This window comes from Panicum virgatum, chromosome 4N (genome assembly GCF_016808335.1).
Source record: "Panicum virgatum strain AP13 chromosome 4N, P.virgatum_v5, whole genome shotgun sequence".
In the NCBI taxonomy this organism is placed as follows: Eukaryota; Viridiplantae; Streptophyta; class Magnoliopsida; order Poales; family Poaceae; genus Panicum; species Panicum virgatum.
Genome location: NC_053148.1, coordinates 13413360 through 13485002, shown reverse-complemented (window position 1 = coordinate 13485002; position 71643 = coordinate 13413360). Strand labels below are relative to the sequence as shown.

Below are 71643 nucleotides of genomic sequence, written 5' to 3'. Positions count from 1 at the left end.
TTTGATTTATAACTTCAGTGTCATTCCATCCCACTTTCCAACTATTCTCTGTTAACCGAGATGTGGAAAGATGGATTTACCCATGATCCCACCGCTTTGCCCACGCCCTAAGAGTCTCCATCTTCGCCGCGCCACCCTCTGCCGTTACTCCGCAGCCTCCGTGGCGGCGACCTAGTCGAACACCACCTCCCACCCGTCCTCCCACAGCCCGCACGCGTCGCAAAGCTCCAGCATCCCATTCCGCCACTCGGTCCAAGCCCCACCCTCGGTCCAGCCGTGCCACGCCAGTCATGGCACGCTGGGCGGCAGGGCCGACACTTGTGCCGCTGAGCGGGCCGGGGCTCGCCAGGGACGCCACTTGCACACCGTACTGTTGTGTACCTGGAAGGATTAGACAAGCAAGAAGGAAGACTCCGGGTAGGAATTGAAGAAATGTGGGGGAGACGCGTGGAGAATAGATTCATTCAGAAGAAAAAACACACACAGAGAGAGAGAGAGAGAGTTATGTTAGAAGAAAAATAGACTAGTTAGTGATCAATATGTAATTATTTATCTAATTCTGTAAATAGTGGATAAATCCCACTTGGGGAACTATCACCCCCAAAGGGTGCCACGAAGGGGTCATCCCAAAGGGACATGTCCTTTGGGATGATGTCTCTTGGTCTTGTAAATAAGCACAATCAATCAATGGAAACAAAAACAACCATTCACATTCATACTCTCTCAATTTTCACTCACAACACGTTATCATGCACTTTGCTCTCCAAGGAGCAATTAGTCATGTCGCCAAGAACAGACAGAGGCATCTCGCTGGAAAGGCGAGAACACAGAACAGAACTTGTTGACTTGGGCATCTTGGGGAACTCGACGAAAATAACTACGGCAAGAACAACAGGAACGAATAAGAAAGGATCCTTCAGACTTGCGTTCTTTTGCCAATGCAACTTGATTACTCACCAAAAACAGAGACAGAACTCGTGAGTTGCCTCTAGTGGAACTTGACGAAATCTCTACTCGAAGGTGCATCAACGTTCTTCAACGGTGATGGGTCGTCGCCGACGCCCGCTTGACCGCCATCAGCAGCACGGCGACAAAACCAACAGTGGCACCCTCGATGTTAATTCCACCGCCACTAGGGATGGCGCCCATGGCGACCTGTAATACCAAAAAAAGAAGTAAAAGAGGAAGAGAAAGCCTTTTTAGGAGAGGGTCAAGGCCCAACAGCCGCAATGCTGAATATGCGGTTGACCGTGAGTTCCACAACTCACGGTCGATGTCCACACGCGCCCTTCTTTTTTTTTTCTTTTCCCACTCCACTTTTCCCCCGCCCTTCCTCAGCCTTCTAGATTCCTCCGCCTCCCCCTCCCGCTCCCTTCCCCTCCTCGCCTCCCACCCCTCGCCTCCGCGCCGCAGTCGCCTCTGTGCCCTCGCCCCCGGCCCCGCCCGCCGCCCCTCCGCCGTCCGCGCGCGCCGCGAGTCCTCTCCGCCCTCCCCTCCCACGCCCGGTCCCCGCGGATTCGCTGGACTGCGTCGGGGCACGGGCTCCGACGTCGAGTGCTTCGTCAATGCCGGCGCCGAGGACGCCGCCCCCCTCCTGAAGGCCGGCGATGGGGAGGGCGACGCGGCGGTCCCGGCCTCCCCCGCGGCCGCGGGGAAGGAGCTCTGGGAGTGGGCGTCCCTGGTGTCGCCCTTCTTCTTCGAGAGCCGCCGCGCGCTGCTGCCACCGAGCAAGAGGCCGTCGCCGACGCCGTCTCCCGCCGTCATCGACCGCCGCGACGTGCCAAGGAGGGAGACCCCGCTCCACCTCGCCGTGCACCTCCGCGACCCCGTCGCCGCCGCCGGATCCGCGCGCCGCCGCCGCCGCGCGCTCCACCGACGTCGCCGCCGCCGGATCCGCGCTCCCCGGGGTGCGGCGGCCTCAAGCCTCCCTGGGCCGCGCGCTCCTCCGTCGGCGGGGAGGACGACGGGGCAGCGCGGATCCGCCGCCGCCTCGCGCCTCCAGTTTTTTTTTTTGCAAAAAATTTTCAACATTTTTTTAATTCCTTTTTGTTTTTTTGGATGAATATTTTTTTAATGACGCAAAAAAAAATCTTGAAATTTTTGTGCTCTCCAATTTTTTTTCTTGAAATTTTTTTTCTGCTCTCATATTTTGCTTGAAATGTTTTTTGGTCTCCAAAATTTTTCTTGTATTTTTTTTTTAAATTTTTTTAATCAGAAAATGACAAAAAAATTCTATAAATGGAAAAAAACCACGGTCGGAAAATTGACCGTACGGGAGCCTCCCGTACGGTTGACCGTAAACTATCAATACCCCCAACAGCCCACTTCCTCCTTCCCTCCCGCTCTCCTCCTCCTGGCCGACCAAGACCTCTCGCTCTCGTTCTTCCTCTGGTGCTCCTCCAGCCATGGCTTCATGCCCTTGCACCCACCTCTGCAGCACCAAACCCATAGGGGAAAACCAGCAAAACGGAACGAGGGCGACATGAGGAAGAAGGAGACGTGTGCATTCGATGTAGATCTGTTTTCCCCCATCATTTCCCCTCCCTAGGGTTTCAAGGGTGACAAAGGTGAGTGGGATTCAATCCTTCCTACTAAAATTGGATGTTCATGTGCGAGTTTGGGTTGGAGATTTAGTGGATTAGTAGGGAGGAATGATGTTTTAGTGCTTTCCTAGAATTTCAGATTCGTCACTTTACTGTAGCTATGTTGAGAGAGAATATCGGGGCACTTAGAGGCCGAACTGGTTTTTGAAATGAACTACAAAGTTGTAGGGGACATTTAGATCTAGTAGCTGTCGAATTTCATGATTTTATCCTAAGGGATTTGAGATATGGATTTTATGAGCTAGCTGTCATTTTCTGACGAAAATCTGGACAGGGCTGGAACAAGGTTTCTGAAAACCTTAAAGGAATAATTAGACTTTCCAACCTTGGGGAACTTGTAGTAATTTTCATTACCTTTCCATATTGGTAAATATTGTTTTTCTAGGATAAGTGTAGCTGCAGTTTTAGATTTTACAAAATCAGCCTCCCTGTTTTGTTAGCAGAATTTGAGTTAAGGTTAAACCCTTCTTTAGTCCATCCTATTGACCCTTTTAGTAAAAGTTCATAATGCCAAAGTTGTAGATCATGGAATTCTCTATCCTCTGGTTTAATTTTAGAATTTTTGGACAAATAGATTTGGAGTTATGGAAATGTGAAGCTTGCTGCCCTGATTTTCTGGGCAGATTCGGATGTCTGTTTTCATCTGCAGTTTACACCATTTTAGAGGCATGAGAAAAATAAAGTTTCTACACAGAACATTTAGTTCTTGGTTTGTAGATTCCAGAATTATTTTCCTTTGCTGTCATAGCTTTTGTGGATTAAAATATACAAAAAAGAGAAGGAGCAGTGCTGCAGTTGGCTTAGGCCTCTTTTGCTTTTTGGGTGGGATGTTGGATTGGGAAAGCACGTAGGAGAACTTACTTACCATAAACACTTGTTAGTGTAATAAGTTGTTATCTGATCTTGCAATGTCAAAACAGGTGGTAGTACTTCGAGTCACGTCTAAAGCAGCCATCCCTTCATCGGAGGCAAGTAAACATAGCGGTGGTTGCTACTTGCTTTAACTTGTTATTTATTCTACCTCCACTTAATAAATTCAGAACCACAACTAATATAATATGATCTATTTAACCATGTTCTAATTGGGTTGGTATATGTTCTATGGGTTCAATGTGAATATTTATGTTTCTCTATTTCGTGGTAATCTAAAAAGTTATACATGACTTCCGTAGTTATTGGGAAAGGTGTAAGTATATTTTTCTTCCTAACCAATGTAGCTATGTGGTGGGTATTTTCCCGTCTACTTTAACATGAGTGCCTATATGCATAAAATGTTTGTTAGATGATGACTTTTGATATTATGGTTGATGTTGATAAATTATTTACATATAACATATACTTAGTAATTTATTTTATGTCATGTCTTTTCGTGAGTGAAATCTATGAAATGCTTGGCGGTTTACTAATGAGTGGGCTGGTTATAGTAGAGGTTATGTTAATCTTAATGTATGATAATCTCTATGGTGTTTGTGCTACTTATGTCTCCTAGTGCTATCATACATTGGGTAAATTGAAGTTTGGATTACGAATAAGGTTCAAAGCAGTTTCCTACTATTCTTTGGTATATGTGTTAAAATGTAAGGATTGAACTTTGGGTTGACTAGCTCTATTTAGAAACGTTATTTTCTTTCTTTGATATGATAGATATGCTTCGGGCCTGGATTATAAAATTAGTGTTCTCTATGTTTAAATCACTCATGGCTACATGTTATTCTATTTTCTTAAGATTAAGGAGATCTATAGATATGGTGATATGGTTAACTATTTGGTTGATATTTGGCATATGTGAGATTACATTATTTAATCATGATTGACGCTATTTATGTTACAGAAGCACCGTTGGTATCTCTCTACATTAATTATCATGGACTATTCTCTTTTTCCATCATGGAGTACATGGTATTTGGATATTGAGCATATGGTATTTGGATATGGCATTTATCTTATGGCAGTGCATCATGTTGCATTGCATTGGCATATGGAGTTATGTCGTGAACCTATGGTTCCGACCATACCGGTACATTATCGTTTATTGGGCATAACGATGCAGCTTCATACCTTGTTGGGTATGAAGGCAGGAGTTCATATGCATTCATGTGCATACATCATTTATTTGGCATAGAGATGCATCTTCATATGTAACACCCAAAATGAACAAAGGGCAAAATACGCTTTCAACATGGGGAAGCGTAAAGTTGATAACCAAAATTAACCTTTTTTATCCATTGCTCGAATGGAAAAACAGACATTGTGGTTGCGTAGAGCTCGTCGAAATAGGTTAAGGGTTTACCCTCGTCGCTGTTCTCAGCACGCTATCAATCTGCGTAGTTTATGTTCCTAGCAGTTTTTCGTGCTATTAATGACCTCAGAAAAATATTAAACCTTTATATGAGTTGGAGAAGACGTCAAGATCTTTCCGTGGCCACAAAGAAATCAAAGTTGGAATCTGACTGTTTTTCAGTCTCGTAATTCTGGGCAGCGTCTGTTAACATGAGGTTTAAGAAACTTTATTTGCAGAATTGGACTTTCTGTTAGTTAAAAGAGTTGTAGATATTTTCACAAGCTTTCCAGATTGGTAAAGTTCATATTCATACGAATTTTGGAGCTTCAGTTATGACTGTTTTAGTAGGACTATTCTGCAGGATCTGTCAGATTGTCAGACTAAGGTTCACCTCAAATTTACCCTTTGTTGATGATTTTTCCTCTAATTTTGAATAACTAGAAGGTTGTAGGTTCTGAAATTATCTTTCATGTGGCAAAATATCAGAATTTTTGTCCATCAGGATTTAAGGATACAAAAGGACAAATTGCAGTACTGCTGTTATGTCTAGATTGGAGTGTTTTATGCGAGGATGTTGGGTTCGGGCGTAGAAGTACTTTACTCAATGTATTTATTATGAAGTGTGTTTGTTTTGGTGCTGAGCCATGTTTGTGAACAGGTGGTGCACCTTTGGGCCATGCTTAGCTCACGTTCTTGATCTTCGGTGAAGGCAAGTAAACGTAGCGATGTGGTCTACTCGCTTTAACTTTGTTACTTGAATTGACTTCATTAAATTTCAGAAGCTCACACTAGCCAAATAAGAATTGAATTTTGCTTTATCTGTGGATTTATATGTTACCCACTTGTGGCATTGCTCTTGGAGTTATAAATTTTGGAGGTATATGAAGTTCAGGCATTGCAATCATACTTTTGCACTCTCATATTGAATATGCATATGAAGAAACCGTAGCCGGATAGGTGCGGTAAGTACTAGTACATCAACGCACATTGAGATAAAGCAATGTGGTTGCAGCCCTCCCTTCCTTGGGATTTGTGGGTAGAAGTGAAGTCATGCATTGCATTGCACCATTTGCATGTGCATTGAAGTATTGATATGAAGTTTTCATATATTTCTCTACCTAAAGTTATTCGTTGACAGAAGTGAAGTCATGCATTGCATTGTACCATTGCATGTGCATTGAAGTATTGATATGAAGTTTTCATATATTTAACTATCCGAAATTATTCGTTGTCTCAGTATGATACTTCTTTTTATTTGATTATTAATCTGATGTTTAATCAAATTGTGAATGAAATAGCTTGGTTAAAGTAGTTTGCTTGCTGAGGTTTTTTCCATAAACCTCACACTTTGATTTTCCCCTCACAGTTGCTTGAGCCTTGACGTTGCATGCTTGGGATGGGAGTAGCAGCACGTGTGCACTCACTTATCAATATATGTTGAACAAATATTTTATAATAAAATGTTTGGATGTGGAGACTTTGATGTTGTTTAAATTTCTCTCACGTGGTTCTGTTTGTGAAATGTTTAATTTGCGAGGATGATGACTTATGGTGTTCTAGGCCAGTGCCAAGGACAACAGTTTTGGAGGTTGTTTCATGGTGATTTTATCATGTTTTGTTTGGAACCTGCCATGATTCACACAATGTTTCAGAAATATGATGTTATGAAGCATAACCCTTATTGGTTGGTGTAGCATGGACTTTCTAGAAGGCATATGCCAACAGATTAAAGATGTGATGCTATGTTGGTGTGAGTCTACAAAATAGTGGTTGGTAATCTAGTGGTTCTTGATGTTTGAATCATGCTCGTATCAAGGGAAGCTCTAAGACATTATAGCTTTGATGTGGGAGAAAATATTATGGTGTCACTTTGGCGATTTTTCATTGCTTTTCCCTCCTATTTTCTCTGATGGATCGAGTGGAGCTAAGAAAGTGAACCTAACTCTTAGTCTAAAGTTTTAGGTTGTCGTGGAGGTATGAGTAGTTGTTCTAGGATCATTGACGAGAAGATGGAACCAAGTATTCTCAATAAATGGATTATTTGATGCTAAGTTTTGATGTGTAGATGGATGCACGTGCTAGTTGAAGTGTTTAGCATGATTGCTATACCAAAAAGGTTCATTCCCTTGATAATGAGAGATCATGTGGTTGGAGCTGCAAGTGAAGAAAGTTAATGCTTGGATAGTGTTGTTCCAAAGGATCCATACGTGATTCCTTAGTCTTTTCTTTTTCAATGGATGAGAAGGAGGTCAAGTGTTTTTACCATCATCTACAATAAGTCTAAAGACAAGTTTGGAGAAGAGTTTTCTCTAATCTTAGTTCTAATAGTATGCGCTTTGTTTTGAGGCATGTCAACAAAAATGTGTTGTTGTTATGCAATTTTGCCAGATAGAGAAGGCTAACCCTTGTTAGCATGGTTAGAAGGCAAAGGATTCATTTGATGAGCTTCCATGTTTTCCTCCTAAAGTGAAGCCTCTATTTAGAATTAAGTTGGTTCAGGGAACTCAGCCCATGTTTAAGGGTCCATATAGGATGGTAGCCATTGAGCAAAAGGAATTGAAGAAACAGATTGGTGATCTTATAGCAAAGGGATTTATTAGACAAGTGCCTTGCTTTGGGCCGCTCCTATGATATTTGTGGAGAAGAAGGACATAACCAAAAGGTTTTTTGTGCATTATATAAGACTTAATCAGGATGGAATCATTGCTAATCCCACGAATGTTGCTTTAGTGGTCTAGTGGGAGAGATCGACAACTAACATAGATGTTTAAAGTTTTCTTGGTCTTCTGGATACTATCATCAGTTTGCAAAGCTTATGATGAAGCTAACTATGAAGGATGCTCCATTTGTTTGGACTGATGATTGTGAGGCGAGGTTTCGTACTCTGAAGGAGAAGTTGGTGAGTGCTCCCATTTTGGTGTTGCCAGAGAGTGGCAAGCGTTTCACAGTGTACACGGATGCCTCCCGTGTCAGCCTTGGTTATGTGTTCATGCAGAAGGGTAGAGTGATCTCTTATGCATCCAGGACGTTGAGCATGAGGAGAATTATCCTACACATGACATAGAGTTAGCTGTAGTGGTTTTTGCATTGAAGATTTGGAGACATTATTTCTATTGATGAGTCGTGTGATATCCTTACGAATCATTAGAGTCTCAGTATATTTTCATTCAGAAGGAGTTAAACTTGAGACCAGGGAGGTGGCTCGAGTTGATTAAGGATTATGATTTGACTATCCAGTATCATCCCGTCATGGCAAATGTTGTTGTAGATGCGCTCAGTAGGACCGGTTTTCCTAAGACTTGTATGTCCTTGATAGTTGACTTGGACCGTATGGGTATTTCTCTCTGCTATGCTGGTGTTGCCGTCAGGAGACTCGGTTGTTGATTCAGTCACCGTTGTGTGAGCAAGTGCGAGTGGCACAATTGCAGGATCACTTGCTTCAGGATGTTCGCAAGCGTATTTTGGCCGGGAGACCTCGCGAGTTCAGTATGGAGGAGGATGGTACTAATTTTCTTAGGGGTTGTCTTTGTGTACCATAGAAAGCTGCAGTAAAGATGGAGATTTCGAGGGAAGCACATCGCAGTCCATATACAGTGCACCTTGGTGACACAAACATGTATCATGATTTAAAGCAAAGGTTCTGGTGGAAGCGGATGAGGGTTTATATTGCTAAATATGTGGCTTCTTGTGGTATATGTTAGAAAGTGAAGGCTGGGCATCAGAGGCCAGCTGGATTGTTGAAACCATTAGAGATCCCTATTTGGAAATGGGAGAATATTACCATGGACTTTGTGGTTGGTTTACCTCGTTCCCCTAGGGGTAAGGATGCTATTTGGGTTGTAATTGATAGACTCATGAAGGTTGCCCATTTTATTCCCATGAAGACTACAAATTCTGCTTCGGATTTGATTCCCTTGTATATCAAGGAAGTGGTAAGGTTGCATGGTGTACCTAAGTCTATTGTTTCTGATCGTGATTCCAAATTTGTATCTAATTTTTGGAAAAGCTTGCATAGTGCTTTGGGCACCGGATTGGATCTCAGCACTGCTTTTCAACCTCAGACAGATGGTCAGTCAAAGCATACTATTCAGACATTAGAAGACTTGTTGCGATCATGTGTCCTCTCTTGGAAGGGTAGTTGGGAAGATCACTTGCCTTTGGCAGAGTTTGCTTATAATAACAGTTATTAGGCTAGTATCAAAATGGCTCCATATGAAGCATTGTATGGCCGCAGGTGTATTTCCCCACTTTGTTGGGATGTCGTCGGTGAGAGGTCTTTGGTTGATCCGGATTGGGTACAACAGACTCATGATAAGGTACGGGAGATCCGCCAAAACTTGTTGACCACTCAGAGTCGTCAGAAGAGCTATGCAGATGTCAGTCGGATGGACTTAGAGTTCTCAGTTGGTGATGAGGTTCTTCTCAAGGTGTTACCAACAAAAGGTGTTGTTCGTTTTGGCACTTGAGGAAAGCTCAGCCTGAGGTACATTGGACCTAAAATGATTACCGCTCGAGTTAGAGCCTTGGCTTATCATTTGCAGTTGCCTGAGTCGATGAGTGGTGTGCACCCTGTGTTCCATGTATCGATGCTGAGGAAGTATCTAAAGGATCCAAAGTAGAAGATGGATGCTGAGCCATTGACTATTCAGCAGGATTTGACTATGGAGTGTCACCCACTGCGCATATTGGATTTTTTCTGATCGTGTTATGCGGAATAGAACCATCAAGTATGTGAAGGTTCTATGGACTAGTCAGTCAGAGCGGGAAGCCACATGGGAATTGGAGGCGCAGATGCGTGAGAAATATCCAGAGCTCTTCAAGCCTGTTAAGTAATTAGTTGTTTATATGTGGTTCTTTTCCCAATCATGCGTTAGTGATGCTGAATTCGGGGACAAATTCCTTTAAGGAGGGGAGAATGTAACACCCAAAATGAACAAAGGGCAAAATATGCTTTCTACATGGGGAAGCGTAAAGTTGATAGCCAAAATTAATCTTTTTTATCCATTACTTGAATGGAAAAACAGACACTGTGGTTGCGTAGAGCTCGTCGAGTACATTCTGTTTGACTATTTAGATGTCGCGATTGGAGATCGGACCAAACGATTATAGTTTTTTTAAGTTGCTAGGCGGGCAGGTCCGTGCTACTGGACCGTGAATAGTGGCACCTACAGTACGTGAACAGTGCTGAACCCCCCCCCCCCCCACCCCTCATAACCTTAAGCCATCGCCCCTTCCCCTACCTGTGCCGCCATCTTTTGCCGTGGATCAAGAACAGAGAGGGAAGAGGGAGAGGAAGAGAAGAGAAGAGAGGGAATTAGGGCAAGCCACTGTCCGTCGTCGCTGTCCCTCTCCAAAAATCGGTTGGATTTTCTCTCTTCTTTTCATTTTTCCCCATCTCCATGGCTTCTCCTCGCTATTCATGGTGGTGCCGCCTTGTGTGGTGTAGCGCAACGAGGTTGGATGCAAGGAACAAGGGGGAACGATGTGGAATCGCCGTAGTTGTCATTGTCATCACCGTCACCTTTGATCTTTTCAAGGGGAAACCCTAAGTGAGACATGCCTCTACTGTAGAACTTGTTTCCCTCCTGGTTTTAGAAGTTCTTAGCTCATGGGAATAGCGGTTTTAGTCACCGTTCGGATTAGGGTTAAGGGTTTACCCTCGTCGCTGTTCTCAGCACACTATCAATCTGCACAGTTTATGTTCCTAGCAGTTTTTCGTGATCTTAGTGACCTCAGAAAAATATTAAACCATTATATGAGTTGGAGAAGACTTCAAGATCTTTCCGTGGCCACAAAGAACACCTCAATCGGATTTAAGATGAGGGAGAAACGAAAGTTGGAATCTGACTGTTTTTCAGTCTCGTAATTCTGGGCAGCGTCTGTTAACATGAAGTTTATGAAATCTTTTTTGCAGAATTGGACTTTCTGTTAGTTAAAAGAGTTGTAGATATTTTCACAAGCTTTCCAGATTGGTAAAGTTCATATTCATACGAATTTTGGAGCTTCAGTTATGACTGTTTAAGTAGGACTATTCTGCAGGATCTGTTAGATTGTCAGACTAAGGTTCACCTCAAATTTACCCTTTGTTGATGATTTTTCCTCTACTTTTGAATAACTATAAAATTGTAGTTTCTGAAATTATCTTTCATGTGGCAAAATATAAGAATTTTTGTCCATCAGGATTTAAGGACACAAAAGGACAAATTGCAGTACTGCTGTTATGTCTAGATTGGAGTGTTTTTGTGTGAGGATGTTGAGTTCGGGCGTATGAGTGCTTTACTCAATGTATTTATTATGAAGTGTGTTTGTTTTGGTGCTGAGTCATGTTTGTGAACAGGTGGTGCACTTTTGGGCCATGCTTAGCTCAAGTTCTTGATCTTCGGTGAAGGCAAGTAAACGTAGCGATGTGGTCTGGTTGCTTTAACTTTGTTATTTGAATTGCCTCCATTAAATTTCAGAAACTCACACTAGTCAGATAAGAACTGAATTTTGCTTTATCTGTGGATTTATATGTTACCCACTTGTGGCATTGCTCTTGGAGTTATAAATTTTGGAGGTATATGATGTTCAGGCATTGCAATCATACTTTTGCACTCTCATATTGAATATGCATATGAAGGAACTGTAGCCGGATTGGTGCGGTAAGTAATGGTACAGCAACGCACATTGAGATAAAGCAATGTGGTTGCAGCCCTCACTTCCTTCCATGGGATTTGTGGGTAGAAGTAAAGTCATGCATTGCATTGCACCATTTGCATGTGCATTGAAGTATTGATATGAAGTTTTCATATATTTAACTACCCGAAGTTATTCGTTGTCTCAATATGGTACTTTTTTATCTAATTATTATTTTGATGTTTAATCAAATTGTGATTTAAATAGCTTGGTTAAAACAGTTTGCTTGCTGAGGTTTTTTTCCATAAACCTCACACTTTGATTTTCCCCTCACAGATGCTTGAGTCTTGACGTTGCATGCTTGGGATGGGAGTAGTAGCACGTGTGCACTCACTTATCAATATATATTGAACAAATATTTTATAATAAAATGTTTGGATGTGGAGACTTTGATGTTGTTTAAAATTCTCTCACGTGGTTCTGTTTGTGAAATGTTTATTTCACTCCAGTGAAATCTTTGTTACTCTATCTGAATGATTTCTGATGCTTCCGCGTACTCTGTTATATGTTTGTGCTATCATGTGGTAATTCCCCATAGAGTTATTCTGTTTTCTTCTGGAGTGTTACATCATACCTTGATGGGTATGGAGGAAGGAGTTCATGTGCACTAATATGCATTTCTATATGGGTTTGCAAGTTGGATGTGATGAAGTATATTGTGATATACTATGAATAATTATGTCTCACATTGCGCTACGGCTTAACAAATTTTGGATATACTATATGTGGGTTGTATGGATACTGGGATATTGGTTTATTTAATGTAGTCACATTGAAACTAACATGAGAAGTGATACTTTTCCTAGTGAGGTGGGTTACGGTTGGCTAAAGTAATCGTGGAGATACTATTTATTTTCCCTTCATTGCCATTCATAAGCCCTTCAATTTCTTTCATGTTATTTTATTTGGTTATGGGATATGATCTACATTTATACTACTTTATTTTCCCGGTTGTTATGACAACCTATATGTTATGGCTTTTATGGGTGACTTCCTACTGTGCTATTGGGATCATAAACTATTCGTCAGGAGTAACTCATTACAAACTAATGCTATGTTTTCATACCATGACCTTCTAATTCTTAGAGAAAAAAGTGGATACGCGATGGCTATTCTATACTTGTTGTGACATTAAATGATTAATTAATTTGATGTGATTTAAATAACTTGTTAAAATAGTTTGCTTGCTGAGATTATTAAATCCCACCCTTATTTTTCCCTCCCCAAATTGTCCTTTGAAGAGAGCATGGGAAAATGGATTAGTTGCACATTCTTACAAGATCCCATAATGCTAAGACGGTTTGTCCTGAATCCAAGAGATAGTAGAGAAACCTTGCTAGTATTGTTAAAGATAGAGTTGTTCCTCGGAGTATCACACTTCAACATATTGTCTATCTATTATCGCTTCTGCTTTGTGCTCGTCACAAGATTTATGCAATCAATTTTTTTTAAAAAAAATTTAGCTTCTTGTATGTAGTTGTGTAGCATTCTAGGATCGCGTGATACCTGGGTGTTACACGACCGCTCCTCCTCCACCCGCGACATCCACTTCTTCCCCGCCCTCGGCGATGGCCTCGCTGGAGCCTCGATCACAGCCATCGGCGGCCGCACCCCCACCATCGGCGACGGAAACTTCCTCGAAGTCCACGGCACGCTTCACCCGTCCGCGTCATCCGTTGCGTGGCGGCAACGGACCATCGTCCAGACCTCCGACCAGTGAGGTGCCGGCCATGGCTGGTGGCCGACATCAGTCGACACACTAGGGGGCGGGTGCGGCATGGAACAGCAAGAGGAGGAGAAGACGAAGGCACAGATGGGGGGCACGCACCCAGTGGCGACGCACGGCTCTCGGCAATGGCGCTGCTGTGCCGGGCACGAAGGCCCTCGACGTCCGGCGGCGGCGGACAGGGGCATGGCGCGGAGATACAAGAAGGGGGCGGATAAGAAGGCGCGCCGGCGGCGGCTCTTCGCGGAGCTGCAAGACACCAGCGGCGGCGCCCTCCAGCGACCCACGCCGGCGACGGGAGAGATGGCGGCGCGCCCAAAGGGACTGCTGTGGCAACAGCAAAGGGGTCGGGTTGGGGGTAGCAAACCTGAACCGCACCTCAGCCCTTTCCTCACTACATTAGGCCCGAACTGGGCCTCTTGGGTAGCGATGGCCTGCAGGCTTAGGCCGCCTGCCGTCGAGCCGGGCCGTAGCCGGCTTGGGCCGCCCGCAGGCCCATGCCCAACGCGCCCAGCGCGCCGCGCCGTGCCTCGCTCGTGGGCCGCGCTCGCCTGCAGGCCGAGCCGCAGCAGGCCGGCTTGCCCGCAGGCCGAGCCAGGCGAACTGCAGCGGCCCAAACCTTTCTCTCTCACATGTAATTTCGCAAATAGACCTCAAATTTCTATCTACTTACATTTAAGAATACTCAGTTCTCCATATGTATATTTGAGGTCCTAGGTTGTTCTGTTTTAGTCCTCAGACTATTCCAAATTTGCATAATTATTGAAAATTACTATCTAGACTGTCAAGTTTAGAAACTAGCACCAATATAATATGGATGTTATAATTGCCACACTAACTATACATATGTGATCTGCAGATCTCGCATTGATTATGCAAATATTATTTTAGAACAATCTTTTCATGTGCTATTTATTTTGTTTGTATATTTTCATACACAACACATGATTTATATTCGGGAAAATTCGATTCGTGCCACCACAACTCCGTGAAATTGGGTGTCACGTTCAAAATCATGCCACTCAATGGCATTTATATTCTGCATCATGCAGTAATATGCAAAATAAAAACTAAGGTATATATTATCTGAATTTTAGAAAAACAGAAGATAATTGAGACCTAAGCATCGGCTGCGTAAATTCTTTAAAATTTTTTTTGCCCTGAGACCATGCTTTTAGGCAGCAAGTTACTTGCCCATTACTAAAGGTCTACATCTTATGATGATTACCAAATGTACATATCCAAAATATTCTATACAATTAAATTTGTAAATTACGACTATCAAGTCTTTAATTAATGCAGGATTACAATTAAAATAGTTGCACTATTGAATTAAAATACCTTAAAATATTATTCAAGAATCATCTTGATTTTATTATTTTGCATAAATTTTACACACATATATTATTTAATTTACCTCAGTAAATTGATTCAAACATGATTTTCTCATGTATCAAATTGGCTCATCTATTTAATAAGGATTTTGCTGAAACTACAACAGATAGTCACAACTATTTGACTTAGGCAAGGCATATCAAATTATTTTTAACAGCAAACGTTTTATTTGACATCAATGAACCTAATCCACAAACCCATGTTTCAGACACAAACAAATAACCATATTATTTCTTGAGACATCATATGTACCCATATCTCAAGAATCCCATATGAAATTTGAGTTACACTCAAAATAAATATAGGGTAATCGTTTTGCCTGAAGCATGGCGTGAGTAGTCACTACTTCATCTTATGAACTTCAAATCTATCGCAGAATATGATTGTGCGGTGCTCAAGATTTGTTGCAAACCTCATTTTGTGATAAATAGATAATATAGAAATAAAAGAAGATAGTATCTATATTTTTCCCTTTCAAATAGATTATTGCAACAGCAATATCGTTGGTACAACTACTCCAAATATTTTAATCTCATACTTCACATACTCCAATTAGAAAATCACTACAATGATCAGAGTAACAAAAGGATATATGGTGGCATGAAATTCAAAATGAATTTTAAGGTAAAACTAAGGATCGTCACAAAACAAAGGTCCTAACAAAGGCAAAGGCACTTTTATAAAAATATTAAACATGACAACTTTCAAGTTTGTCAATGGTATGATTCTTACAATCCCATCACTAAAAGTGCAACAATATTTGGTTGACATATATTTGAAATCCATTGGCAAACAAGTTCAATGGGACAAGTTTGAAGCTCACTTCACTACTCGACCTATTGACATCAGTTGCTCCAAAGATGTTCCTACGGAACACAATAAAGATGTTCTACAGAACATGATAATGAGCAGATCCCATTACGTTGAACAACCTATTGAGCACTGACCACATGTACATGGAATTTCAATCCAACAACATATTAGGAGACACAACATAATCACCATAATCCCCATAAACTTGATTATCTAGCCAAATTTATATTTTGTAGTAAATATTTGTTGTCAAGGATTATCATACGGGAACAATCCAAATCAAGGAAGGAATCAATTTAGTGGACATGGTACCACTAACATTATACTCAGGAAAAATAAAAATTTCCAAACTCTCACAAAGATTAAAGGAAATTTCACACAAATCGTATACGACGATATTGTGATCATTTGTTTTGGTCGAGCCACATTAATTTTCCTTATGGGTACCTAATTAACAACTGAGGATATACTCTTATATCCCAATTTAAATAGTACCCTATTGAGTCACAAAAATATCTGTCACAATGGTTTTCATGTGGAAACACAAAATGACAACAATAATGAATATCAATTCATCATAAACATCACGGATAAATCAAGCAAATACTTAAAAGAATTCCTTCCACATCAATGAGATTGTATTACACATACACCAAACTCGTAAAAATATTGCGTACAAGATAATTTTTTTAGAATCTTAATATCCCCAAGACTTGGCATTATCGCCTTAATCATCCTTGGATACAGATGACATAAAAATTATCGGCAATTCAATTGGTAACCACATAAATAATTCAAATTTTTCTAAATTCTCATATTTTAGTGCACCGCATGTGCTATGGGAAAATTAATCTTAGGAACCTCTTATCTTAAGATCAGGGCTGAACCACTAAAGTTCCTCGAACCCATTCAATGAGAAATTTGTGGTCCATTCTTCCATTAGCCAGGTCAAATTAGTACTTCTACTACTTACTGATACATCAACTAGATGGTCTCGTGTGTGTTTATTATCCATAGGAAATCATACATCAGTATGATTCGCTGCTCACATTATCAAATTAAAGAGCACATTATCCGGAACACACAATAAAATCCATCATGATTAACAATGCCTCTAAATTCTCCTCAAAAGCCTTCAACCACTATTGTATGGCGCTAGGCACTAATGTGGAATATCTTTATACATGCAAAATGGATTAGCCAAATCTCTTATATAGAGAGTAACTTAACTGAAAGACCATTATCATAGAATTGCAATATACCAACATCATGTTGGTATCATGCAGTCTTCATTGTAAACTTAATTCAAATTGATCCAACTGCAATCATAACGGCACCTCCCATTGCAGTAAGTACATGGAATCTTGGCCAAAACCAAATATTTCCCATCTGCGTGTCGGTTATATTTCACACATATCGATATCACCACCGCAGAATACATCCATGGGCATTGAGGATCCATATAAGATATTTATCCATCATTCATAAAATATCTTGGATCACTCGTAAGGGTTTAATTCATTCATTTACAAGCTCGTATGATGACTACATTTTGAGGAAAAATCCAGTCATTAGGGGGAGATTAATACCACACCTATAGAATGCTAGGAATTATACATTATAAAAAAATTATCACATTTGATCTTCACATCCACGTATACACAAATAATAACTGAATCAATAGTTCAAAACATCTTTATTCGCAACACATTGCAAATAGCCTGCCAAATGCATTTACTGATTAAAAGTATCATCAAACAAAATTCCTACAATTAATGTGTCAGAAAGAGTGAAATGTCACTCGACTCCCATATCAAAATAAGAGGGGGAGAAATAAGGTCACAAGTTAGGAATTCAACTTAATACAAAGCATTCGCGGAAATAGGGGGAGACATCCTCCAAGATAGTAAATGCAAATCAACATCATGAATATTGTTAGACACTTTATGAATTTATTCAAATCCAAAGCCTATGAATGTTTAGCATTCAAAAGCCCAGTATATGTGCACGAAAATTAGGCACTGGGTCGTGGAACACCCTAAATCTATGGTCGTTGGAAAATGACATAGGATTTAAAAGAGTTAATTTCTCACAAAATATATATTATTTATGGTCAAACAATCATATTAAGACTATAAATTTGTCGACATATACTCCTATTGAAAATTGCTATACACCTTTAAAATGGATCCAGACCAAAAAGTCCTAGGCAGAGTGTTAACAAACACTCAAATTGGGTCAAATCAAAAGGTGGCAATTAAGGAGAAGTGCTCTCATTTTCAAATAAGCAAGTTTTATCTACATATCATATTGCTTTTCTTCAAGAAAGCAAGGTGGTGAGATAGTGAGAGCTTGTAGCACATGGTTTCACGTAGAGACCGAGGAACATACCATCAAGGTATATGTGAGATTTACGTTCTCATTTTCAATTATTGGCAGATCAATTGAATTTGATAAATTTGGATTTATTTGTTTCCACAGGACTTTTGTATGCTAAATCCAAAATAAAAATCGCAACATATACAAGTCACTCTATGACTTGAGATAGTCAAGTTGATTGTGGTACAACTGACTAAATGAGTATCTCTCATAAAAGGACTACTCTAATTATTATTAATGCATATGTGTGTCCATAAATAAATTCCAAACGAAATTTGCATCATCTCAACACACAAACAACAAGCATTCATGTATGACGGAATTCGAGATGAAAAATTGGGTAAAACCTAAGAATGTTTAAGTTTTCAACTTATACATACATATATATATATATATCAGTTCGCCAATATTCAATCAGTATTGGAAAATCGTATCAATCAACACTTGTGTTCATTCCATCCCTAAAAATGGATCAATACCCATTTAGACCCTGGGATAGAAACTAGTGTCAAAAGCACTATTGTATCATACAAATTGCAACAGGCCTGATATTGCTTTTCTAGATACCTTACTAGCTCAAATTAGCGCAACTCCAACAATACCATACAGGTCGGAGTCAAATCAGATATCCACATATATCTAAATGGCATAAAAAGATCCTTATTTGTTATTATCAGATCAGAACATGACAAAAGTGGGATATCGACGTACTAACTAACTAATCCCTGTTTTGCCAGAATATAACCTGATACCAAAGTACTAAAGTTTCATATGAATCATCAAAGTAGATTCTAATCAAAAACTTTGGTCTATCATTCTGAAGCATAACATCAAACTTCTCTAAATGATTAAATTATAATTCCATCGAATCATTGAACATTATCTATAAATGATAGTGGAGCTTGTAAATTTTCTCGCTAAGACATAACACAACACCAACAAAATGCCATTAGACACGAATTAAGAATATCTTCAGATAATTTCAAGGCACAATTGATCTTAGCTATAGCTAAGACAAGATTATTGTTGGTTACACTTACGCTGGCTAGATGTCTGATCCCCATAATACTAGACCTTAAATGGATATTATAACTACATCTTGAAAGTCATCAAAGCAGACTCTTGTAGCTATATCCACGAATGATTCTGAAATAATTACATTATATGAAGCTTCACGTGAATGCATATAGCTTCACAGAATGATCAACCACATACAATAGCTAATGTGGGATTGGTTCAATCATGAAACCAACAATTATCTGTAAAGATAGTTCTGGTTGCATTTGTACAAAAGAATGCAGGCTATATAAAGGGAGAGATCACAAAATACCTTGCTCCTAAACTATTTTATGGGGAAATAGAAACCTTGCAAACCAAATCATGAGATTTTCAAGGCTCAGGAGGAGATTCTATTTTCCTAAATGAGTTTTCATATCAAGGTTTTCTCATATATAGATTTTTAAGGAGGCAATATTTTAAGTCATATCAATAATTGTCGTGGGGTTTCTAGGGGTACCCACAGCCGGGTGACGGAGCGCACCCGCCTATTCCCAGTGAGGGAGTACTCGGGGAAGCACTAGGCGATGGGGCTGAATCTACGCTGCGAGAGGGACTCAAGAACACACGATTTAGAGTGGTTCGGGCCGCCCCGGAGCGTAATACCCTACGTCCACTGGGAGATGTATTGTTCTTGGTGGTGTGAATGAACCTATCCTCTGCTGGCCTTGGCTCCCACCCAGCCTGAGGTTTTCTAGCGGCGCCCCCTCCTTTTATAGACCAAGGGGGGAGCGGATACATTGGACGTTGGGGCCCCGACAGGTGGGCCCAACGTGACTGTGCAGCATACTGCGCAGAGTACTCAAACGGCTACAGTAGTTACGAATCTTTCCTCCGATATGCTTCCGCATACTGTTGCCCTTCTGACTCAGGGGGGTCTTCTCTTGTCCCGTCAGCTAGGTGCCCGTTGGAGTAACGTAGCTTACGGCGTGGCCTGCTGAGGCTATTATGTAGGCGTCATAATGGGTGAAGCCGAGCAGTCACATCCTTCTGTCATGGCAGACTGGCAGGCGCGGAGTGGGCGGCGCCAGCGGCTCCACTACGCGTCTTGGTAATACGCGATCAATAGCCCCCTGGTCAAGGAATCGCCTCGGCTTCTGCTGCATCAATGCGGACGTCCACCTACTACAATGAATGCAGCGGTGGGTGAGGCTTAGTACGGAGACCAAGCGGCCTTGTCCCTGTAGACACGTGTCGGCTCCGGACCGCCCCGAGGCAGGGCGTCGACTTCTTCCCTCAGAGAGGGGTCCGGTCACTATACAGGTGGTCCAGGACCCCATGAGGGGTCCGGGACTCCGCGGGGGTCCGGACTCCTCAGGAGGTCCGGAGCCCCAGCTGCTTGCGTTTGAGTGCCTGCCTCTCCCAGGACACGTGGCGTCTCCGGACCTTCCCCAGTCGTGGAACGGTTCCGGATTGTTGTCGGGAGAACAGGACTTCGGACCGCAGGGGTCCAGCTGTTTGGATGTAGTCAAGGATAACTACAAAGGCCCTTGCCTAGACACAGCAAGAGGGGGTACCCCAGTCCTGGGGTACCGACAATAATTTTCCCCATCGGGGTTTTTAAAGGGATATTCGAGACATATTAGATATATCATATTTTCTGTTTTCTCACCAAAGTTTTTAAGAAGATATTCAATATATTATTTCTCATATTTTCTCATTGGGTTTTGGGGGAGAATTAGTTTAGATATGATCAACAAAACATAATACATTCAAACTTGTTTATGAGTTTTCCTTTTGAGGGGTTTCTCATATAAATTTGCAATCAATGATATTCCATATCATTTTCTTCTTATATTTTCCCCACTCGATTTTAAAGGAGTTTTAATGGAATATGAACACATATATGTCATATCAACATTTTCTCCTATTTTCCCAAAAGGGGTTTAAGGAGTTTTTCACATGACATGTACATACATCTCCTGATTTTTTCCACAGAGTTTTCAAGGAGTTCAAGAAGATCAAAACAAGACCATAAGAAGAGCAAATTGATCAAGGGGGAGTGTTAGAAGAAAAATAGAATAGTTAGTAATCAATATGTAATTATTTATCTAATTCAGTACTAGTGGATAAATCCCACTTGGGGAACTACAACCCTCAAAGGGTGCCCCGAAGGGGTCATCCCAAAGGGACATGTCTCCTGGGATGATGTCTCTTGGTCTTGTATATAAGAAGAATCAATCAATGGAAACAAGAACAACCATTCACATTCATTCTCTCTCAATTTTCACTCACAATAAGTTCTACATGGGTTCCGTTCCCTTGCAGCCAAGCAACCGGGATTTATATTCCTCGGTCGAAAACGAGCTATGCCTTCTGACTATCGGGTCGGGCCCAAACACTGACACCAACCAGCCCACTCTACCACTAGCATGAGTCTCAGCAATTGTGGAGGACATGAGATTCCCTCCCCCTTCTAAAGTGGCTTTTCCCCAAGCCGATGCACCAGGAAAGCGATGATGAAGATCTTGTTCATCTTCCCCGGACTGAAGACGAGAGGTAGAATCCTACTCGACATGGATCCAATCAGATGTAGCACCACCCACGCCTTTCAGAGCTCACTGCAACACAGCAACGGGAGATACCACATCGTAAGGATTATAACAGACAGTTGAAAGATCCGTACTAATGTTGAGCCGAGATGGAACATGGCGCTTCAACTGAGAGACTATAACAACCCGGTGTTAATCGCGATGCTAATCATGTGCTTAACCCGTTAATCATGGACTTAAGCTCGTTGTTAGCGCTAATTAAGTTTGCATAGTATACTTCGATTTAGCTGAGTTCAATCTCGTTTTTCTCCCTAATCCAAGCCTCCAATCAACTTTCGCCCAAAACAAAAGTTGTAGATTTCTTTTCCTCTACAACTTCTATTTTGGCAAAATTTCAAGTTTCTATACGAAATTTTGATTTATACTCGGTCAAAATCTAGTCAAAATTAGTCAAACTATTTACTGTTCCTCCCTGTGCTCGCCACTGTGCTCGTACGCCGCCCATGCCGGCGACCGTGCACAGCACCGGCGACCTCCACGCGTCACGCGCCGGCGATCCTCATCCTCCACGCCGCGCTCGGCCTTATCCCTCGCGCACGACCTTATCCCCTCCTCCCCGGGCGCCTTCTCTTCTTATTCCTTCCTTGCTCTTCCTCCTCCGATTCGAGCCGAGCAGAGTGCCGCCGCCGGCGTCGCGCCGGCCTTCCCTCGCCGCCCCGCTGCGAATCCTCACACCCCAGGCTGCCTTGCTTCGCCCCGCACCTGCTCCACTCCTCCTAGAGCCGGGCCGAGCCCCTGCTTGCGTGCCCAGAGGCGGCGCCGCCCGCCATTGCCGCCTCCTCCACACAGCTCGCAGTAGAGAGCCCACCTCCGGTCCTTCTTGGCCCCAATCGACCCCAAAAATAGCTTCCCCATGGTGCCATGAAGCTTGTAGACTTCCTCCTCGCCACTCAGAGCCGCCGGAGCGCCGCCGCCGCGACCAACGCTCTGCCGAGCACCGCCGGAGCTCTGCCGTCGTCGATCTCCTTCATCGACGCTTCTCCCCGACGACAAACTACCACCGGAGCTCCGCAACGTGGTGAGGAAGCCCCGGTCTCGTTTCCCCTCTCTCTCCTGCACCCGTGCCTCGGCAATTGCTCGCCGGAGCACCATGCCTCACCCCGCTGCCGACAGGCATGCTCCGGCCGCCTCCTCGCCGTATCGATCCCGCCATCGCCTTCCCCATGCTATCCTCTCCCTCCCCGGCGTTTTCCCCACTCGAACGCCATCCATGGCAACTCCGGCGACCCTGCCGCCGCACGCCACCGACCGCCGGCGCCCCGCGCCGCTCGCCCGCCCGGAGCCGCCCCTGAGCCGCGCGCCGAGCCGCCCGCTCGTGTCTAGAGCCATCGAGCCGACCGCCCGCTGAGCCGCCGCCGCACCTGAGCCGAGTCGAGCCGCCTCAGCCCTCGGATCTTGATCCAACGGTCTAGATCAGATCTAGACAGAGTCAACCAGAGCCGTCCATGCCACTTTTGCAAAAGAGACCCTATGTTTCTTTAGAATCAATCTGCAGTCCACACTAGTTCAAAAGTAATTCTAGGAAGGTCCTTTTCTTTCTGTTTTAGCGCCTGAGCTTTTTGAAAGTAGAACCCGCCGTCCAGGACCCTCCTTTTCGCTATCTAGCCCCTAGATCTAACCTTTATTTATGTTCTAGCCCCTCGTTTCTTCAGATCCAGCCCCTGTAAGCTATGTTTTCTCGCAATCAAGTCCCTGGAACCTTGTTTTAGCCATATCTTCCTCGTTTTAGCTCCATTTAAGCTAGTTCTTGTTGCGTAAGTTTTGTTTTAGCATAAGCCATATTTTAGTAGTGCCGTTGTGTCGTGATTCCTGTTCTTAAAATTAAATGTACAACGTGTGGACGTGGAGAGCGTGCTGATAGAACCAAACCACAAGACGGTGTTGGGTGGACGCGTCCTGAAGAGTGAAGGACCCGCTGGAGCAACCGAAGACCCGGCTCAAGGTCGGAAGGTCCCAAGGCCTTGTTAGTACTAACACTAGCTCAGTGTTACTTCCAGGCAAGCCCCGGAAGTCGTCCACGGGTTCACCGGGTGTTCGCACGTGCGGGGCTCATCATCCGGGTGCTGGCGGACTTGATTCAGGCTTTGGGGTAATCGTGGGAACGGTTGCTCGGTGTGACTCGATGGGGTCACACTTGGCATGTGAGTTAGGTCCATATTGCAAGGTTAAATCGGATCGATTCGCCATGACTCGCGGATATGAGAACCTTGATCTCTCTGTCACATCGTAGTAAATGATGGAATTGGGAATGGAAAGTTGAGAATATGACATATGGCTATGGTATTCTGAAAAGATAATGTGATCAACCATGCGTGCTCTAGATGTTCAGGCAAATTTAGTTGGTATTGGTATAATAAACTTGAGCTAAAATACTGAAAGTAAGGATCCATTATTAGTAGCCTTTTCAGCAAAATAAATTCTAGAGCCAAAAAGCTTTGTATGTCTAGATAGTGGGCTAAGTATAACCATAGTCGGGTAAGCCTTGCTGAGTATTAGTATACTCAGGGTTTGTTGTTATCATGTTTTCAGGTATTTGTTGCTGGTTGGAGCTAACCAGGATTCACACCGGTGGGATCGATGTGACATCCTCACGCCTTCGTACATAGTTATCGTTGTTTTTAAACTAAACTTCTATTTGAATTTTGCTGCATGTTGAACTCTGATAATTTGTTTAAAACTCATTTTGTAAAGCTCTACTGTAAATTAAATTTGACAAACTTTTGTCTGCTTGTAATCATCTGTGCTAGTCTTCGTGCGAGACTTCTAGTGTTTTCGATCCTTAACCCAACAGGCTGTCGGATTACACCATTTTAAGTATGTGATGACGTGATTAATACTTAAGATGATAGTTAGCGCACTTAAGCCGGTTTAATTTAGGCGGTTCTGTCACAGGTTGTATCAGAGCGGAAACACACTGGGGGTGATTACTTGCATGCTTAATTTTGTTTAAAACTGATATTTAACTAGTAAACTTGTTGGTTTTGAAAAGTTGACGCTAGATGCGCTAAGGAATAAGATAGATACCTCGTATGCCCTATCTAGGTTTTATTAGTTAAGTGGCATCTATGTATCTATTTTATTCTAGCACTTCCAGCATTTACTTTTTGTTAAACCTTACTTTTGTGCACAACTACTATTCTGTAACGACGCACCTACGCTGAGGTAAGCAAGGTAAGCATTCTGGTAGTCCTTAGAATAGCACACATGTTTCATACATGCGCGGGTCCCGTATGATGAGCATACGAGGAGGTGATAAGGCTCAATTCAAACGAGCATGTCGCTATCTGCCGCCTGATATGGAGTGCGGATTTCCCACCGTGTGATTGTAATCACGGCCATCTCGTAAGGCAATGTTACGAGATGAAGACTCGTTATGCAGTTAGTCATAACCGTGTACCTTGGGACATGTGTACCCTTGGGTGTCCCGTAAGGCAATTTGTACGGGAAGTGAATACGTTGCCTCGGTAACGTATACAGCGCTGCCCATTCAGCATCGAACGGTTGGGTGCCGCCTCTATAGTGGATGGCAATGTATGTGTGAATATGTGGGAAACTGCATATGCGTTACCCATGTGGCGTAGGACACATGGGGGCCATTCGTGTGTGCTGGCACGAAGGGTCCAGAAATGGATTTATATATCTCTTTATATCTTGTGTTTATCTGCAGGTACACTAAACACGTTATGTAAGCTTTGAATGTAAAAACGGCTAGTATATATAGGGAGAGTACGTATTGTGCCACCGATTGTCCTCGTATGCCTAGTTATTGGCATTTGTTGGTGAGGAATGATAGAATGTGCCTGCCTCATGGCATAGCTTGGTTTGGTTGATCGCCTTGCTTGTTGCATCGTTTTTTCTGAAATATGTTGCTTTTCTCTGCATGTCCACTTAGTTTTTGTGTTGCAATAGTGGAACCAACGTAATTTGCTACTCTAATCTTGAGTCGAGAAGATCTTTTGTGAGTTAGTGGCTGTGGATCTTGTGCGAACCTTACCATTGATCTTAGCTTGTCATCCAAAACAAACCCTTGATCCTTGCCTTGAATCTATTTCGGCAAATGTATTGTGCTTTTTTTTCCTATGATAGCTAATCCATGATGATTGTCAACAAAATCCTACAATCCATCGCTCAATGATCATTCTACCCTCTATTGATGTTGTACCCTGTATTGTTGGCTATTTTGACTCTAATACCTGAACCTTGTACCTTCATTCTTGCTCAGTTAGTTTTGGATAAATTAAAAAGATTCATGATAAAATAATCTTTTAATTGCAGTTATTGCAACCGTCATGCATCACATCATTTCACATCATTGATCAGTGCATGGTGTTGCATCATCGTCATCGAGAAAATGTGGGCTAACTAACAGGTATGCCCGAGTAGAACTTCGAGTTGCCTTCGGTTTCTTAAACCTATCTTGTCGTTGCTGGCACTATTGGGTTGCCACTCTTGATTTCTGGTAGGGGTGTTTTAGTCACAAAATGAAGCATCCCCTCATAAGAGAAGACTTAAAATTGATACAATATCAGTCCCAGGAGACTGATAACACTTTTATTACATCAGATGGTACATCACCGTACAACTCTACGCGGAAGTGGGCAGTGAAGCGCCACTATCGCGAGGATAACAACTAACACCCACACAACGATATTAACTACGAAAAGGGGGTCATCAGAGTCTTGCGCCATACGGAACTTCTTGCGGGTGACCCTATCCACAGGCAAGGTTGGGTGCAGGACGGAACCTCTACTCAACGTCTTCGGGAACGAAGTCTGGATCTTCCTCTGTAAAAATTAAGAATGGGATAAGTACAAACGTACTCAGCAAGTCCAACCACACCCATGGAGGGGGTATAAACAGAATATAATGCACAGGATAAATCTAGGATAAGGCTAGGGCTTAATTTGCGGAAAACTGATTTTTATGCAAGGGTTCCTTTGAAAGAAAGGATTTTCAAAGCAAGTTTTTCGAGTAACACAGGATCCAAGTTTTAAGTTGCTACCAGACTCCTCATCCGCCGTAGCATTCGGCACAACTGCCGGACACTTTTCCAAAACAACTCACGACAACCCATCCATTCCCAGAAGAAAAACTAGTTATGTGACCACACCGTAACTCGCCCAGTACCGTGGGTACGGCTATTCGAATAGATTTTAACTCTGCAGAGGTGTGCAACTTTACCGACAAGCGGGGTACCCAACTCGATCACCTTAGTGTCGGCGCAGATCCCAACAAAGCCATTACCCACCTTAGCTAGACCTGACTATCCATCACGGGATCCACCAAGGGGTCATTGACCTATCATAGAGGTTTTAACCGGGGCATAAGTCACACAGAGCTAATCCCTTCTCCTTGATCACCCGTTGCTCTCAGCTCTCCTGATGGCTATCAGACTAACTAGTGGGGTTTATGCTAAGCTATTGCCCATACAACGGTCGAGTGGTTTGCACGATAGTGGAGTTAGGTGAGATGACACACCAACTCGGTCCTTAATTGTGACAAGATGGATATCTCCCTTCCTTGCTCAACCACACAGGCACGAGCACACCATTTGGCAAATCACACAGAAGTGCCATCCATCCTGTCTAAATTTATTTTTCAAAAATTTCCCATCTTTCTCTTCCCACACACTCACACATTTTCCTTTTATAAAACAAGTTGTATTGTGTTTTAGGTCCTAAGCATTCTAGCAGCGATTAACGTCCAAACAAATCATATTCAGACATTAATCTAGGTGGTCAAGGAATGGTTATAACAAATCAAGGGGTGGCTATCCAACCATGTTTTCAGCAGGCAAAACATATGCAATTTTATAAAAATAGGCCAATAGGTTGTGTCTATAAAAACTGGGACAAAACATGCATCAAAGGGCTGGATTGAACTTGCCGTCTTCAAAGCCTTCCGGGAAGTCCTGATCGAGGTACTGTCCTTCGGGTTCGAGGTCGCGGAACTGGTCCTCGTTCGCTTGCTCGCAGTACTGCTCGTCGACGGGTTCTCCCTCATTCACACCGTGATCTATGACGCATACAAACAAACACACAATCAAGAAAAAAGAAATAAAAGCTTTATCATTGAGATCGAATCGGAAACTATTATGATATGGAGATAGGAGTAATGTTTTTGGGCGATTTCCTAATGGTATGGCCAAAACTATGTTAGGAATGGCGTGGTAAAGTTTCGTGTCGATCGGAGATCGTTTGGCACATGAAATGATTGGTTGGAGAGGGATTTAGGGTTAAATAAGGATCTAGGGGCTCATTTGTAAATTGTCTGGAATAGAAAAGGACTTAGTTGTAATTTATAGAAATATTTGGGGCATACTAAAAGGTGTGGGGGTATATTTAGAATTAAGTTTATATGGTGGAAGGGTTTATTTTGAAATATAATAAAAGGGAGGGTTTATTTTGTAATAAAGACTAAAGAGTGGAAGGGTTCTTAAATGAATAGAAACAAAGGCAGGGGGTATGGGTAAAATGGCCTGTCTTCTTCCTCCCCCTCGCTGAGAAACAGGGGAGGGGCGGCGCAACGCCAGCGGCCCTGGGGGCTTGCGGCGGCCGGGAGACGGGGGGGAAGGAGCAGGGCGGCGACGGGGACCAATTCCCCTCCTCAATTTCGGAGGAGGGGACCCGCAGGTAGGGGTGCGACGGCCCTGGCCATGGCGGGCGGGCGGCGGCCATGGGAAGCGCGAGCAGGGGCGGCCAGGGACGGGTGCGCGCGGGGAAAAGGGAGAGGGAGGGCCCGAGCACCTACCTCGGCCCGTGGCTCGAGCAGGGAGGCGGCGGGGCGGGGCGGGCCGGCCACGAGAGGCAGGCGTGGCGGGCGGAGGCGCTTGCGGCGGCGGCGTTGCAAGGCCGGAGAAGGGGCTAGGGGTGGCGGTGGAGCTTGTGGGGGTGGTGAGCTACGCGGGGAGCCTCTTTATAGGCGGAGCAGGTCGGTGGAGGAGGGGCACGACGGTGATGGTGGCCGGCGAGCTTGACGGGGCTCCATTAATGGCGTCCCGGCCGCTTACAGCCGTCGTGGAGTGGCGCACGGGCGGCGAGGCCGGCACAGGGCGACGCGACAGCTCGGGCAGGGCCGCGCGGCGCGCTGGGCACTGCGGACTCGTGGAGCACGTGGGTGCAGTGCACGCGTGCGGCCAGGGCGCTGTGCGGCCGGCGGCGAGGGCGGGGCGCTATTGCGCGGCTTTGTTCGCGCGTTCTTGGGTGTCGAGGCGGCAACAGGACGACGGGATGTCTCAGGCAGGCACGAGTGGCGCGGTGAACGCGCGCAGCGAGTCTCCCGAGCACGTGGAGCGCGTGCGCGCGTGCGTGCGTGGAGCAGGCGTTGTGCGTGCTGTGCGGCTCGGTGGACGTCGTGGCGAGGTGGCCAGGCCAGGCAACGAGACGAGTCGGCGATCGGTGCGGCGAGCGGCGCGTCCACGTGGTGCGCGTGGACGCGCGCGCGTGGTGCGCGTGACGCGCGGGGGCGATGCGTGAGCAGGCGGTGATCGCGATGGGCGAAGGAGGAAAAGAAAATGGAAAAAGGAAAAAGAAAAAAGAAAAAGAAAAAGAAAAGGAGAGAAAGAGAAAGAGGGATAGATGGCGAAAATCACGGCGGTGATCGCGACGGGCGGTCGCGCGTGGGCGACAGGCAGCCGAGCAGCGCGGGATGGGACGGCGGCGAGGAAAAAGAGGGAGGGGTACGGTCGGCGGAAAGAGAAGAAAAGATGGAACGATGATTGGGACGGCGAAAATTTTCTGGTTAGGGTTAAATGAGCTCAATGATGAAAATTTTTGAAAAGAAATATTTTAACGCATGATTTAATTTGGTGGATTTTTGGGATGGCACACATAACCATGATGCCGCGATGGAACCTAGGGCCTCATATGCGCTGCAGCCATATGATTGAGCCACTAGGAGCGTGCTGGTGCCAAGGTATATGTGACATAACTCACTGCAATCCCCTTTTATGCAACCTTACTAGTGTCCTAACTATTCGGACCTCACTCAAGAGTGTAAGGTTAACGAGGTTTAGTTCCGAAAGAACGGTTACGGGGTGCGCTTTGCATGTGCATCATAAACTCATGTGTGTAGGCATCATATTTTATGCACCTCATACATGCATAAACCAAGAGCATCATCATCTTCATGGTGTATGCATTATTGAGTCGGCATCATGTCATATGCACCGTTTCATTTATGCACGGGACCTTCCCTCATGACGTGGCACCACCATTGCAATCATACATCTCATGGGTATCGTGGAATATTTTGTCATTATTTCTTGATTGCATTGGCATAAAGAAGCATGTTTTGCAACTAACATCGTGCAACTCATTGGATAATATAATCTTGAGCAGGGATGTTCCAAACACCACTCGTAAATCAATCTCTTGTACTATCCTCACTTGCTATCCATAAGTCTTGTGATGAATCTCGCTGACAATTGTTTTCCTCATGTTGTGATCTTAGCTCTATGAGAAGTTGATCACCTTGTCTCATCATCATTCCTTGTTTGTTTGATCTTTTCTTCTTGATCGGAAAACCTTACATGACCCAGTTATCTAATCTAGTTGAAGAGCCGTGCAAGAATCAAGTTCGGGTGTTTGCTTAAGAGCATCATCGTCATCAGGAGGCGCCCCTAGCTGCATGCAAAGATGAAGTTCCTTTCACCTTAGTAGGAAATTCTGGTTTTGGACCGCATGTGTAACCTTGAGTTCCCTAAACCACTTTGCTTAAATTGGAGCTACAAACTCTTGTATGCGGTGCTAGTTACGGTTGTTTGTGTGTATGTTGTTTATGTGAGCCCTCCTGAAATAGAAGTTATCCTACTGCTAAAGATGTCTCCAACTTTACTCTGTTCCTTAGGTGAATAATGGAGTATGCAGAGGGAAGCAGTAGGAAGGACCCTGGCCAGGGGCATATTAACCTTCTACCCTCCGACAGCATGATAACCGAGGCACCAATGAGGCAATTTGAGCCTTGCCACTGTTGTAAGATGTACGACTACCCCTGTCTACGAAGCAGCTCCAACGAAAAGAAAAGTGGTCACAGCAAAGTACCTGAAGAATATACTAACCCTAGATCGGAAATAAATTGGAAGCAAGAGGAGACATAGAATGTTTACTCGGACTCCTTAATGCCGCCATCACGACTTCCGATGGGACTTAAAGATCACCAGGTAGATTGTCGGACTCTAAAGCTTGGCGCAGGCAGCATAGATTTGAGTGCATGGAAAATTACATGCACAGAATTCCTTCCGCAAGGTAGAAGGCCAGCTAGCAGTAATACTGATGTCGACCCAACTATAAGAGCAAGAACTCGTTCACCTGTTCGAAGTTCAAGGAAATCAAAGAAGAAATGTCGCTGCACCAGTTGCCAACCTTGTTTCAAGTGTGGCGAATATGGTCATTTTATTCGAGATTGCCGTTCCTCCACTTGAGGAAATCCACCGAATTTGGGTAGCACCTCTAATAATCTGAACGGGACAGAGATACTATCTGGTGTTCGTAGGTCGGGAGGCGACTCAAGCAATCTACTTCGGAAGTTAATTGCACAGTACGAACCATCTACACAAGGTCAGAGGTCAAATAAGCAATGCGATAGAGAAAAGTCCTCTACGTGGTACCCTCGGGAAGGGATGATTCATGCTGAATGTGCTACCCCCAAGAAGGATTCCGAAGGTAAGTCAGTTTGAGGAAGGTAATTTCAGGATAGTGTTAATATCCTTGGTTAATGAAAATCTTCCCTCCTTATCTGTCACTTACGCACGTGAATCTCGGGACGAGATTCCTTTAAGGGGGGAAGGCTGTAACACCCCGGTGTTAATCGCGATGCTAATCATGTGCTTAACCGATTAATCATGGACTTAAGCTCGTCGTTAGTGCTAATTAAGCTTGCATAGTATACTTCGATTTAGCTGAGTTCGATCTCATTTTTCTCCCTAATCCAAGCCTCAAATCAACTTTCGTCCAAAACAAAAGTTGTAGATCTTCTTTTCCTCTACAACTTCTATTTTGGCAAAATTTCAAGTTTCTAAACGAAATTTTGAGTTATACCCGGTCAAAATCTAGTCAAAATTAGTCAAACTATTTACTGTTCCTCCCTGTGCTCGCCACTGTGCTCGTACGCCGCCCATGCCGGCGACCGTGCACAGCACCGGCGACTTCCACGCGTCACGCGCCAGCGATCCTCGTCCTCCACGCCACGCTCGGCCTTATCCCTCGCGCACGACCTTATCCCCTCCTCCCCGGAGTATAACCCTTACTTTAAATTTACAAAGTGTTATTAAATTATGTACTTGTGCATTAAATTTCTAGGAGTTGTATGGAACCCTAGATGCATAATCCCCAGATTACTCTAGTGTCTCTACTAGTATGTGTAGGACGATAGCACTGCTACGCGTAAATAAGATTCGGTAGAAGACGGGTGATTTCCTGTCACCCGCGAGATATAGGGTTGTTATTTTAGAAGGTTATGGGAAAAGAGTACTGTATGATTGAAAGTGGAGACCGGGTGGAGGAAAGTTGGACATGACTATGGAATAAAGGAAAAACCGAGACTCCACCTGTGTCGATTGAGGACCGTACCGTTGTTGGCACTATTGATCGAGGATTGAACAGTACTAACCACATGCTGGGAGTAGGAGGTAGTCGAAACCGGTAAGCTAATTACCTAAATTGTGTCGAACTCTGATTCTCGACCTGCGGTGCTGGGTAGGGATGACGGATGGTGAAGTCGTCCACGGGTTCACCGGGTGTTCGCACGTGCGGGGTTCATCATCCGGGTGCTGGCGGGCTTGATTCAGGCTTCGGGGTAATCGTGGGAATGGTTGCTCGGTGTGACTCGACGGGGTTGCACTTGGCGTGTGAGTTAGGTCCACCTTGAAAGGTTAAATCGGATCGATTCGCCGTGACTCGCGGATATGAGAACCTTGATCTCTCTGTCACATCGTAGTAAATGATGGAATTGTGAATGGAAAGTTGAGAATATGAGATATGGCTATGGTATTCTGAAAAGATAATGTGTTCAACCATGCGTGCTCTAGATGTTCAGGCAAATCTAGTTGGTATTGGTATAATAAACTTGAGCTAAAATACTGAAAGTAAGGATCCATTATTAGTAGCCTTTTCAGCAAAATAAATTCCAGAGCCAAAAAGCTTTGCATGTCTAGATAGTGGGCTAAGTATACACATAGTCGGGTAAGCCTTGCTGAGTATTAGTATACTCAGGGTTTGTTGTTATCCTATTTTTAGGTATTTGTTGCTGGTTGGAGCTAACCAGGATTCACCCCGGTGGGATCGATGTGACATCCTCACGCCTTCGTACATAGTTATCGTTGTTTTTAAACTAAACTTCTATTTGAATTTCGCTGCATGTTGAACTCTGATAATTTGTTTAAAACTCATTTTGTAAAGCTCTACTATAAATTAAATTTGAGAATTTTTGTCTACTTGTAATCATCTGTGCTTGTCTTCGTGCGAGACTTCCAGTGTTTTCGATCCTTAACCCAACAGGCTGTCGGATTACACTGTTTTAAGTGCGCGATGATGTGATTAATACTTATGATGATAGTTAGCGCACTTAAGCCGGTTTAATTTAGGTGGTTCTGTCACAGAGACATGCACCACTGGGTCAATCTGAGCACTCTCTCGAAGCTGCAGCTTGTAAGCAACTGCACCAACTCGCTGCGGAAAAAGGAATGTTCTGTAATATCTAAAAGCTAGTTTATGATTGCCTCTAAAAACAAAGGATTACCGGGAGATAACCCGTATTAGCTTTTATTTACTTCCCTTCAATAAAATGCAAGAGCATGTTCTAGGATATAGTCTTCCTTCGGGTATTTTTGGTCGCTAACCATTTCAGGTGTAGATCAAAGAGAACGACGGACATGCGACACCGATGAACATGGGAGCTACACCGAATACAACACCTGGATATGTCTTGGTGAGGGAACAACTACAAAAGAGAACTTGAACTCCACACACTTGAGTATTGTTGCCCAGCAATGCAAACTCCAAGTGTGGGGGAGGTCTGTGAGTATCCCAGTAAGTCCCTTCCATGGCAATTCTTATCTTGGTTCTTACATCTTTCTACATAAAAAATTTAAGAGGAGTTGCCATGGTGACATTCCATGGTAAGTACCCCTCAGTGTCCTGCTTTTGACTTTTTTTTAAAAAAAAAGCACTTCCAGGAGATAACCCGAGGATCACCAGTTTCTCGCTCATGCTTATCCCTATTTGAATAAAGCTTCATCATGCTTCATGCTTCCTTTATCTGTTCTTGTATGCTCCGGTTTGAATGTGTCTTGCAAAACACATTCATAAGCCTTTTAAATTAAGCATGGTGCTTAGGTTAAATTGTCTTCTTCAATTAAACTAGACATGGTGTCAAGTTTGATTGATGAACCTTAGAGTTAATATCGTTATGGATATTGATTGTATATGTGGGCTAACCCGCAGGAACATCTTCAAATCCAAATGGGTGGGTCATTGAGCTTACTTCAGATGGGAAGGTAAGCCAAGGCATTGGATTCATATTGCACAACATCATCATGTTGACGCAACTCTAATTCGACCTTGCTTGAGTAAGTCTCATGTTAAGATTAAGAATTTAGCTCCAATAAATTTTAGGGCTCCCTAGTTCTTAAAACCAGCAGATCCATTGTTTCATTTTCATCTTTTATTTTTGAAATAAAGTACCAGGTACAAGAACAAGTGTGGGGGAGATCTCTCGGAGTTTTGATGCACATACACTCGAGATCACCCCCAACACGTGCACAACACCGAGTAAACCAACATGCAAAAGGCCAAGACAAACTGGTGCTAGAATCGGTTGGCAAAAACTTAGGTTTGGCAACCAGCACTATCACCGATCGTTCTCCATCGCGACGGTTTGTGCACTATACCCCTCATTCTCCCCAACCTATGAGTTTAATGAGATCTATTGATTAATCACTAAAATTAAACTCAAAAGTTATCCTCTGGTTGGGTGCTTCTTTATGATTGGCTTCCATACATTTTATTCTTGCTAAGCCTGAGCTTGTGAATCATATCTTAGGGAACCCATAATTGTTAAATTTGTTGAAAAATGAGATATGGTTTGATGGAAGAATCCTTGCTTTATCTGTATATATGACTAGGAAATTTATACATATGTGCCTTATTGTTGCATTGAGCTTCATTAAATTTTATTTTTCAAAATGGGAACCCTCCATAGCTTTACAACTCCAATGTTTGTCCCTACCAAAGCCATGTGTTGATCTTCATGATAGAAACTTTATACATATGTGTCTTGTTGTTGCATTGAGCTTCATCAAATTTTGTGACCCTAGTGAGATATCTTTCATATTTGCTTGATCAAGGTCACGTACACTCCACAAACTAAACTTCTACACTGGAAGTTAGTTATTCCATCCCATCCATCCCCATAATAAAACGAGTTAATTCCCTGAATGCCATTGAAATTTTCGCCAATCCCTTGAATGCCACTAAATGGCATTGAAGGGCTAATAAAACTCCAAGTAATGATATATCTCTAGTACTTCCACAAATGAGGCATGCGCTATCTATCTAAAAATGAAAAAGAGAAAAGAGGACCCAAGAAGGTTCATGTAAAAAAAAGTTGGACACATGAAGGTCCAAGAAGAAAAGAAAATATATTTATAGACATGCCCTCATGTCTTAAATAAAGGAGAGAGAGTTTCATAAAAGGAGTATTTCATTTTTATCATCCACCTTCCACACACGTGCACAATCTTGATCAACTTATATGACATGTCATCTCTATGGTTCCAATTTTGTATTATACAATATATGTGACACAAGTGCATGTTTCAATTTCTCCTACCATGAGCTCCGCATAAACTATATTTAGAAGTAGGATGAAAAGAGGCCTAAGTCCTAGTCTTAGTCCTAGCCTTTACTTGAGGACGAGCAAAGGACTAAGTGTGGGGGAACTTGTTGATGCTCGATAACAACCCATTTTAAGAGTCATTTTGAGCCAATAATCATGAGAATTAAATTCTCATGCCTGTGTATTTATTCAAAAGGGTCAATTCCGCATTTCCCCTTGAGAATATTGCTATATCGGAATTTGGCAGAAATCCAGGTAAAACACGCCCCAGGCTCTAAGTTGCAAAACCCGACCAAACAGAGCACCCTGGTTAGCCTTCCATGGATCAGAGAAAGCCATAAGCTCCTGCATGAACGCATAAAATACAAGTGTCAACATTAGTGGTAGGAGATATTACTAATGAATTCGACAAAGTATTGGTGAATATTTGTGTGCGGGGTGCGTAACCATGGAAACAAGGAGGAAACACACCTTGAGAGCACGAGAAACACATCATCAATCCAAGGTGACACCTAGATGCGAGCACAAGAATCTATGGGCCCATCAAAGCTAGGGATGGCACCCGCAGATGCGGGTGCGGGTTTGGTGAAAACCCGCCCGCGGGCAAACCCGCGGGGTTGGAAAAAACCCACCCATAGGTAGACCCACGGGTGCATTTCTGCACCCTCATCCGCACCCGCGGGTTTTGGGCGGGTTTCGGGTGCCCGCAGGTGTGACAACATATATAATAAAAATGCACAAATTCATCAATTTAAATAGTCAAACATCAAATTTCTATAAATAATAAGAGCAAATTAACAACAAATTCATAAGTTCAAAGTAATAAAGACAAACTAACAACAAATTCATAAGTTTTTGTACTCATTTTATAGTTAGGATAGTTGGTCTGAGCCTTACCTAAGCATGTTGGGCTAGGATTTCTTTATTTACGGATGAGTGCGGGTCCACCCATGGGTGGAATCTCAAACCCGCACCCGCATATTGCGGGTGTGGGTGCGGGTCCATCCACGGGTGGAATATCGGACCCGCACCCGCACCCATCGGGTCTAAAATCCGCGGATACCCGCATCGGGTGCAATTGCCATCCCTAATTAGAGCAGCTAAACTGACTTAGGACAGACCCACTCATCAAGAATTGACATGAGGGTCCACGTGGCAGCCTCCTGGACAAAGGGGAGGTTGGTTGGCCACCATTTTTGGTCGGTTGACCATGCAGGTCGCCCAAGCAAGTCTCGGGGCCACCGACCTTCCCTTCCATGTGGAGCTCCCTCATTGGATGCCAAAGTTGGTTCGGGGAAGGCCCATGCTTCAACTCGCAGCAGAAAGAGGCCATGGCCCCCTCCTACAAATATGAGGGGAGGGGGTGAGAAATGAGACACACTTCATCTTCAACTATTCACTCACTGTTGAGTTTGGAGCTTGCCTTAGAGTCTTAGTGCTAGCTTGTTAGTGCTAGGAAAATAGGGAGAGAGTGAGGGGTAGTCGGGGAGGTGCCGGGTTTGTGTTACGAACACACTCTCTCTAGCTTGTACCTCGACGGATGCTTATCAATTATAGTAAGTGTTCGTGATCTTCTTTGTGTTTCAGCTTCTTAGTTAAGTAGTGCTAGTCCCCTACCTGTTTACGGGATCATTGTTTACTAGTTTAGTGGATGCCTCTAGAGTAAGACTACTGATAAAGATGGATATTTGGTACAACTCTAGCGGCAGTAAAAGATGGTACAAACGTGGTATCTAGACTAAACTTTATCTTTGGTTGTTGTGACATCCCACGGTTTGTAGAGTGACAGACCTGTTTTGTGGCAGCGTAATCCTCCACGTTTGGGTGTACGACACTAGAAGATCATATGAAGATCCAAAACATCAAAGAAAATAAGTGACCGAAGCCCGTGACATAAAGATAGTTGGACTAGTCCTTATTGTGAACATTAGAAGCTTATGATGCTTCAGTGTGTACAAAAATTAATGTACACCAGAAGCTTCACACTAGATAAATCAACATGCATGAGATAGAGCTCGAAGATGCAAGAATCTAGTGCTAAGACGACAAGTCATATATAAGATGTCCTGGTGATGGGAATTGAGTTCACCGGATGCTTGACATAGGACAAATCAACAGGAGCTTTGTCCTTAGACACAAAGTAGAGGCATGCATGATGAGGACCACAGACCTCATCTGATAGTTCAGGATCAATGGATGATCCGCTGGTGAGTTGGCCAAGAGTTCAAATGACTAGTCCAACATCTGATAAGTTTTGTGCTCACCCAATGTTCTAATGAAGATCCTTTATTTTGTTAACACCTACTCCGTCTTGAAATATAAAACATTTCAATATTTTTGGAGAGTCAAAGTTTTTCAAGTTTGACCAAATTTTTAGAGAGAATCATAAAAAATTATGGCACCAAACATATATATTATAAAATTTTATTTAATAAAGAATCTAATAATACATATTTGATATCATAAATATTATTACGTTATTGTATAAATTTGATCAAATTTGAAAAAAAATTACTCTCTAAGAATGTTAGAATGTCTTATATTTCAGGACGAATGGAGTAAATCCGATGAGAAAATTTTTTGTGATGCAACAATTAGTTTTTTTTTGGGATGAGAAAAAACCGTGTTCAGTAGTATATATTATTCCCCGACGCAAACGAGTCCAACAAGGATTTTAAATTATTTAGTTCAAAATTATATAAAATTAGAGTCCGATCTTTTTAGGGTCCAATCTTTAGATTTTCTAGTTCAAAATCTTAACCCCTTTACCTTGGCACCCCTAGCCGTGGCTCCGCGCCGGAACAGGGAGGGAATAATCCACAGGCTCGGCGGCGCGCGGGCAGTGGCCACTGTTCCTTATCAGGAAGGGAAAGCCTCCTGATCCGGGTGAGGCCCCCGCGTCAGCCGCACACGCGGGGCGGATATTTCCGGGCCATAAACAAGGACCCCTGGCTGGCTGGCTCCATTTACTGTGCCGGGGCGCCCCGCCAGTCGGAGAGCCTGGAGGGCGTCGCTTTCCTTTCCTGTCGCTTCGGCTCGGCCTCTCGGCTCCCTCCGATTGGCGAGTCGCTTTCGTGGGGGGGGGGGGGGGTCCTGGTACTAGCGCTAGGCAAGCAGTCGGCGTACACACACGCGCCTCACGGTTTTGGGGGTGTTCAGGAGGGCTTCTTTTTTTTTTCCTCCCCTGCGCGAGCGAATCCACGGGATTTCTCCTGCCATTTTTTTCTCTCTCCCCGTGTGGGTGTAGGACGAGAGGCACAGCAGGAAGAAGAGGAGGCGGCGGCGGCGGGGAGGTGAGGTATGGCGCGGGAGAGGCGGGCGATACGGCGGATAGAGAACGCGGCGGCGCGGCAGGTGACCTTCTCCAAGCGCCGCCGCGGGCTGTTCAAGAAGGCGGAGGAGCTGGCGGTGCTCTGCGACGCCGACGTCGCGCTCATCGTCATCTCCGCCACCGGCAAGCTCTCGCAGTTCGCGAGCTCCAGGCACGCATACTACTCGCCCTCCTCCGCCTCCGCTGCTCGCCGCCGCTTCCTCCCCACTCTCGCATCTGCTGCCGCCGTGTCCGATCCGTTCGGTTTTTTTTTGTCGCCGTGGGTTTTAAGGTGAAATTATGATTGTGGTAGATCTGGCTCTTCTCCTACCAACACCGTGCCTTTCGGACCCTCTTGCAGTAGGCTTTCCCGCTGGGCTGCCAAGAGGTTCCCTTTCCCTCCCTTCTCCTCCTTTTCTAGTTAGGGTTTGGTTTTGGTTGGCAAGACGGCGCGACGAGGGAAGAACTCACTACCTCGAGAATACGGTTTCTATCCTTCAACATGTAAGCCTTTCCGTCTCGTTTCCGGCGGATTTCGTGCTCCCCGACGCCCCGGAGAAATGGGGAATTTTCTACAGTATTTTCCCCCCGATCGCGACCTCGCGGAGCACTCCTTTGCCCGACATGCTTTCGCACGTGCCCACGGATACAAGATTGGCAGCTCGTGGTACGTTCGGGTGCCGGGAGAGCGCCTCTAGCGTCCGGTCAATTCGCCGCGCGCGTGCCCTGCGGCGAAAACACTGCTGCTGATAGGAGATGATCGATCTCTGTGGATCGGCGCGCGTGGCGGGCGTTGATAAGCTGAGCGACGGGCACGCCCCCCCTCTCATGGCGGACGGGGGCCGTACCTGTGATTTTATGTGCCGGGACGCCGCACGCACGATGGAGCTAGCTAGCTCTCGTGCTTTGTGCGCTGGTGGGGGTAAATTATTCTGGACTAGTACCGCCGCGCATCTGGCGTCGTGGCTGATAACCGTCAGGTTTTTGGGAGCTCTTGCTTACCATTATTGTTTGGAACTTTGGGCCATGATAAAACTTCGACATATTTAGGTACTGGCTATAGCATGTTTGACGAGCATTTGCCAATACATATATTTAGCAGTTCAGATTAGAAAATGCATGCAGCACCAAGCATAATTGTATGTACGATTGCTGTGATATACTATTAGCTTATATAAGCGCCCACTTGTGCCACTTTAATTTGTACGTTTGTGTCACTTTGTACTTTGTATGCAGCATGGTTTGTTTTTGTTCCGTACTGTTTATGCCTGCAATGTGGAGCACCGATGCTTTGAGTTCACCCTTTTTAGACAGCACTGATGCACTTTTGTTTTGAGATGTAACAACTGATGCGTGCGTAGCTGCATATAATATCATCTTGAAGAACAGAAAGAATCTTGATTAGAAAGATAAGGACAATAAGTGTTGTCACGTAATATACTGTCTTGTGGATATATGATCTCTTATATGTGTTAGGAAAGAAAAAGGCTTATTATGTACTCCTTCTGCTTTGTCCTTAAGGCACCGGTAGGAATGCCTGCTGCATGCCATATATCTATCATCACAAGTTAGCTGATCTGAGTGGATCTCTAAATTACTGAACAAAATATTATAAACTCTATGGCACATTTATATACATGATCATTTATTTCTTCTGTTTTCACTAAGAGGCTAAAGAAACAAACGCCTGTGATGATCATGCCTCCCACACGAATTTTTTAAAAAAAATACAAATTAGAATGTTACTAATAAGCAGATACTAAAACTCTGTAGGCTACTTAATTTAGAATGTTACTAATAAGGGATACTAAGATGCTACTTAATTTCTGGGATAAATTCTATAGGCCAGTAAAGAGCTATTTCACTAAAGTTTTTGAAGATCATACACACGCAGATACTAAAACTAAAGCACAAAATGAATCTTCCTTTTTTTTGCTATTCAGTGATTGACTGGTGAACAACTCATTAACTCCCACTTCAAGGTCCTTGGAAGGACCAGATTGAACTAAGAATAAGGAACCCAAGCAAGTAAACTGATTGATTCCTTATTATTTATATCTGGAACTCCCTTTACACTTACACACACTATACAATAAGGAGCATATACATTTCAACTTTACTTATATTTGTTTTGACATGATATATATAGAAAATGATACGAGCATGCATTATATCTCTATAGTAGACAAATCACTATGAAATGAATTTCTACTGTTATGCTTGGCGCTTGGTGGCTCTGGAAGCACTGCAATAACTGCTTGGGAACAGAGTTACTCCAAGAGTTCAGGAGTTTAGATTATGCCGAGATAGATTTCGGATTAAGCTGATCTGTGTTATCTACTCTAGCAGAACAGAAGGGAAGGGGCACAGAGCACTTTGGCTGGCCAGTTAGATCCTACTGGTTGTTTGAGTTTTATGAAAGTTTTTTCTGTAGCGTAATTGCTTTGCCAACTTATTAGTTTTGGGCGCGTGTGTGTTTGGGTGATCTTCCCATTGAAATATCTTATATTCGGCTTGTTCTTCTCTTTTTAACACAATATGCAGCTCACCTCCATGTTCAATAAAAAAATGTATATCATATGATTTAATCTCATTTTCTAGCTATTCCACCTTATATGTGCCTTTAGATCGGTTTTGTGAATGTCATTTAACATGTCACTTGATTAATAACATATCTTCATGGCAATAAAAGAAAATATCTCCATGTCAAGCCACCCCCTAATTAAGGATGCCAACGTTGTTATATTATTATGTTTTCAAGTACTATATCCTCATTGCCGATATTATATCTTTTTTCTTATTTACCGTAACATTTTATTTTGGTACAATACTGATATTGGTTTTTCTTTTCTGAACAGTATGAATGATATCATTGACAAGTACAGTACACATTCTAAGAATCTGGGGAAGTCACATCAGCAGCCTTCTATCGATTTGAATGTATGTTAATTGAGCATTCTTTTTCTTTATTTTTTCCTTAGATATTTTTCTTCTTGCTAATAGGCTAGCTGTGTAAAACAGGAAGTACAGAAGCAAGTGAAAAAATATATATGAAAGACCTGAGAGATATATCAATTGTTATATCCTATGCGACACGGATACGGATACGTGTATCGGTATCGGAAGGATACGGATACGCGGATACGGCATTTTCCCAAAAAAACCCGATACGGATACGTTTTGAATTTTTATGTAAAAAAATAAATAATATGCATATTAACTAAAAAATAGCAAATTAGTGAATTACCTTGCGATGGTATTGTCAATGTCCACCACAATACAATGCTCCTTCTCCAAGTCCGCAACCGGCCAACCGCATCTTTTACATGCAAACTTGCAAAAGCAATATAAATGTATAAGAACTAGAGAAGTGTAATTTCACAATTTGGAGACTTAGAGTATATCAGTACATCACCTTTGTAGTTTCAGGCTTTCAGCAGCCTTCCTCTTCCATAATAAGTGATTGAGTGAAGAGAAAGAGAAGTACAACTAACTCATGAACTCAACAATCACAGAACACACTGAGCACAGCCACATGATATTACAATAGTACATAGTCCAAGTTTAACATATGCAATAGTTCACAAAACATAGAACATGATAGTGATAGTCTGATAGATAGTAGTCCACATAACAAACATAGAAAATCATGATAGCAGTCTCAAATTTAGGAAATAGATAAAATCAAGTGTGGCTGATAGGCATAGGCTCAAGCTTCTTGGTCTTCCTCAATTGTTTCACTCTCCTCCACACCTTCAACCTCGGCATCATCCAATCCAAATGATACAGCCTGCAGCTCAGGTTCATCAATGGAGAGTTCAGCAACTTCAAGAAGACCTACACCACTAAGGGAATCAAAATAATCTCCCCCAACATCCCACATCCTTGTCTCTCCTTTCTTGTATGCATCAGTTCTTCTTCCAGCACTAGCAGTACCACTTCCAGCACTACTCAAATTTGGAGATGCCATACTGGACAATGAAGTATGAACATTGGACAAAATCAATAAGGCAGGGCGCACTAGCTCAGATCTAAATTGGATTGGGGAGGGAGAGGAACTCACATAAGCAGGGTCCAGAAGCATTACCTCTGGAGCGAGTGCCTTGCAGTGTCCACACCTGCAAATTAGATTCGACCACATTAGCTATTGCGACCAGAACAAATCAGCAGAGGTCATGGATGCACAGCAGCAGCAATCACTCAAAAAAATATGGCATCAGTGGAGTTGCAACTTGCAAGTGCGCCCCAGCAGAAAACACACGGAGGCAGCAGCACATCAGCAAGGTTGCAAGCGCGCGACCCATCACAAAAAGGCTCCCAAACGTATTTCCCTATAAACCATCGACGGCCCGAATCAAATTAGAAATCCACGGAAACTATCTATCACTACAAATCACACGAAGCCAGCGACCAAATCAGCGCTGGCCGCGGCCTCAAACCCACGCATCACACCCAAAACCGGAGCCCCGAGCGCGCCACGAGGCTCCCCAGCTCGCGGCATCTGAACCAGGCGGGAGGGCACAGGCACTCACCAGGGGACTTGTTGCTGGAGCCTGGAGGCCGGATGCGGGGCTTCTCGTCACCGTCGCGGGGGCTCCTCGTCGCCGGCGGGCGGCGAGTCTGGACGCCGCGTGCGGGTGGCGGCTGCGTGAGGGAGGCGACTGGGAGCTGGGAGCCTGGGAGGGGTCGCGGTCGCCGGTCGGCACTCGGGTAGGTCAAAAGGAGCTGGGAGCTGGTTAGTTGGGCTGGGTCGTATCCAATAATGGGCTGAGATGTTTCCAATCTGAGTTTCAGGCCCAACTAAACTGGGATACGCGGATACGGCGTGGATACGTATCCTGGCCATATCCCACGCGTATCCGTATCGGATACGTATCCGATACGGGATACGCATGCCCCCTGCCGTATCCGTGTTTTATAGGTTATATCTCTGCAAGGTCTAGTGGGTCCACATACGATACCTAATTTTTTCTATGCAAACAATTCAATATGGATAAATTTCTTTTTTGTAATTCCTTGTGGTTAATCTATGGTATCCTTTGCGGATTTTATGTTGATGAAAGATACACAGATCTTAGTACAGATAACTACACTTCATCAGAGTACATGAGCATTGGCAGCATACTCAGGGTGATAAATTGAAGAAAGATTGCGAAGTATTCTTTTCTATTTTTATCATTAGTTCATGAGCAACATTTAGTGTCTTTATTTACTTTTATATAACCAATTTTAGATAGATCACCACCTTTTTCTTCAATAGTATATGTGAAGATACACCATGGCCGCCATGTCTCTATAGCATCAATTGTCCTAGATTTCTTATTCTTCATTGTATGTTGAACAAGTGTTGTGAAAAGATTTAACTTATATATAGAAAGGACAGTATGTTTGTAATTAGTGTTGGATTTAAATTATAGACTAATCTTGTTTTCCCTTATTAATTTTCAGGTAGAGCAGAGCAAGTATAGTGGTTTGAATGAACAACTCACAGAAGCAAGTCGTGGACTTAGGTTATGTTTTAAATTTGTTCCATATTGATTGTGTGATTCAGAGAAAATTTTGTTTGAGGTAGGAAAGGAAACGTTCAAGTTAACAAAAATGATTTTACTGTTTTATACTGTAGACAGATGAGAGGTGAGGAGCTTGAGGGTTTGAGTGTAGAGGAACTGCACCAAATGGAAAGGAAACTTGAAGCAGGACTGCATAGAGTGCTTAGTACGAAGGTAGGGTGACTGCTCATGGTGTTCTCCAACCTAGCGTTAGCTTCTTGTTTGAGTTGGAGCTTTGTGTATACCTGTATTTACACACAATGTATGTCTCTTCAGGACCAGCTATTCATGCAACAAATCAGCGAATTACAGCAAAAGGTGAGAAATGATTATATAAACCCGATTGCTTTTGTGAATTGTCTATATCAAACGATATATAGTAGAAAATTAGTTAAATTGGGTGCACTAATGTTTTAAATAAGGTGCATATATTCATTTCCATTATGTGCTTATACATGAAATTTGTACCAAATTTGATGTTGCAATACCCTTGGGGAATGTGCAGGCTGTTTCAAAGCCCAATTTTGGATAATGTTGCTTCGAAAATCTCGTCCCAGTTTCCTATTTCCTAGTTTTTCTTTTACACGTTTCAAAAAAAAGTTTTCTTTAAAAAAAGACTGAATTTTACTGATTCAAACTTGAGCTAATTCTGGAATATCGGGTCTCAAAGCTCATATGGATGCCTGCTACACTGTGATAAACTTGACTGTTCCTATGTTCCAAGTAACCTCAATGTGGATGCCTCATGGATCCTTGTTACTGGAACCATACGAAGAGAAATAGGTGACTAGAGCCTGCTTGATAGTAATATTAGAGAAAAAGGTAGATAAAAAAGACATCACTACTGGAGAACGGCACATCGATCTCATGCATTAGTCCGGACTGTATATAACCTCTAGGGCTACTATGGGCTCTAGTTCTGTGCCTTAACTGGGGGGGAGCCTCCCACTGGAACTAAAATCTAAACTTTTAGTCCCGGTTGATAACACTAATCCGGATAAAAGGGTCCTCCGCAGGTTAGTTTATTAAAGAAAAGTATCCTATTTAGAATCACGTGTTGTGTATGTGGAGCGGTAAGAAAGCTATACGCGATGCAAAAGGTCTTGGATTCGACCCCGAAGATTGCAGGGTTGCCAGGTTGGTGACTCGCACCAATTATTTGGCCGGGACTTTTATTCCTGGATTCCTAGTCCCGGTTGGGAAAACCTTGACCAAAATGGCTTCCCAATCAGGACTAAATCGCACTTCTGTAGCCGTGTATTCTGGTAGAGATGTTCTCATCTTCTCTTATGAAGGGATTACTGCACTATTTACGCGCAAAAGGTTTATGTATGAAACTATTTGTGAAGTTGTTATAATGTTTGCTTAGTCTTATCATCCGGCAGGAAAAAGTTAGTATTTGGGAATATGTTTATTGTCTGTTTTTCATGACACTAATACAATAATATTTTCTGAGGTGGTCAAAAACCATTAACAAAGACAGGGAACGCCAACAGCCTCTAAGGAAATGTCACAGTAAATGAGCCCATCGCGGGCACTCCGATCCCATCAGCCGCCGCCGGGGCTGCCGCCGCCGCTACCTCCTCCCTCCCTCCCTTCGGACACGCAGATCTGGAGGGGCAGGCCACTGGCGGCAGCGAGCCTCGAGCTTCGCCGTGGGGCAGGCGGGCTGCCCGCGGCAGCCAACGAGCGGCGTAGACCGCGGCGTCCTGCGCGCAGCGGTAGGGGCCCTCCTCTCCGCTCCTCCCGGGCCGGCCGGATCCGTACGCGGGAGGGGATGGAGGGAGGGAGAGAGAGCGGCGCGGGATGGGAGGGAGGGAGGGAGAGAATGGATTAAGAAATGCTGCTGGTATGGGGTGGGGAGGTGAGTGGGTTGGGGTTTGGCTCGGTTATATATTCTTCTCAGCAACCGTGCTCATATGGAATTTCATTGGACTCGGTCTATTAACCGATGTGGGATTTTATAAGTTGACCGCCTCCGAAAATAGGAGATTTAACAGAGACGGTCATTTTAATGGTGACCATCTCGGTTAATCGATTTTGCGAGGCAGTTATATTAACCACCTCGGTTAATAAAAAATGACCGTGTCGGTTAATGTTAGGCATTAACAAAGACGGTTATTTTTTCTGACCGGTGACCGCCTCAGAGGTGCTAAAAAAAGTCACAGTAAATCATTTTTTGTAGTAGTGTGAAAATGTTGTGCATCTGCAATTCAACAGATTTTCATGTAGATATTTGGAAGTATAGATGACCTATTTCCACAGAATTTGCATATAAGGTTAACTTGCAGGAAGTGAATCCTTCAGCATGCACAAATGGAACGAAAATAATCACAATGAGGAGAGGATTTAATGATGCAATTCTGTGGTTTCTTTTGTTATGTAGGGCGCACAGCTTGAAGATGAGAACAGGCTTCTGAAAAAACAAGTAACAAACCATATGTGCATTTGTTAGTACTTCCATCTACCCCATGGCAGCAAAGGACATGTTTACAATTCTGCCATCGTTCTTGGGTGCAGGTGCCTCATGTGATTACAGCTGGCGCGGCAGTGGTTGCTGCTGATACAGAAAATGTCCTCACCGAAGACGGACAGTCATCTGAATCTGTGATGACTGCATTGCATTCAGGAAGCTCGCATGACAATGATGATGGTTCTGATATATCCTTGAAACTATCGTGAGTTTACTCGGAATATCTTATGCATTTATGGTATATCTTGCGTGAGCAAGAACAAACAAGCTATTAGAGAACTTGCAACATATTTTTAAGGCTATCACTTTGATTGAGAAGTCTATCTATCTTTCTATCCATCCATGTATCTAGAGCTATTGTCACGAAAGTTACACGTTTTTCGTTCCATCGTACCGTTGTATTCTGAAGATCTCACAACAAATATGAACTCTTTGGCCCTGCAGGTTACCTTAAAAGCAAAGGATCACCATGATCTGCATGAGTGGTAACCAGAGCTGCTATCTGCACTTTAAAGTTGCAGCCCTAAATTTGTAATGTTGTGTAGTATACGTTATCTCCGCTCTAAAAATATGTGTGTTATTTGTTGCCTGTCGTGCTACACTATTTTCATGTCACTCTACTTGTTCACTTTTTTATGAAACTTATGCTCTAGAGCTTACAAAAAGTGGGCTTGCTTAAAGTCCGTTCTTGTATAAAAAGAATGCATTCACCGGATGATTTGTTTTGACTATAATATTGTTGTTTGAGTGCTACGCGACAATTGAAAGAGTAAAGAATGCGTTCTTGTATAAAAAGAATGCATTCACCGGATGATTTGTTTTCACAGTAGAAGATTGTTGTTTTAGTGCTACGCAAACAATTGAAAGAGTAAAGAATGACAAAAAAATAATGGCGTCGCCCGGACTTGAACCGGAGACCTTCAGTGTGTTAAACTGACGTGATAATCAACTACACCACGACACCATTTATGCAACGAAACCAAAGCTATATAAACATAACAAGACTGCCATTAGTATGGCAGGCAGGGTATTGGGCCGACTCACCTGGGCTAATCTTTGCGATGCCCATCACATGCATGGTCAGGCTACACCCACCCAGCCCAAACTGAGTTAAAACTCCGCAGGCTACGCAAGCCCGGCCCAACCTTCAGTAAAACTATAACAGGGCTCACAATATGCGTCACGTCAAAGCTCGAGACATAGGCCCACAGTGCGCAGACCTATGTCTCGCCGCCGGGTGCCGCACTGCCGCCGGCGCGCTGAGGGGAACGGCTCGCTCCAGGGCCGACGCGTGTGCCGTGTTGTGTGCCCATACACCCGCGCGGTTCTGCCGTTCGAATCGGAGTCGCAGGCGGGCGCGCCGCGACTATACATCGCGCGCGACAAACGCGTGAGCCATCGCCTGAAGCACTCTTCCTCCATCTCACGACGCCATGACGCCGCTCCTCTTCCTCATCCGGCCTTGCGCCGCCGCCGCTCGCCGCCGATTAGGGTTCGGGGTTGGGGGTTGGGGGCGGAAGGTGGGGGAGCGGCCGGCCGCCGGCCGGGGTGGTGGTCGTGGCCGGCGGCAAGGTTAGGGTTTCGAGGTTGCCGGGGCCTGGGAGCTCCAATGGTCGCCGGCATTAGAAAAGAAGGTGGGGCGGGGGAGGAATCGATAGGCGGTGGGAGGTGGTGTGTGGGCGGGCGGCGAGGCGGCGCGGCGGAGCGCCGCCGGCCGGGGTGGTGGGTGCCGGCGGCCGGGCCAAGTCTTGGGCGGGGGCGTGGTGGCCGAGAGATTAAGGGATGCGGCGGTAGTGGTTGGTGGACGGGCGGCGCAGCGGCGAGAGCCGCCGGCCAGGGCGGAGGACAAGGGGGCGGGACGGAGGACGGAAGAAGGAAGAGAAACAGTGTGAGCGTTGGATTCGAAATCCATCACCGGTGATGTAAAACCTCGGCCGGGCGGGCGCCCGGCATGAGTAGGCCGGCGCAGCGGTTACGGCTGGACTGCGTGCCTGCGGGCGCCGCACGGCGTGTACGACGACGATGCGCGTACGTCCTGCACGATCCGAGAGCTGGATCCGGTGCAGAACTGTAGGACACTGGGGCTGCTGCTGCTGCTAATTGCAACCGGCCCTGGCTGGACTCGGTCCAACCAGTTGCAACGTGCCAACGTGGCAGACGTCAGCCCACTCCACTTGGCTTGCAATCGCACCGCACCCACCCGGAGACTGGAGGCCGAGCCGACCGGCCTGTGCCCAGGCGCCTTGCTGACGTATGCTGTGGGGCCCTCTTCCCTCTCTTTCACGGTCCGGTGATACGCCCCGTTTGTTTTCCTATAATGCTTGAAAATTAACAATTTGATCGTTAATTATAATGTCAAACTAAGTCGGTTTACAAAATTAACTCTAGAATTCCTGCGCTATGAATTCTGAAGAATTAACTGAGGCATTTGATCGCGTAATTAGACGATGGTTACTATAGCATCATTGTAGTCAATCATTGGTTAATTACCGTTATTAGATTCGTCGCGAAAAGTTATACTTATCCCTAAAAAATTTTGCAAAATAAATTTTATTTAGTACTCCATGCATACAAGATTTTTTTCTCGGTTTGCGTGTTTTAGAAAATGCTAGAAGGAAACAAAGGTCACGGTCCGTTGTGCTCGTTTGGCAGTTGCTTGTGGCTGTTGCTGATTTGCTATGAGAGAACAATATTGCTGACTAATATTGCTGACTGATTGGTAGCCAGTGACTGGTGTTAATTTAGTATAAAAAAATAATACTGTTAGTTGATTGACTGACAAGCAAAGAATAGAGTGACACCGGTAGTAGTAGGCGGGTGCTGAGCAACGAGATCGCTTACTACACGCGGCGCGGCGCCGGAGGCGGCAGGGTGGGGTGGAGACCGAGTCGAGCACCGGGGTGTCCCGTGCTGCTCGGTCACCCCCACCGCCGCTAGCTCGCAGCGGCCGTCGGCCGTCGCAGTCGTCGCAGCTGCTGGCTGTGCCAGGGGTGGTCGCCGAGGCGGGCAGGTCCCACCAGGTGATAGGACAGCGACGGATCAAGTTCTGGATGGGGCCGGGCCGGCCGACGGGAGGTCCGAACCGGACGGCACGGCCAGGCCTAGCCGCCTAGGGGACTGGCTGCTGGTGCTAGCATAGCACACTGGCTAGGGCTGTTTAGTTCCAAAAAAAAGAACTTAAAAAATGCTACAGTAATTTGTCATATCAAATAAGTATTAAATGTAGTTACATAAAATAATTAATTATATAATTTAACTGAAAATTGAGAGAAGAATTTTATAAATCTAATTAATTTATGGTGGGATAATATTTATCAAATACAAATAAAAATACTACAGTTCCTCAATCTAAAATTTTTCGCCAACTAACCAGCCTCGTGTGTGGTGCGCTGCCTGCGTGTGAGGCCAAAGCCGAAGCGCGGCGCTCGAGGGGCAGACAAGGCCGGGGGGTGGGGGTGGGGGTGGTCTCGGGGGTGGGCGGGCCAAGCGCCACTTTCTTCGTGTCCTGGCGTCCTGCCGTTGCCAGCCTTCAAAGACCGAGGGAAATTCGGAGAGTCGTCCGGGAAGTTGAAATAGTCATTTTTGCCGTACAATTTTGATTTAAGGGTTACGTCTTTAAGTTTCAAATAGATCAATATAGTCTTTCAATTTTTATTTTTAAATCAAACTCATCCTTATGCTTATGCTGTACTTTATAATAACATAAAATTTATGCAAAAAATTCTCTTCACCCTTAGCTCCTTCCCCTTCAAAATGAGTATCACAAAGTGTTTAATTTGGAAAATAAATTTTTATTTATGCATGCATCATATTGTATTGCAGACTTATGTAAAGTAAAATTAAAGCTACTTTTGCATAACTATGTATTACCATACAAAATGTTGTGGAAAATTGAGTGAATGGTGACACTAAATTAAGGAGGGGAAAACCCAAGGATAAAGGGGACCTTTTGCATTTGTCGTGTTATTATGGATCATAATACCAGCATATGCATGAGTTTGACCTAAAAACAAGAGTTGAAGGGCTATATTGGCTAATTTGAAAATTGAGAGATGAACTTGACTCTTGGAATAAAGGTGAGAAGAACGGAAAAGCTAAATAATCATTTTGATCCCTTAACTTAATTGTAAGGGTCAAATTCATCACTCAACTTTCAAATTGGCCAATATGGACCCCAACTTTCATTTTAAAGTTATATTGTCCTTATGCTACTCCATAAGTTTCCCTTAACATGAGACAAATGCAAAAAAAAAAAAACTTTTACAATTAGCTTCTTCTTCCTCTCCTTAATTTTCACTCTTCGTGCATCCGCAATACCTTGTGATGCATGAATAAATAAAATTCTATGTTCTAAAATTAACACTTGTGATGTTCATCTCCTAAATGCATTGACGCTCATACCACTATATTGAGTTGCTTGCATTAGCTAAATATTTTTTAGCAAAATAAACTGTTGAGGAATTTAGAAAGGAAAAGAGTCAAGGGTAAAAAGGATTTTTTTCCCCATAAATTATTGTGAAATATAATATAGTACAAGAATGAGTTTGATCCAAGGAACTATATTGATTTATTTGAAAATTAAAGAATCGTCATATCATATCAACGTTCAAAGACCAAAACGTCTTGCCGAACGGAAAGACGTGGTGGATCGAGAGGTGAATCGTCACAGCGATGGGGGCGGTGCGGACCCACGATGGGCGTGAGGCCAGCGCATGCGTGTAGGTAGATGGTTCCGGAATGACGGGGTAGTAGGTGAGGGACCAACGCCGACGCACGCGCCAGGCCAATGTTTGTGTGTGACGCATGGTTAACCTAACCGGTGGGAACCGGTCCGGTTTGACCGGTTACCGGTCAAACGGTCCGGTCCGGTTCCGGTTTCGGCCGGTACCCAACCGACCCAAATTCAAATTTTAAATTTGAATTCAAAAAATGAAAAATTCCCAAAAAATTCCTAAAAATACTTCAAGGTGTGATGAATCTAATGGTGTCAAATTTTCTCAAAAATTCATTCATTTAGTATAGTTTGTGGGAATTTAAAGTTAAATCAAAAAAGAAAAAGAAAAAAAATGGGCCGGCCCATGAAGGCCCACCGATCAAACCGGTCAAACCGGCCGGTAAACCGGTCAAACCGGTCGGTAAACCGGTCAAACCGGCCGGTAAACCGGTTGCACGGGAGCTTTTGAATTTCAAACCGGTGAAACTGACCGGTAAACCGGTAAAACCGGCCGGTAAACCGGTCGAACCGGCCGGTAAACCGGTCGGAACCGGTTGCATGGGAGTTTTTGAATTTATTTGAATTTGGATTTGAATTCAACCGGTTTCCACCGGTTACCGGCCTAACCGGTCCGGTAAACCGGTACCGGAGGGCGGCGGTTAGGCCGGTCCGGTCGGTTTTTAAAACCCTGGTGTGACGGGCGCCATCAACAAGGTACATAGGGGGACCATGGCCGGCGAATTGGCGCTGAACTGCTGATCCTCTACCGAGCCGTGCCGGACTGAGGCCTGTTTAGTTTCCAAAAATTTTCAAGATTTCTTGTTATATCGAATTTTTAGACACATGCACGAAGTATTAAATATAGTTTAAAAAATAACTAATTACACAATTTAGTTGTAAATGATGAGATGAAACTTTTGAGCTTAATTAGTCCATGATTGAATAATAATTATTAAATAAAAACGAAAGTGCTACAGTATGTTGGTATATGTTCTCGTTTGCGATAACCTAAAGTATGTTGGTATATGTTCGCGAAAAAAACAAGATTTAACTATCTTTTTTGCATTGATTGATCCTATATTTCATCATATTTGGCAACTTTCCAATCGTGCTTCTTTAAAACATATAGTTGTTGACGATCAAAATTGGCACGAGTCAGGTTTTCTGGGAAATCTGGGCAAAACCGATCAGACAGGTAATGTAAACCGTTAGACCGGATTGGAGGATATTCACCGTGTTCGGCTGGTCTTGGCGGCAGCAGCAGCAGGCAGCTCTTGGCGGCGGCAGCAAGCAGGCAGCAGCAGCGAGCAGCCAGCAGCAGCCTCGCAGCCAGCAGGAAGCAGCCCGCCGAACGGCAGCAGCAGCCCGCAACAGACGGAACCAGCCCGCAAGCAACCAGCCGAACACGGTGATTGTCAAAACGGATCATCCGGTTTACATGGCGGACAGTCCTTGTGTCAGGATGATCGAATGTTTGAACATTTTGGCCTAGTCCCACCCAGCAGAGTAATGTTCGGACGTCCGAACATACGGACTGTCCGATTTCACAGGCGGACAGTTTGGCGAAAGGACGTTTGGACATCCAAATGTTCTAGCCTGGTCCAGCAGAGTAACGTTCGGACCTCCGAACGTGCGGACCGTCCGGTTTTCACAGGCATACTGTCTGCCAGGAGGACGTCCAGAGATCCAAACATTTTGGCCTGGTCCCGGTGAAGTTCAAAGGTGCGGGCCGTCCAATGTTTGTATGCGGATAGTCTGCTTGAGGGCCAACCGGTCTGATCGATTAGGCCGACCGGTTAGACGATCTGGGTCTGTGTAGTCCGAGTCGAGGGAGTTTGTAATTTAGAGTCTATTGTAATCTGATTTGGAAGGGATGCGATATCTCTGTATCCAACCGGTCAGACCGGTTGGCAAAATCGGTCTGACCAGTCTACCCGTGGAGACTCGATGGTGACGATCGTTTACGATCCGCACGTTCTAGCGCTCGTGTGTTAACCAAAACTGCGTCAACAATAGTTTTGATATAAATATATGGGTGGAGTTTCGGTTGTCATCAAAGATACTCTAAAATACTCTCCCGGAGTTCTTGTAAAGATAGCGTGTACGTACTAACATGAGTATGTTTGTATATGGGCGTGAGTGTACTAACATGAGTAGATGCGTCGGTGTATACGAACATGTATGTTTGTAACAAGCGTAAATTAAAGAAAATTGTTTCCATGTGTATTTGTGCAAAATCGACTGTTAAAGTTAGATTTACATATTTTAACTTGAAGGCAGCTGGACGCATGGGCATAGAGTAGATTTGATTTGGATTATATTGAAAATGAACCAGCTTCCACACCCGACTAATCGCATGTAACAATTAGCTCTAGCTGGTGTGGTCCAACTGAACCTTGACAATCCATTAGGCATCAAAGCGCGCCATGTGCAAACTAAGGACAAGCTTAGGCTAAATCGCCGTGACTCCGTGTAAGTTTATATATTATTGATTTTATTGTTCCGCTAGGTATAATTTTTGTATATTGACTTTTATGCAAACTCGCCTGTAGAATTCATTAGACTTGGCCCCTTGGCCAAAATTAAGATATTCTTTATGCTGACGTATAAATAAAAAATTAACTATTTTTAAAATAGAAAATATGTAGATTCACATACGCATATGCACACTCATCCCTTAATACACACACATCTACCATCCAAGAAAAGGGGAGAGGAAATATCAAACATGGTGTCGCCTGTCGCTGAAATAATATCACCGTTAATTTAGAAAAAAAAAGAAATACAAAAAATACGAGCATTCATACGATAAGATCTGGTTTATTCAACTCTCTGTTTTGGTGATGAAGGATTGCAAGCCTGTGTTGCTTGGGGTGTTCCCCTATCCGATGTTCTTTCCGCGATTGCTAGATCTAGTTGTAAGCAACAAGTGGTTTTTACGGTCTACAAAGCTTTATGTGGCGATGGTGTTGCAGGTGTCCCTTTCCTTTGCTGTCTTTCCAGTGTATTGTTTGAGCTTCTGTGGATGATGAACAATGGAATGAAGAAGACGGCTACAGAACTTTTCGTTGTAGTTTTATTTTTTATGTCACTTTGTGTCAAGTTATCCTTCTTTTGTATTACCAAATGCTTATCTTTATATGAATCAGATATGAGACACCTTTCTGGTGTTTTTCTAAAAAAATACTTGAATCCAAGTAGGCATGTTCCACCATAAAAGAAAAACCTACCTGACTGAGCTCCTCTTCTTTCACTTCTAATTTCTTCTTTCTCCCTAGTTTGATTATGCATAGTAAGACATCCTTTCCCAAAAAAACAATGTATTGTATTATGAAAAAGTTTTTTAAGAGAGGAAGCAAGTGAATTCATGTAATGTGATATTACATAAAAAACTAAAAAGCTCAAAGTATTCAAGAAACATAGGTATGATAAGAGTAGTGTTGTAGGTTACAATTGTGAATCTTAACATCCATGTTAACATAGAGTGCACAAAAAGAAACAAAATGTATTCATCATTTCCTTGCTCAGCATTCAATGGTTAATCTACTATATAATTTTTTTTATCAATAATGAACCTTGTGAATTAATCCCTCTATCCTAAAAACAAATTGATTTCTAGTTTTATCCTAAATCAAATTATCTTAAATTTGGTCAAAAGTCTTTAGGAAAATAAAACCAATCTTTATTACATCAACTCATCAGATCCATCGTGAACTACATTTCCACTATGTACTTATTTGATGTCTTAAATGTTGTACTCTTCTTTGAGAAGCTGATCAAACCTAAGATAGTATAAGCTTATACAAATCTAAAATATTAACTTATTTTGAAGAATGAGTACCAAAAACAATACATTCTATTAGTTCCTTCAAAACCATCAAACTCTACTTTAAATGTGACTTTAGGGTGTTCTGCACTTCCCTACCATTTTTGCAAAGAGCTAACCTCGACTATCCCTCCTCCAGACATTGTCCTTTTTACCTCACATAAAAACCAGTATGGAATAAGGTTGATGTTCCTAGTTGATATGGTGGTTTCCATGGAATATAAGCAATGAGCTCGCGAACCGAGCGTAGCTCAGCTGATAAAGTTCTTTGTGGTGGAACCTGCTCATCAAGATTCGAGTTCTCAACTCTATAATGGTGCTCGTATATTTCTGGATTTATTCTAGGATTTAACTAGCACTATTTTCCAGTGATGCCCATTGATAGCGAGGTGCTAGTGGCGATTTTATCAATCTCGAGTATCTGCCAGCTCAGTCTTTTGGAGGTGCTCATATCGGTAGGGTCGTGTGCGTGGATTCATATGAGGTGAGCATGAATACGTTTGTGAGCGTCTGCATCTATACTATGTTTCGCAGAAATAAACAACAAGTTCTATACTAGCAAACCAAAAAAAGTGAGATTAGAGACATTGAAGCGAGGCAAAAAGTAAAATCATGAAGAATCGAAAAATAATGGAGTGTGGGAAAGGTGACTTCCATCTATTACAAAATTGACCTATAAGCATACATGTTACCAAATTCTGAGTAGATTACTTACATCAGAACTTTAATTTATTTTGCTTCCGTGTGGTTTGCTAAACTGACATCAATTTTTCATAAATGCCCATTTTTAAAATTGTTTACAAGGATATCTAAGTATTCAGAAGCAAAATAAGAAAGTCTAAAGTTAAAATAAAATAATTGTAGAAGTCCCATGGACTCTCACTCTTTAAAGTTTTTCTTTTTTGAAAAACTGTCTTTAAAGCTTCAGTGAGGCAAATTTACTCCGTATCTCAAAACAATCAAAGCAGTTTAACGTTGGTCTCACTACACAATTTCATGACATACTCCCTCCGTCCCGTAAAAAGTGTAGTTTTAAAAAAAATTCAGACACATTACTCATCCAAAAAATGACTTTGTTGCACATAATTACTTCTAGCAATTATGATTGAAAAGCGTGTTATTTATTTGGTTTTCTGGATCCTCAATGAATGCATATGCATTGGAACTAAAAAAAAAGTAATACTCCTTCCATCCCGCAAATAGTGTAGTTTTAGAACAGACACAATACTCATCCAAAGAAATAACCTTGTTGCCTCTAATAATTTCTACCAAATATGATTGAAAACGGTGTTATTTATTTGGTTTTCTAGATTCTCAATGAATATATATGCATTGGAACTAGAAAAGTAATATCTACTAAATATTTGATTGGCTCTATGTGTTTTTCTACGCAATGCTTTCTTGATACTTGGTATTACTTTAATTAAATGATCTTATTACAAATTAAAACTATACTCTTTGTGGGACAAAATTTAAATGCTAAAACTACATTATTTGTGGAACGGAGGGAGTATCTACTAAATATTTGATTGGCTCTATACATTTTTCTATGCAATACTTTTTTGGTACTTGGTACTAATTTAATTAAATGGATCTATTTACAAGCTAAAACTACACTCTTTGTGCGACAAAATTTAAATGCTAAAACTACACTCTTTGTGGGATGAAAAAAGTAGCTATCTAGAGTGGAAACTAAATAACTGTGCCAGATGGATTTATTGTGATGAAACTCTCCTTACCTCTCATGAAATTTTATTCTTCCCTCTCGTTACTACGTCAGCAAAACTGGTAATATTTAATACTAAAAAACTATTCATAAAAGCTCATTAAGGCTGACCTAATTTCATTTGCAACCTGAGGCATGCCAAACGGCCCCTTCGGAGAATTTGGAACACCTGACCTTAAAACCCCCCGCAGACCCGCACCCACCCCCCTGCCGCAACCCACACGCTGCTCTCGCCGTTATTCCCCCGAGATAATCGACGAAGGCGCCACCTCCACCTCCTCCACCATCTCGCCTCGAGAAGCTTCCATTAGGGCTACTCGTCTAGGGTTTGGTCTCCGGAACTTCTCCCTGCGGCAGGCGATCGTAATGGAGGGCGGCGGCGCGGAACCAGCGCCCGCGGCGGCCGCGGCCGAGGTGAAAAACCCGAGGTGCTTCATGGATATCACCCTCGGCGGCGAGATGGAGGGGAGGATCGTAATAGAACTCTACGCATCCGTGGTGCCGCGGACGGCGGAGAACTTCCGCGCGCTCTGCACTGGGGAGAAGGGCGTCGGCGCCGCCACCGGCAAGCCGCTTCACTTCAAGGTTCGTACGGATTGACTGGATCGTCGTGGGGGGCTTCGCCTCTGCGCCCCTGCGTGATTTGGGTGGGTTTCTGCTGTTTGTGCAGCGGTTTGGATTGGGTTCTAGCAGCTCTAATTTTGGTTGCTTTTGCATCTCTCGATTTGGGAATACTGCGCGTTGTCAATGTGCCGCCGTAACGGAGTGAAGGGTTGAATATCGGTGCGATTTGACTTGTCCTAATTGTTCTCGGCAAATAAAACCCAAACAACGCCGTTTCTTATGTGATCGATTGGTTGTTCTAGGGGTCTGATTCAGATTTCGTAACCTGGAAATAGGCGGGTTTGTTTTGGATGTACTTTACTCTGTACACATGGATCCCCTGCCTGGTAGTTTAGCATTTCAGTTTCTAGGTGAGCAATTTGGTTCTGATGCGATTGTTTAGTTTCTACCATCAATTTGATCCTATAATCTTTTGTTGGCATTGTAAGTATGGTATTTTTTTGTCATATAGCTGGATATTCCGCACTATCGAGTATATTTGCCTTTGATGTTCCAAGGTTCTGCCTTGTTCTTTTTGTTTTTCTTGTTTTTTCCCTCAGCGGTACTGGTTCTGTGATGTCAAATCAGTGCCCTTTGATGTGCAGTGAACTCTATGCACGCACTGCTGCCACCAGTTCTGATACTATTATAAGGGCCCCTCCCTTTTGACTTCACCCTCGTCCTCATCTGCACCTTGTATTCATACCACCCGTGCTAGCTTTTGGGCACTTTTGTTAAACCTGCCATGTTAGCTGCTGCTGTAGCGTTGCTCAGTCTATGTGCAAAGTAGTGTTGCTGTAGTGTACGATCAGGTATGTAATACAGTATGCCTTACTGTGATTTGATCATATCGGGGTTCTTATGCTCTCAAGCACACGTTTTACTGTTTGCAGTGGAAAAATGAGCGCAAGAATAGGATAGGGACGATAATTTCTGTGGTACTTTTGTTTTAGAATATTCTATGTGTTGTCTGGACTCACGGAAAGCATTGCAAATTGAAGTTTTATTTATATATAAAATGCGTACGAAAAACCTACAATAGAGCTTACTCAGCAACAGGCGGGCCAGATAGGATCCGCTGCTGCCTGTCTGGTAGTAAGAAATTGGCAGGATTTTGTATTTCTATCGTAATGATACATTCAGAGAATGTAGCCTTTTTGAAGAGACAGCCATCACTGTATCTAGATTCGCTTTGCCGGTTATCTTGGTTTGTGTTTGGTCGTTGTTTTGACATTAATCAAGGACAGATTTAGTGGCTAGCCGAGTGAATCATGCATTGAACTGGGATGTATGAGGAAGTTGGAGGTGTTGGTGGTACTGACTAACCTTTCTGATAATCTGCTGGAAACTATCTGCTGTGAGTATTTGCAGTGTTGTGTAGTTTTGGGTTTGTTGTGTGACAGAACGACTATTTACACCTTGTCTCTCTTTTTTTGATATTCTTTTTTACCAAGTCGAGAGCCATGCTTGTGATCACTATTTGTCTGAGACTGAGACCCCTCCACCCGGAACTGGTTCCTCTGTCATTGGACGGTCCTCCGTCGTCACGCTCCCTCGCTCGCACAGTGCGCTCCCTGTTTGCTGGGCGTCGGATGGGCCAAGTCCCTCTGCCCTCCTCCCTAGCTTCAGAAGTATATTTGTACTCCCTGGTGCAAAGTTTGTAAGCTAGTAAATGAGAGTAGTGGGTGGTTCTCTTTTATTTCTTCACCTTTTCTTTTTCTGCTGTCTTGGTATGCACGCATATGTGACGCTAGAATTGCGGCCAAATCTTTTCAGTAATCACATCTTTGGTACTTGTTACTATTGCAGGGATCTTGCTTCCATCGTGTTATTAAAGGTTTTATGGTTCAAGGTGGAGACATAACTGCTGGTGATGGTACAGGAGGAGAGTCAATCTATGGGTCCAAATTTGAGGATGAGAATTTTGTTTTAAAACATGAGAGGAAAGGAATGCTTTCAATGGCTAATTCTGGTCCTGACACAAATAGTTCTCAGTTTTTCATAACTACTACCCGGACACCTCATTTAGATGGGAAACATGTTGTTTTTGGTAGAGTGATTAAGGGAATGGGGGTAGTTCGCTCAATAGAGCATGTCCCTGTTGGAGAAGCCGACTGCCCTACTCTTGATGTGAAAATTGTTGATTGTGGGGAACTTCCTGAAGGCGCTGATGATGGAGTTGTGAACTTTTTCAAAGATGGCGACAAGTATCCGGATTGGCCCAATGATCTTGAAGAGAAGCCTGAAGAGGTTTCATGGTGGATGGAAGCTGTGGAGTCAGCTAAAGCTTATGGGAATGACAATTTCAAGGTATTTTCTTTTGTTGTTCAAGTAAATATTAGTGGCATATATCATTGAACCAAATCGGTTTCACAGGTGGGTCAATTCAGAGTGAATAAGCAAATAACAGTAAATCCAGCGAGATAACAGCTATATTTCCATGCAGAGTTTACATAAATATCTTTACTATTCACTTGTCACCAAAGGTGACTTTGTCCTTTAGTTTTCATCATTCCGATATTAGTCCCCCCCTTCTCTATCCGATGTGTAGTATTTGTCTCCCCTTCAGCCTTATTATTATTCCAAACCCGTGGACACCCTAAATCTTAGGAGTCACGAGTCATAAAGTTCTATGCAGTGTTTCTGTTCTATAGATGTATAAAAAGGTTATATTTCCCTATCTGGAGCTGACATTGATGCGTTTGTTCTCACAGAAACAAGACTATAAGGCAGCTCTCAGAAAGTACAGGAAAGCTCTGCGTTACTTGGACGTTTGCTGGGAGAAAGAAGAGATTGATGAAGGTAAATGTACTGCTTCAAATACACTGTTCAGTACTTTTTTAATTCTTTCATTTCATATACATTCATCATTAGGATACATCACTTGGAACTTACTGGTATTGTAAACTGATGATTGATATGCAGAGAAGAGCACAGCACTACGGAAGACCAAGTCAATAATACTCACTAATAGCTCTGTAAGTTTTGCTTGAGCTCTCCTGCTTGAGAATAATCTCTCCTTACCTCGATCAATATCTGGAATTCTTGGATTTAAGAGAAGCGACGTTAGTGTTACCTCGTTAGCTTTGTCATGGTAATACTAGCATCCAAGCTTTTGGATTGATGCATAGCCTGAGTTACTTGATGTCTACATCACTACATGGTTTGTGCATTCTATTACTTGTTCCCCCTCTTTAGCCTTACTTATGCTTGTCTTTATAATCCAGTACACATTCAGATTTAAAGTAGATGATTTGGACTAACTCTAGGTTTTAATCATCATCATTGCTCGTTGTATTAGACCCCATAACCAATCTCATGTAAATTCAGTTGCTTGGCATTTATGATTTTGTATTCCATTGGTCTACTAGAAAATAATGACTGCTGTTTGAACTTTCCTTATCATCTTTCTTGTCTGCAGTGTTTCTGAAATCTGAACCATTCTAGCACTACAACTATAATGAATTAACTTATTTCTGTGCACCAGCTCAGCAGCATACTGTACACTGATAATTGACATGAGCATAATATAACACTACTTTGATTGGATAAAATAATACTATGTCTTCTGAACGTGCCTAGTATTATTGCTTGTTTCCTCAAAATAATATATTAAATATAACTTTTCAGGCATGCAAATTGAAGTTGGGAGATTTGAAGGGTGCTTTGTTGGATGCGGATTTTGCACTGCGTGAAAGGGAGGGAAATGCTAAGGCTTTTTTCCGACAAGGACAGGTCGGTTAACTTTTTTAGTAATAATTTGTTTACCAATGCCTGCATTTTGTTTGAAATTGTATCTTAGTTCAAAGTTCAAACTACTTCCTGTATTGTACGATTGTTCATTGCAGTCTCTTAGTTATTCTCTTGCATTAAATGCTGTGTCATGTTTGACTTTTTAGCGCTCTCACGTAGTCACATTTAAGTGTTCACTGTACAAACTTTCCATTTTTACTGAACACTTCAGCTGAAATGACTTGTTTGTATGGCATACAAGGATAATTGACACCATGGTTGTAGAAACCGGGATTTGAGTGAACTGGCCTGTCCATCAAGCTCGCTGGCTGTAGCCTAATTTTCCAACCTCCAGTTTAATAGTGATATTAAATTAACTAGTATAGTGCCCATGCGTTGCTACGGGTAATATAATAGATCTACATAATATCACCAACTTTGTGTTCATTCACTCCGTGCGCGGGTCGTGTTGTGATCATTGTTAGATAATTACCCATGCTCTAGCTTGCCTTTGTTCTATGCAGGTAGGAGCTCTAGCTCCTCCTCAGTCATGTGCATGCCTGCCTTCGAATTTTGGGCGGCAAGTAACTATTGTAATAGTAGCAGCTGCTAGTGGCAGCATGGTAGCAGAAGTTAGCAGTAGCAAGTAATGGTTGTGGCTGCATTAGATTGTAGAGCCATACCTTGTACATTTACTCACCTTGACTTGCTGATCAATATAGAGGAGAGCAGCTGCAGCTCTGGTTTTTTCAAGCAGCAACACTTCGTGTCTTCTCTCTGCTTCTCTTCATCTCACTTCTTTTTCCACCTCCAGTGTGCTTGTATGTGCGTGAGCTGAGGGTCCTGCACAAGAGGTGCAGCCCTGAGGGAGTGCCAACAATCATGCGAGATATTGATTGTCCGGGATCCGATTGGGATTCCGATTGATTTGTTCGGGTTCTATTGATTTGTCCGGGTTCCAATTAGGATTTCGATTGACGAAAGGCTAGTCGGACTCGCATACGGGATGGACTAAGGCCCACCTATCAATGACACAGGACGGACCAACAAGTGGTATTCAGACCTTGAGTTGGGAGCCTGGTGGCCATGGCTTCCCTGGATCGAGGGCGCGGGCGTGGGCGTTCCCCGGAGCGATGTGGACGTGGTCGTGGCGAGACGACGTACATCGTGAAGAAGACGTTGCGGGATGTCGGCGGCGCGTAGTACCCCATGCTCACCCGCACAAACTATGCCGAGTGGGTGGTGCTGATGAAGGTGATTCTCAAGGCGAGGCGCCTGTGGTCGGCGGTGACCATGGGCGCCGCTGATGAAGAAGACGATCAGTCCGCCATGGAGGCCATTCTCAAGTCAGTGTCGACCGAGTACGTCGTCACGCTCGGCGCCAAGACCTCCGCCAAGGAGGCGTGGGAGAGCTTGGAGACGATGCGGCTGGACTGCGACCGCGTGCGCAAGGCAAAGGCGCAGCAGCTCCGGCAGGAGTATGAGGCCATCGCGTTCCGCAACGGCGAGGCCATCGAGGACTTCGCGCTGCGGCTCTCCACGCTGGTGAGCCAGCTCGCGCAGGTCGGCGTCGTCATCGACGAGGAGGCGGCGGTGGCGAAGTACTTGTGCGTTGTGCCGTCCCGGTTCGCGCAGATCGCGCTCTCGACCGAGATGCTGCTCGACATGAGCACGCTCTCGATCGAGGACGTCACCGGGCGGCTCAAGGCGGTCGAGGACCGCGCTGGGGCACCTGCCCGCACGACCGCTGGCGGCTAGCTGTTGCTCACGGAGGAGCAGTGGGCGGCGCGCGTGCGCGAGATGAAGCAGGGGTTGGGCTCCTCCGGTGGAGGCGGTGCGCGCGGCAGGCGGCGCGGGAATCCACGGTGGAAGGCGGAGGGCGCCGGCAAGGACGGCGGCGACCGCGTCACCGACAAGGACCGGTGCCGCAATTACGGCAAGGTCGGGCATTGGGCCCGCGACTGCAAGGAGCCGCGGCGCCAGGAGCGTGCGCATCTGGCGCACGACGACGACGAATAGCCGGCGCTGCTGATGGCCCAGGTGTGCGCCATCAACACCGGAGCAGAGGATGACCAGAGCGCACGCGTGGTGCTCGACGAGCCGCGCGCGCAGGTCAACCTCGGGCGAGAAGAGGAAGAAACAGAGGAGCTGTGGTACCTCGACACCGGCGCGAGCAATCACATGACCGGGAGCCGCGAGGCCTTCTCCGAGCTCGACACCGGCGTCATCGGCACGGTGAAGTTCGGCGACAACTCCGGCGTCGACATCCGGGGGCGCGGCACGGTCGTGTTCCAGTGCAAGGCCGGTGAGCACAAGGCGCTGACGGACGTGTACTACATCCCCAAGCTCCGAAGCAACATCGTCAGCATTGGTCAGCTGGACGAGCGTGGCTGCCAAGTGCTGATCGACGGCGGCGTACTCCGGATCAGGGACCGCGAGCGCAAGCTGCTCGCCAAGGTGGAGTGCAGCAGGAATCGCCTCTACACCTTGGCGCTGCGCATTGCGCGCCCGGTGTGCTTGGCGGCGAGGTGCGACTACACAGCATGGCGCTGGCACGCGCGCTTCGGCCATTTGAGCTTCGATACTTTGGCCAGGATGGCGCGGCAAGGGATGGTGCGAGGGCTGCCTCTGATCGAGCACGCCGGCGGGCTCTGCGACAGCTGCCTTGCCGGCAAGCAGAGGCGGCTGCCGTTCTCCAAGAAGGCGAGCTTCCGCGCCGGGGACGTCCTCGAGCTCGTCCACGGCGACCTCTGCGGGCCAATCACGCCGGCAACGCATGGCGGGCGGCGCTACTTCTTGCTCCTAGTGGACGACTGCAGCCGGTACATGTGGCTGTACCTCCTAACGAGCAAGGACGAGGCGCCGGCGGCGATCAAGGAGTTCCAGGCGCAGGTGGAGATGGAGACGGGGAAGAAGCTGCGCGTGCTGCAGACGGATCGCGGTGGCAAGTTCACCTTGGTCGAATTCGGCCTCTACTGCGCGGGACAAGGCGTGCAACGCCACCTCACGGCGCCGTACTCGCCGCAACAGAATGGCGTCGTCGAGAGGAGAAATCAGACGGTGGTCGGCATGGCTAGGAGCATGCTGAAGGCCAAGAAGGTGCCGGCGGCGTTCTGGGGCGAGACGGTGAGCACGGCGGTGTTCATCTTGAACCGCGCGCCCACCAAGAGCCTGAAGGGCACGACGCCATTCGAGGCATGGCACGGGAGGAAGCCGGATGTGTCCTTTCTCAGGACATTCGGCTGCGTCGGGCACGTGAAGAAGACGAAGCCCAATCTCTCCAAGCTGGAAGGCAGGAGCACCCCCATGGTGTTCTTGGGGTACGAGCGCGGGAGCAAGGCTTACCGGCTCTACGGCCTGCAAGGACGGCGCGTGGTAGTGTCCCGCGATGTCATCTTCGACGAGGCGGCAAGGTGGAATTGGGAGGAGTCCGGTGATGGGGAAGCAGTGCGTGGGGCTTGGAGCGACTTCGTCATCGAGCACATGGAGATGCAAGACGTGGAGGACGGTGACGGGGAAGCAGCGTCGAGCCTAGGCGGCGGCTCCCTTGTTCCAGGTGTGGCAGCGAGCCCAGGCGACGGCTCCCCTGCTTTGGAAACAGGGGAAGTGGTGCCGGCTCCGCATTCGCCTATGGGGCAGGCATCACCGGCCACACCTCCGGCACCGACACCGGCCTCAGCCGCGCCGATCCGCTTCGTCGCAACTCCACCGAGCGCCTCCACGAACGTCGACGCTGAGTACTCCGGCGAGCCACTTCGGTTCCGTGCGGTGGGTGACCTCATCGGCGACTCAAGTCTGCCCGGGCAGGCGGCTCGCGTGCTGGACGACCTCGAGCTGCATCTTGGCAGCACAGAGGAGCCACCAAGCTTCGCCGCAGCAAAGCAGGAGGCGTGCTGGCGGGCGGCGATGTTGGAGGAGAGGGCGGCGGTGGAAGAGAACCACACGTGGGAGCTGGTGGATCCGCCGGCCGATTGGGGTCAAGTGGGTGTTCAAGGTGAAGCGGAACGAGCGCGGCGAGGTGGTGCGGCACAAGGCGCGACTCGTCGCCAAAGGATTCGTGCAGCGCGAGGGCATCGACTTCGAGGAAGTCTTTGCGCTGGTGGCGCGCATGGAGTCCGTGCGCTTGTTGTTGGCACTGGCGGCGGTGAGGAGCTGGAAGGTCCATCACCTGGACGTGAAGTCGGCGTTCCTCAACGGAGAGCTCGCTGAGGAGGTGTACGTGCAGCAGCAAGGTGCTCCGCCTACGCAAGGCTCTGTATGGGCTGCGTCAGGCGCCGCGCGCGTGGAACATCAAGCTCGACGCCAGCCTCGCGTCGCTCGGCTTCACCAAATGCGCCACTGAGCACGCTCTCTACTCACGGCGGTCACACGGAGGCCTGGTGATCGTCGGCGTGTACGTTGACGACCTCATCGTCACCGGAGCTGAGCAGCGGGACATTGACGCGTTCAAGGAGAAGATGAAGTCGATGTTCCACATGTCAGACCTCGGTCTGCTCACCTACTACCTCAGCGTCAGCGACATGGCGGGCGACGTTGATGGGCGGCGGAGCACGACAGGCGTGCTCTTCCTCCTTGGAGCGTGCCCAATCTCCTGGCAATCGATGAAGCAGAAGGTCGTCGCGCTGAGCACCTGTGAGGCGGAGTACATTGCGGCGGCGACGGCATGTTGCCAGGGAGTTTGGCTAGGGCGGCTGCTGGCAGAGCTCACCGGAGATGAAGCTCGGGCACCTGCCCTGATGGTGGACAATCAGTCTGCCATTGCTTTTGGCAAAGAACCCGGTCCTCCATGATAGAAGCAAGCACATCGACACCAAATTTCACTACATTCGTGACTGTGTCATTGGAGGACAGATCAAGCTCGAGTATGTCGAGACAGCTCGACAGCTTGGAGACATCCTCACCCAGCCACTTGGGCGCGTTCGACTCACATAGTTGAGGACCAAGATTGGAGTAGAGGAGATCAAGTAAGAGCAGTGCAATTAGGGGAAGAATTGTTAGATAATTACCCATGCTCTAGCTTGCCTTTGTTCTATGCAGGTAGGAGCTGTAGCTCCTCAGCCATGCATGCATGCCTTTGAATTTTGGGCGGCAAGTAACTATTGTAATAGTAGCAGCTGCTAGTGGCAGCATGGTAGCAGTAGTTAGCAGTAGCAAGTAATGGTTGTGGCTGCATTAGACTGTAGAGCCATACCTTGTACATTTACTCACCTTGACTTGCTGATCAATATAGAGGAGAGCAACTGCAGCTCTGGTTTTTTCAAGCAGCAACACTTCGTGTCTTCTCTCTGCTTCTCTTCATCTCACTTCTTCCACCTCCAGTGTGCTTGTGTGTGCGTGTGAGCTGAGGGTCCTGCACAAGAGGTGCAGCCTTGAGGGAGTGCCAACAATCATGCGAGATATTGATTGTCCGGGATCCGATTGGGATTCCGATTGATTTGTTCGGGTTCTATTGATTTGTTCGGGTTCCAATTAGGATTTCGATTGACGAAAGGCTAGTCGGACTCGCATACGGGATGGACTAAGGCCCACCTATCAATGACACAGGACGGACCAAACAAAAATTTGAGGTGGAAATCTTACTCGCTTTAGAAATAGGCATAGATATTGCTAAATGCAAAAGCCGATATGCACATATTTGCAAATACACTTGAGTTTATAGATGTTTTCCTGTCATACAAGGCAAAGGACTATACAGACAATCATGCTTACTTTTGCGGTTTTGCCTCACTTTATTTCCTAGTTCTTGTGGAAATTGAACTGTTTCATGCCAATTTTTTAGTTCCAATGGATCCTCATCTGCCAGTAGTTATCCACTAACATGGATGGGGGCCTTTCCTTAAAAACAGTCTAGCCGGCTGAGCAAGGTGGTCTCAACCATGAAATAATGCTGCTATAGTCTCGCGGTTGTTATGCAGCCACCTGTCCAACCATAGCCTGCCATAGTGTTGCCCAGCTGACTCTGCTATCCCCTGTATCTCGGCCAGTCTGGACCCACAACAACATAGGCTCACTAGACTTGAGGTTAGATAGGTCCTCTGGTCAGAGTATGACTAGAAATATATAAAAAAATATCAAGAGCATTAGAGATATAGAGGGGACCTAAGCTCCCTTTGGCCGCTCTATTGCTGGTCTGATCCGGTGTTTAAAGTCAAGTGTGAGGATTATAATGGTAAAAAGGAATCTCAATATGGGTTTAGTATAGTGCAGCTTTACTATCACTTTGAACCCCTGGTAGGCCCTTCTTTTGCTGTTCTGGTTGACTTTAGAAAATGTCCCCCTAGGAAAAGATTTAAGAACATGGTGTTCTGTTCTGCCATCTGTTGTCTTCCCATTGGGTATTAATGTTGATGTCTCAAACTCTCAAGATGTGATTGAGCATGAATGTATTTCTTACCAAAGCACTTAATGTGTATGGTATCTTATTGTTTCTAACTGATTATGTCCATTTCCTGATCCATTGGATGTGTTTTTCAGGCACACATTGCACTTAATGACATTGATGCAGCAGTGGAGAGCTTCAAGCACGCACTGGAGTTGGAGCCAAATGATGGTTTGTTCTCCTTACTCTGGCATTGCAATTCATAGGTGCAACCGGTAATCTAATGGGTTTGTTTTCGAAACCATCAGGTGGAATCAAAAGAGAGCTGGCTGCTGCAAAGAAGAAGGTCAGTCTACTATCCTGCCAATGATTTTGTAAATTCATGCTGAGTTGTTTGCTGACAGTTCAAGACCTGCTACAGATTGCTGATAGAAGAAATCAAGAGCGGAAGGCATTTGCTAGGATGTTCCAACCTTCTGGAAAATCTGATAAGAGCAGCGAAGTAATTTTCTAGCACCAATTCATTTTTTATCCTTCAGACTTGAGAGGTGATAGAGCTAATTGTTTGATTTACTATCTTGTATAGGAGAACAATTGATCTGCAGTTTCTTTCCCCCGGCAGAAACTTTGGTTAGTTAAATCTGGGACACATACCGGGACAGGTCCGAGTCATCTTAGAACATAAATTCAGCTATTTTTCTTCAATGGCTTGTTAAATATGCTGACATTAAATCTGTGCTATCTGTCGCAGGAGTAACAAGGGAATCTGTGCTGCAAAAATTAAGATTCCCTATCTTAGATAGAAGGAAACGTAGGGGGGGGGGGGGATGGAAAGCTTTTGTTTTCTCTTACTACAGAAACTAGCAATTCGTGCGTGTGTCCCAGTGTTGTTCTTCATGAAAAAGCCAGGACATTAAACTTAACAATGCAATTTTCAGACGTTGCAGTAAGTCTTGCCATTAGACCACTCCATATTGCGTGGACTGGGTAGTGGGGACCGTTGTGTCCAACCTGAAGATTCACACCTTTTGTGCGCTTGTTTCACTTTCGTGATGTTTTCTTGGCTGTGTTTAGTTCTAAAATTTCTCTCTCTAAACTTCACTATTTATCTATCACATCAAATATTTTGGCTCATGCATGGAGCATTAAATGTAGATAAATAAAAAAACCAATTGCATAGTTTTAATGTACACGACGAGACGAATCTTTTGAGCCTAGTTAGATCATGGTAGGACAACAATTATCATAAACAAATGAAAACGAAAAGTGTTACAATTTGTTATAGTGTTCGATGTGATTTTTTACCACTTTTTTACGGATCTAAACACAGCCCTTGGTGCTTTTTGTCTGCCACATCTGCTTGTTGCCAAGACTATGAACCAGGCCCGGCGCTTTTGAGTTTTTTTCTGCCCATGTTTTGGATTTCTGGGTCCATGTCTTGTTTTGGCGTGTCCGTGGCTGAAGTTTGGCGTGCACGTAACGCGTGCGTCACAGAATGCTTCTCTTTGTCCTGTCTTTCTTGGTTGAGCTCCACAAACTAACATGGAAATACCTTTCTAGTCTCCTTTCTGTATATCCTTTTGTATATTGGCTTGTTTGGCTCGCAGGGATATTTTTTATCCCTCCCTCAAATAGCCTAAATAGTCTAGTGATATTTGGACAGCGCTTGAGCGCCGCAAGAGGGTCGCGGCAAACAGGTACTGTTCTTCCTCCTTTGAACTTCTTCCTTCTTTGTTCTTCCTGTCGACCTCCGCCGCCGCCCTCCCTAATCGGGCCTGCCACCGTGCTGCCGTCGCGCCATCCCGTCGCCCTCGCCGCCGGCCACCGTCCACCGGTTGTCCGGCCTCGCCCGGTCAGCGGCGCTCCCGCGTCGCTGCACCCTCCGCCGGACAACCCGCCTCCACCGCCGGGCCGCCGCCACCCCCGTACCTTCCTCTATGGTCGGCGGACATGGAGCCGCCCCCCACCCCCAGCAACCCGGACTCTAAGGCCGCCGCCTCCCGCCACCACCCCGACTGTCGGCGACCTCGCCGGCGGCCGCTCCGCCCACCTCCAACCCTCCGTCCCCTCCCCCTCCCCCAAACCCTAGCTCACGGCGACAGCCGGAGGTTGAAGAGGACGGTCCGTGCGCTACTATCGTTGGCAGCGTACGAGCGCCCAATAAGAAATTCGCCAAATCCTGCTACGGCGCTACCAACCTCCCATCCCCTGCCTCCACCCTGCGTTGCTGCCTCCCCACCTGCACCGCCACATTCACCCTACCTCCACCCCTGCCTCCCCACCTGCACCGCCACATTCACCCTACCTCCACCCCTGCCTCCCCACCTGCGCCACCACATTCACCTTACCTCCACACCCCTACCTCCCCACCCTCGCCGCCGCATCCACCTGTCGGGGCCGTGCTTTCCATCTGCCAGGGCCGTGCTTTCACCTACTTGCACCGCTTTCTCCACCATCCATGCGTCGCCGCCTCCCCCACCGCGCGGCATTCACCGGCCAGCGCCTCCGCCTCCCCCTCCCCCTACCTGCGCTGCGGCCTCCCCCGCTCGTGTCGCCACATCCATCGGCCAGCGTCGCTGTCAGGATTGGGTCTCCCCTGTCGAGGCCGCCACGCGGTGCCCGCACGCGTGGATGCGCGAGGCGCTGCAGTGCTTCACCGGCACCGTCGCCGGGCCCGAGGCCACGACGGCGCTCCTCGACTCTGCCCTGTAGCCGGGAGCACGGGCTCTGCTATGGCCTTGCGCATTTTTCGGCTGGCTGGACGCACATGCGTGGCGTGGCGAGAGGCTCCGGCTGTTCGGAGATATGGGTACACGACAATAGATCGACGATGGAGGGTGGTCGCCACACCGAGGGCAACGGTGCAACAGAGCATTCCAAGTCCAAGGGAAAGTGCATTAAAGGGAAAATAACTTAGGGATCCAAATAGCTAAAGGACTATTTTCTTAGAAGGCTATTTTCTTATGCTATTCTTTAGCTCAAAAAATATCCCTGAGATACTTCTCCAAACAACTAAAAAAATGTAGGTTTGGGTGCCACCAACACTCTGTTTTGATTAGTAAATATACTAGCAGAGTCTTCAAATGAAAATAGTAGTAAGGAAATTTATGCAATGTATATCGAAGTTGTTGTGAAACTACTTTTAAAGACAAGTACGATATCTCCAGAAATGCAATCAACATATTTAAAAATCCACTCATGCTCAAAAATGAAATATTTAAAACATTTTTAAATGTTCTTAAATATCTAAAGGACCTCGTTGCAGATGTACCAAAAATATACGGACCTTCCGTTCTAGACAGAGTAACAAACTCGTCTAAATAAACATGTCAATTTTCAGTATAAAATTTGCAAATATTCTAGCCAATTGGAAGAGCTTGGACTAGAGGAGGTTTGAACCGTCCTCTAGCCAATTTCCAACCTAGCATTGATCTAGCTTAGTAATGCGGCCGTGCTGCCTCAAGCTGCTGGCCGGGCTTTGTGCCACTGATTGAGAGATTGAGCGGCTCTGAGTCATCCTAGCCCATATGTGCGCATACTAGGAACTGCTCTCCCTCCATTCTAAATAATAGATCATTTTAACTTTTTTAGATGTACGTATCTAAATATACTAGATGCATTCAAAATATTATATATATTTAGAAAAATCAAAAGGATATATAATTTGCAACGGAGAGATTAGCGAACGGCTCTCTCTATCTAATAAGGTGTTCACCTTGTAATTAACTTTGCGGTTTCTCAAACATGCACCTTGCTCCTACAATGTTAAACCTTGCCGGGTTGTGTTGGCGTGTCTAATGGAGTAATGGTAACGGGTGTCGTCACGCATCCCTTAGCCATATGTAGCATTGTTTCCACAGATAGAAGGGCTCTGCCATTTCCGCGTCCTACACATGGCAACCTCATGATTCCTCGTAGTCGTAGCGACATGTACCTTGAATCAAGCAAAGCAGGGGCCAGCCAGCCAGCCTGAACGCTGAAACAAACGGGTGGGTGGTGTGTACTCTATGCTACCGCTTCCGGAATGGCCGGTCCCGATCAGAAAGCAGAGTGGCCAATGGATTGTATATCATGGACC

At 44.8% G+C, this 71643-nt stretch overlaps 2 protein-coding genes, 2 long non-coding RNA genes and 1 other non-coding gene across 6 annotated transcripts; 3 read left to right on the top strand and 2 right to left on the bottom strand.

Annotated features, from left to right (window-relative positions):
• Nucleotides 1–688: 688 nt before the first annotated feature.
• Nucleotides 689–1294, bottom strand: LOC120671468. The gene is made up of 2 exons (XR_005673656.1): nucleotides 958–1294; nucleotides 689–877 (listed from the first exon to the last, which is right to left on the bottom strand). It is a non-coding gene; the product is annotated as an uncharacterized LOC120671468 (long non-coding RNA).
• A 1024-nt stretch (nucleotides 1295–2318) lies between these two features.
• LOC120670618 lies at nucleotides 2319–6565 on the top strand. Its single transcript, XR_005673274.1, has 2 exons — nucleotides 2319–2567; nucleotides 3524–6565. It is a non-coding gene; the product is annotated as an uncharacterized LOC120670618 (long non-coding RNA).
• A 31856-nt stretch (nucleotides 6566–38421) lies between these two features.
• Nucleotides 38422–47406, top strand: LOC120669638 (MADS-box transcription factor 55-like). The gene is made up of 8 exons (XM_039949442.1): nucleotides 38422–38795; nucleotides 41482–41563; nucleotides 44072–44133; nucleotides 44247–44346; nucleotides 44449–44490; nucleotides 46559–46600; nucleotides 46693–46850; nucleotides 47090–47406. The coding sequence occupies exons 1-8, from the start codon at nucleotides 38614–38616 to the stop codon at nucleotides 47097–47099; spliced, it is 678 nt and encodes a 225-aa protein (XP_039805376.1). The 5' UTR covers nucleotides 38422–38613; the 3' UTR covers nucleotides 47100–47406.
• A 129-nt stretch (nucleotides 47407–47535) lies between these two features.
• Nucleotides 47536–47609, bottom strand: TRNAV-AAC. Its single transcript has one exon. It is a non-coding gene; the product is annotated as a tRNA-Val (tRNA).
• Nucleotides 47610–57131: 9522 nt separating this feature from the next.
• On the top strand, nucleotides 57132–68585 carry LOC120670166 (peptidyl-prolyl cis-trans isomerase CYP40-like). Of its 2 annotated transcripts, none has more exons than XM_039950232.1 (10): nucleotides 57132–57496; nucleotides 59324–59824; nucleotides 60229–60316; nucleotides 60440–60492; nucleotides 61145–61249; nucleotides 67721–67796; nucleotides 67874–67911; nucleotides 67987–68067; nucleotides 68152–68227; nucleotides 68317–68585. In XM_039950232.1, exons 1-9 carry the CDS (start codon nucleotides 57278–57280, stop codon nucleotides 68161–68163), a joined length of 1173 nt encoding a protein of 390 aa, XP_039806166.1. In that variant the 5' UTR covers nucleotides 57132–57277; the 3' UTR covers nucleotides 68164–68227; nucleotides 68317–68585. The 2 variants fall into 2 exon arrangements, with proteins under 2 accessions (XP_039806166.1, XP_039806167.1); XM_039950233.1 differs by lacking the exon at nucleotides 57132–57496 and adding an exon at nucleotides 59092–59145.
• The last annotated feature ends 3058 nt before the right edge of the window (nucleotides 68586–71643 follow it).

Excerpts from the sequence above, each read along its gene's own strand:
- LOC120670166 (XM_039950232.1), top strand. The coding sequence starts at position 57,278 with ATGGAGGGCGGCGGCGCGGAACCAGCGCCCGCGGCGGCCGCGGCCGAG. Across the intron at positions 67,797-67,873 it reads GGAGTTGGAGCCAAATGATG|GTGGAATCAAAAGAGAGCTG; the intron begins GTTTGTTCTCCT and ends CGAAACCATCAG. Across the intron at positions 67,912-67,986 it reads TGGCTGCTGCAAAGAAGAAG|ATTGCTGATAGAAGAAATCA; the intron begins GTCAGTCTACTA and ends GACCTGCTACAG.
- LOC120669638 (XM_039949442.1), top strand. The coding sequence starts at position 38,614 with ATGGCGCGGGAGAGGCGGGCGATACGGCGGATAGAGAACGCGGCGGCG. Across the intron at positions 44,134-44,246 it reads GAAGCAAGTCGTGGACTTAG|ACAGATGAGAGGTGAGGAGC; the intron begins GTTATGTTTTAA and ends TTTATACTGTAG. Across the intron at positions 44,491-46,558 it reads TCAGCGAATTACAGCAAAAG|GGCGCACAGCTTGAAGATGA; the intron begins GTGAGAAATGAT and ends TTTGTTATGTAG.